Source organism: Pelmatolapia mariae, linkage group LG15 (assembly GCF_036321145.2).
Source record: "Pelmatolapia mariae isolate MD_Pm_ZW linkage group LG15, Pm_UMD_F_2, whole genome shotgun sequence".
NCBI classification, from domain to species: domain Eukaryota; kingdom Metazoa; phylum Chordata; class Actinopteri; order Cichliformes; family Cichlidae; genus Pelmatolapia; species Pelmatolapia mariae.
In genome coordinates, this window is record NC_086240.1 from 18,195,064 (window position 1) to 18,266,370 (window position 71,307).

Consider the following 71,307-nt stretch of genomic DNA (forward strand, 5'->3'; position numbering starts at 1 on the left):
TTGAGGAAATTGAACAGGTGGAGGAGGAAAGAAGTCCCAAGGCTCTTTCTTTTCAGATGAAATTTTAAATATGTTTTTATTCTTATGGCACTGTCATGTTTAACTTAAAAAAACTTCTTATTTTGGCACACAAGCCTTCATCAGGGAGTCAGTAGATCAATTCTGGGTCCCCGTGTATGAATTATTGTATATTTCTTTAACATTTTGTGCAAATGTTTTTGAAAAGAAAAGCCTTTGAGTTTTTCGATGTTTAGTGCCTCAAATAGCAGCTAAACAGTTGAAATTTAGCATTTCAGTTGATCAATCTACTGTTTGATAAGGTCTCGTCATAAATGGTCTCATTGGAAAGGCAGCTGTCAAGAAGCCATTCTTAAAAAAAAGAAATTGAGTAGAGGCTCAATATTTTAGCACTTTCACACGCCGAAGGAAATGCTGATCAGTGACCACAGACAGACAGCTAAAGGATAAAATAGTTTATTTTATAGTCTCATAGTAAAGGTAGGCCTCAACTTGCAAGACAATTGTTGGCAGTATGTACAACATACTTGTAATTTCCATGGAATGGAACTGGACAAAGACCTACTACACTAATAATATCCTTCTAAATAGAAATTAAATGGAAACAATATACATACACACACATTTCCTAGACACGAAAATGCTTCCTTTTTTTTTTTCCTTGGAGGGGGGGGATTCAGCAACATTGATTTTTACTGTGTAAAGCACAACACACCGACATGGACTTCTTTTGCTTCCCTGTACTGCAGGAGACGGGGGCTACTTTTTGAGATTCAAAACCTAGTTCATAACCTTGAAGAAAACTACATGTGACAAAATCAGCATCATCTCATGACTCGTGTGATCACTAAAAGAAATGCATAACATACTGTTTGAACTTGAAAACATCCAATTAATGCTTTTTTATAATATATAAAATGAGATGCCTAATGTATTCAGCCACCTAAAGTCATCCACTACTTCAAGCTAAAGGACAAAATACGATATAAGTTCAGGAATATTCTCCTTCAAAACATCAATTTCAACAGAACAGGTTTCTCTCTCTCTTTTCTTTTTTTAAATCATCTTGTGTTGACAAGCGTGTGCTGCAGGAAACGTCTGCAATCCAGTGGGGCTGAGGTGGGTTATCACTTTTAACATTTGCTCCGAGCATCTTCACATTCTTTACTGGAAAAAAAAGAAAGCTACAAATGTTTTATTCATTTTTAAAAAGGTAAATCTTTCCAGAATATTTTCTTTTTTATCTAGGTGTGTGTGTAAATTCTAAACAAGAAAAACAAAAACAAAAAAAATACATAACATAGCAGTGCTTGGAAGAGTACACCTGGCTCATCCTTCCTCCCAAAGGAAAAAAGATAACTTGGGGGAGGAGGAGGAGCTTTACTGAGGGTACACACACACACACACAAAAGCATTGAGTCCTTACGTAGCCAAGCTGCCTCTTTTTAGGATTTGGATTGATGTTGCTAAAGAAGGGGAGGATACCAATGATGGAGAACAAAAATCAACAGAGAAAGGGGTGGAGGAGGAGGGGAACCTGAAGCTCTCTAGGTGGATTGAAGCAGTTGTCTTTCACCCTGCTTACAACCTCTCTCCCGTGGGTGGAGACTGGCTGGAGAGAGACGATTGTGGCGGCTGTTGTGAGGAGATTTGATGGCGACGAGTCTCCAGTGCGAGCCCACCCAGAGACGGAGGAGAGAGGATGACGAGGGAGGCCGAGGTGGTCGTTGGCATGAAGGTAGGAGAGGTCGGTGAGCCTCGAGAGCTTTGAAGGCCGTCTCCCCTCTTGCCCTCCGCTGTGCTCCGCTGCCTCGACCGCACCTATTTTTTTTCCTTTTTTTATTTTTTCGTTTTAAGGCGCTCGGCTCTCTAGCTGGCCTCCACGCGCACCTTCTTCCTGGTGGGTGGCTCTTCTGCCTCCGACTCCGAGCTGGAGTCGGAGCCGCCGTCGAAAGCCGACACGGCGCTGCCTTTGGGGTTGGTGTACAGGCTGCTGTCAGACGAGGAATAGTTGGCCTGGAGCTGAGCTGAGCCCTTCACTTTCTCCAGAGCGCGGACTGCGTGGACACAAAGGAACAGAGAACTCAAATTTACAAAGAAACGATTGGTCTGAGGAAACACTGCTGGTCATAATTCTCTGCTTTTATAAGCTGGACAGAAACCTGATTAGGATGCATTCAAAGCACTAACAGATTACTTTCAGCGCGAGATCTTGAAGTAATTAAACAGATTTCAAACAAACTTAAGAGCGAATCTGAATCCTGGGGCCAGAATCGCCCCAGCAAAGATACCAATCTGGATGGCATTAGAAATTGTGACTTTTACCTGCATTTTCATGAGTTTAACAACTTTTCTTATTGGCAAATAGCTCTCCCGTGGCTATTCATACTACAGCAAAGTAACAAAGTAACAAACTATTAGATGACAAAAAAGTTGCAGCACAAAATTCTGTAGTTAAACTTCTTTAGACGGACAGAAAGGGCAGCTTCTTTGGGCCGGCCCACTAAACATTAAATTGGGTTGTTTGTGGCCCACAATGTCACATGAGCTCGATCAAACTGCTTTAAAGCCTGAAACTGGACTGTTTATTGAGCCTTCTAACAAACAAACAAAAAAAACCTTAATTTTACATATATTATCTTATTTCTATCAGTTTTGCTACAGCTGGCATTTTTGTGCAATCTAATGCTTAAAAGGGGGGAAGGGAAAAAATCACAGTGATGACGCAGAGGTCTCACAAAATTTTAACCTCCTGAGACCTTGCATCCTTATGTGGGAACACTGCACTCAGGATTTTCTGTATCTTACACTTAACTCTGCTCAATGTTGCGTATTATACTTTGTTAAAAGATGGTGACTTATTGTATTATAGTGTAAAAAAAAAAGCCAATGCAACCACACACAAAGACGCATTTTCGGCTCAGTTATCAGGAGGGTTTAAGACTTTAAGAAACAAACGTGATCCATATACATATGGACAACATCCTCATTTTGCACAAGAGTGTATTAATGCACCATGTCTAAGCTACACCTTTCATTGAGTTTTGGAGGATTTTAGGTACATCAGAGACCAGAACATGATGGTCCAAATTTGCTCAAGGTCTAAACAATGACAATATTTAGACCTTTGTCTCTCCAAAGTCTCTGAGAAAGCTTCCTGTGCTCAACAGTTAAAACCATTTTTGTCTCTTGGATTCTCCAGTAACGCTTGGTACGAAATGCACATTTGTAGGTGCTTTTGCTTTTTTTTAACCATCATCTTCGTTTACATGACTGTTAAGAATCAGCTTACTGGAGAAAGCCGATTGTAACCTGGTTACTGAGGAGCATGGAAATATTAGCCTTAGAGCAACCTCGGCCCTGGACGTAAAAATAGACAAGCACATCTCATACATAAACTTTAGAAACATGAGGGAGAGACATTAGAGGGGCCATTCTCTTTTAGGTGATTACATGGAGGTACAAGGAGGCATGTTATTAAATGCTCAAACATAATGATAAAATGTAGTTTTACCCCCATGTAGTTGCAGATGATCCTATAGTAAATTTAGAACAGAAAAGGGGGCAGACTTGTTCTTTTTCTAAAAAAAAATCTGTTTATGCGTAAAGAGCAGTGTGTTCTAAAACTATTCACACAGACTCCTTTATCGCCAAAACATTCAAACAAACATTTATTGTTCGGCCGTCCACGCTTGCACATATCAGGTGGAAAACCTCACAGCCGACCCAAACTAGCATTAATCAGCCCGCCTCTCCCCGATAAGAAGTGTTACCTTGTTGCTCAAGCAGTGCGTTCTGCCTCTTCAGGTCGTCGATGTCCTGCTGGTGTGTGTGGTTTTTCCGCCTCATGTACTGAATGTACTCTGTGGCTTTGTCTAGGATTTGAGCTCGAGACGCCTGTTTGGTAGACTGCTGTTAGTGACACATGCAAAAATTGAAGCAATGACGCAAGTATACAGAGTCTTTATCACATTTCTAACACAGTAACTCTAACTCCTGCCATGATGCTACACAGACTGGCCCCAGAGAGCAGCACACTGCAGACTCAAACCACTGCAGGAGACTACAGGGTATCTGAGACAGCAGTGCATTTCTCTACCTAGCTTGCCTTCTTTTAACCCCCTGAAATCTGCTGGCACTTCAGTCTGACATGCATAAGCTTTGTCATACCCCTGACAAGTTACGGTCAGAGGCCTCTCCTCGATTACAGCAGACAACAAACACTGCAGCAGCAACCAGCTCAGATTACAGCTTTGCCATCATGCCTGCCTGGTGTCTGTCAGCTACTAGACCTGTACGAATTATGGCTGGGTATCACTGATTTAAAAAAAAATCATTTAAAGGCTCCAACTTACCTTCTGTTTAAGAAAAACAAGTCTAATTTAAATTAAAGTGACAGAGACAGCGAGAGGTGTCCACCATAGAGAATGTGATACAATCCCCCGTTGCTAGGGAAAAGTGTCTATTTGCCAGATGTGTATGAGTGTCAAAGAAGGTGCCGAACCAAATTTGCCTGCAGGTTTTTCTTGTACAAACACTCGCTAACCAGTAGCTCAGGACAACTGGAGAAAGTGCAACACTCACTGGAAATGAGAACGCTTCCCTTAAAAGTAAAAGCTGTGCTGCAGAGCTGAAGCCAACATGTTTTTCATTGAATGCCAATGATCTGTTTCCTGCTTGTGTCACAACAGCTCGGAGAGTAGCTGGACCATATTTGTAGACAACTCCATCACTTCCATTCAAACAACCGCAGCAATATGCTAGCGATCAAAGCAATCACAAGGCCAAATGGTCAGGGAACAACCTAGCAACAGGTGAGTCACTGGCCGGTCTGTAGGCCTGCATGCCTGGGTCTTTAGCAATTATTTTCCTAGCAACTGCAATCAAACCTCCAGCAACCAGTTGGGGAATATGTATCCTTCACAACAGGCAGTTACCAGGTGGTCACTGACCACTCTAAGCCCAAGGCCTTATTCAGTTGATCTTTTATTTGCACACATCCAAAATTGGCAATAAGTTAATTTCACGTGGCTAGCAATGGCACGTTTACAAAACTTCAATTAAGGTCATGCGTTGCAAAGAACAGGCCACTGGAAATCAATTTAAGTATATTTGGGATTTAAGCTTTATTTAACCGTCTATGCTGAGGCCACTATGTAGTTTATTCAAGTTGGCGTATCTGCACTGCAATTTTGCCACTCAAATAGCACTTGTGAGTGGAACTTCTCTCTTCAAGTTGAGCTGCTCTCTTCCCGTCAGAAATGCACAGATGGAAACAGCACCAATCGCAGTCATTGCGCAATGCAATGAAATGCAGTTACCTTTGTAGGGCGATGCATGTCTGGTCATGAGGTTTCATAGGATTTTGCGGTTACAACGTACCCACAGCATAAATTTAATGCAAACATTTAAACTCTGCATTACTCTCATTGATAAAGGTAAGCCAAGTAGTATGGATAAATATATGTGGACGTTTCCCTCTGCCTCAGAAGGTTAACACTGCTAACTGGACCTTCACCCCATCCACAGATGTGTCGCTGTCTGCGGAGGCAAAAAATGTCCATCAGATCCTCCAGAAATATCCTACAGATGATATGGATGTCCCCAACTACTAATTTCATAACCGCTTTAACTCAGTGTTTCACCTGCAAAGGCATTAAAGGGGATACGAGTTGATTTCAGCTCCTTACCCTGCAACAAAACACATTTGGGCAGACACACAACCCAAATATCTCCAAGTCTGATGGCAGTAAAGCTGCTCTTGGTTAGCGCTTTAGCAGCTCTACTGCTGAATTACAGCTCACCCCAAGAAACTCAGAAGCACAAGCTTTAAACCTTACATCAACTCAAAGGAAGAAGCGGACTGACATTTAAGGAACAGACGTGTTTCTTCTTTCCCAAAAAGCAGTTAATCAATGGAAAATTAGAATTTAAACTGAGGATCAAGTCTAAAAGTCAGGAAACAAGAGTGTGGCACCACCAGCCTTCCTTCCTTGTAGATTATAGGCTCAACATGCTTGCACTGAATGCACTTTCCAACGCTCAACTATTTAACACGTCCACATACTCTAAAGCAGCCAACATACTAGTGTTCATTATCTTGATCAAAACACTGCTTGAAAGAATTTTCCAAGATGCAATCTATCACATTTTTTTACTCTGCTTGTTTACGACATACATTACGGCCATTAGTGCAGGGGAAGGGGAGCTGCTGGGTAAGAAAAAAAACAAACAATACTCAAGCCAAAATACCAACAAAAAACAGAAAAACGATCAGAATTACAGTCAAAACACTGCAATCTTCTGTTTAACACTAGAAGGCCAGAACCACTAGGAAGGTGAAAAAGATGCTTAATCATTAAAAGGGTTTGTTTATTTTATAATTCGTTCCATATTTAAAGAGTTAAGCCTTCTGGTTAATCTGCCTGTTTATGATCAGCACATTGGTGCAAGTGATATGCCATAAACAGCCTCATAACCATTTATGCTAGTGATCGAGCCACACTGATCTCAAAGAAGGTTCACAACTCCCAATCCGTAACTGAACAGGGGAAGTCCATATTCCTATTTTTTACATTAATCCAAGTTTAAGGTCTAAAAATTGGCAAAATGTTTATTATTGGGAACTGTGACCAAAGATTGTGAACCTGCCCAAACCACAACAGACTGTCACTTGGTAATCTTTGAAACACTGACTCAGAACCACAAAAGTACACTGATTTGATACCCAGCCATAACTTGTTTTGTTGTTTTAATCGATAGCTAAACAGCCGTATCCATGTGGTGATTCGGACTGAGATAAATATAGCCGAGCATCTTATTAGGCCATTTTGCACTGTGTGTTTCCTGAACTGAAATAAAACCCTTGTGCAGCCAGTTGCTGAACCCACTCTAAAAATTCTCAACGTCAATGATGTCAAAACAGGAAGAGAGCAACAAAATGTCCTCATAATAACTTCCCAATGCTGCTCCAAGTACTTAGACTGCATCACTGCCTTCCTGTTGCCAGTCTGCACCCTTCTACCATTTACCCTCCACTAATCAGCCTGCCCAATCAATGCCCTCCACATGAAGCAACAAGACATCTGCATCTCTGAACATCTACATGCTGTTTTCTAAACATCATAAACAGTAAAATTCACATTTTAGCATAGACATGACACAATAAAAATTCATTCAAATTCAAATATTTTTCATACATGAGTGTGTAGTTGGTATTTGTGTGGTAGGCAGACTTACAGGCTGAGTGTTACCAACCTTTTCTCCCTGCAGGGAGGGTACCGAGTCCCGGAGGCTGTGAAAGCTGTCTTTGATGTGGTCCCTACGCTTGCGCTCCAGCGCATTGTGGTGTGCCCGTTTGTCTGCCTGCAATGACAAGAGTCACAGGGCCTTGAGCCAGGCAGCAGAGCAGCGTGGGTAGAGGGACAGCGGGTGTCCAGCCATCCCAGTCAAACGTTCACAAGCCGCTCTGCTGCCAAGTCGCACTCTGCAGTAAAACACTGCTTTGTGCTTTTAATTCAGTGCAGCCATCATTATTATTAACCAACCATTACAGAGGAGGAGGACTCATTTAAGATGTAGTTAATATCCCCAGTAAGGCATCAAAATCCGTTTGTCTTCAATCTATAATAAAACACTGAGAATGCTAGTCACACATTTTTAAGGCCATCTTCAAACTGCTCAACAGCCTCAACCTCTAAAAATTCATTTTACTATTAAAGATGAAAATCTTCTCCTTTTCACTAACTTCAGAATTTGTGAAACATAACCCTCATTTCTTCTTTTTTTAATATCAACACACTTCTCTTGTCATTTTAAAGAAATTCATATTAAAAAAGGGACTCCAGTTCACTGAAACTCATGCAAATATTATCGCTCTGTAATCCACAAGATAATATGTAAGTTTTAACCTCACAGTCCTCAACGGATTTCAATATCAGCAGCCGATATGACAGATTCTACATAGAAGGCCAGATCTTAGTGTAGACCATCGTTACTCTGATATTTTAGCCAAATTTAAATATGACCAAAGGTGAGAATACTTTTTAACTAAACATAACAAAGATATAACATATTTTAAAAAACACAAAATGCTTAAATTTATTAGACCAATAGTCATAAAAACAATCAAACTAATATTTTACAAATAATCCAAAACTTGTTTAAATCTAAAAAATTATATTGGTATTTATTAGACAAACTGCATTTGTGTTTTTTAATACCTGCATTTATGCCGGCACACTGTACTCATCTGAGAAGTCCGAAATTACAAACATCAGTCAACCATAGAAATCTAAACAAATAACTTTAAATTTTGCAAATTAAAGAGCTTGTGCATATTGGTGGATTAACAATCACAGAAACGTGAAAAATTATTTTGGTAATCACCAATAGTGTTAATCTAGTGTGGCATAAACCTTACATTGGATAGTGGTCTAATAAATTTGCCAAGCACTGTAGATGAATTATTACATCTTAACATGCTAACAATGAAATGCAACTTCCAGCTCCCTCTTCATCCGCTGCGAAACTCTATTGTCTAAAATAGACCAAAATACGGAGAAATCTCTAAATTTGAACATGAAAACTAGTCACTGCAAACATGATGACAAATAATAGTGCCAGCTAACTCCCTGATGAGAAAGTAAACAGTTCAGCCGTCATGAACAGAAGTTGTTTTGCTCTCCAGCCGTTGGCTTGCTGAACCCTTTATGGGGTTCGGCTTTTCACCGTAAATTTGAGGTTAATTTTAGGCTGCTGTATGAACTAAAATACAACATTTTTCATGTCTTTTGTCAAATCAAATAACTAGCTTAACTATAACAACCCAACACTATTAACAAACACCAACTAAAAACAGGCACATAACTAGCTGTTAATTCAAAATCACACATCTGAACTCCAATTAAACTCAAGGCATAAGACAGCTGCCATTAGCACATGACCAGAGCACTGATCAGCATGTAGTTCGGCCTGTTTTTAGGCCAAACAATTACAGCCTCCAATCAAATCTGACTCCTGACTAATCCATGCTGTCACCAGGCTGAGCCCAACACCCAATAAGAGCCTCCAAAATCATCTGTTCATCCACCATCACACAGCTTCAGGAAAGCAAGAGATGTGACTAAAATATTAGCAATGAAAACAGAACAATATTTGTGGTCACGCCACAGTTTCAGGCAAGGAGAAGAGGAGACAGAAGTCAGGTGACCTTGTGTCATCTGACTCATTTTGTCCATGGATTACAACAAAAGCCAAAGTGGCCACGAGTGAGACGACGAGCAGGTTAAGACAAGCCTTTCGCTGTGATCTCGGTGGGTGTAAAGCGTGACTCAAGTAATACTTTAAGCAAGTAAACATCCTGCAGAAGGTCTTAGCAAGAAGATAAATGCTGCAGAGCATGAACACATCCTAGACACCCTGAGTGTCACTGAAACTGAAACTTTAATTAAAAAAAAAAACAAAAACCCACATATATACCCTTAAAGCTACCCACGATGCATATCATGTGACTCAGTGGCAGCTGCTCCTACAGTGTGTTGCATAAAAGAGAGACCAACCAGAAAGGAGAAAAAACCACCAGGACCATGTGCCTCATTGTGCCAAGCACTCCCTCCATTAATCCTGGCATGAACAAACACATGACTGCTATTGATGGCATGTGCAATTACCAGTCTGGTGGCTGTATCTATGGATGCTTCAGTGACGAGACAATAGATACAGAAAGTACACGTGGTTGACTTTCTCGTTCAACAGCAATGAGGGGAAGACTATTATGTTCAGTATATTAACAGGAGTAAAGCCCAGAGTGTGTTAGCATTCATTTCTTATAGAATTCCTGCTTGTAAAAGCAAGCGGTGACTTACAGACAAGCTATTTAAAACATTGGAACTGCTTTAAATACAGTTACCAATCAATGTTGGCCATTAGGTTTACTTTCCTTTTTGTAAATGTACAGTTTATTTGGCTAAACTCAGAGCTGGACAATAAAACGACAAAAGAAATGCCCATGAATCAAGTTTTGCCCAATATAAATACGAGATATGGTCAACATAAAGCTGCAGCAATACACATGAGTGTGACTGAGATAAAACAAAATAAAAAGTTTAACGAAGACTCACGGCACAAGACTCAAGCTACGAGGAGTTTGCTGGATGGAAGCATAATAACTTCATAATGCCAGTATGAAGACACGATGCCAGTAAGCACAGTCGATAATGCTGAATTAAAGGAACTGACCATTAACATTTCTCGTACTTTCAAAGCTGTACATGGACTGTAGAGCGACGGCTGAACAGCTGTGTCATTCTTCGCTACCACACTGGCTTTGTGGTCAAGTTGCACATCTGATCCATATGAGCGTCACTGCCCACTTTGTTGAGACGGCACTTTACTTCTTATTCCATACTTTATGTGTTGTAACCCGTTCCTCTGCTTCAGGGAACAGACGTTATAGACATAACTGCTTGCTTGTGCCTTGGAGCACAAGTAGCCCGAAACTATCTGAATGTTCTCCTTTGCCTGCATTTGAAAGGTTCTTGAATTTGTACAGACAGTCTGAATCTATAAAAAAATTAATAAATAATACACTTTGAGATTTTATATCGGATTAATATCTAGGTTACATTTATTTGGAACTGACCAAAGATTTCAGTTTTCCATTTTGTTTGTGTTCTTGGTTATATATCTTGGTATGAAAAAGAACCTCTAAGCTTGACCGAAATTGTGAGTCGAATTATAGCACGATTTATATTTCAGACTGATAAGAAAGAAATTATTGTTTTATGACTTTCTTTCCCATATCACCCAGCCCTAGTTAAACCTCACAATAAACTCCAATCCAATAATCCCATAAAGCTACTTTTGTTTCCTCATTTCTTTCCATTCGTTTAAAATTAGCAAAAATAAGCTTCACGGGTGGATTTTGACAGGCCTGTCACGCTTCTTCAAAGTCTTCGTTCACTATTTAAGATTTGAACAAAGTTCCACCACAGATATATATTTTGGTGCCTTTAAGTTACTCTTTGGCAATGTAAGTCGCACTCTCGGGAGGATGATGAATATTTACAAAAACCATCAGAATTTGAATTTATTATAAATGTTTTAAAAACATTTTTTAAGGGAAAAGTGGTTCTGTTTTAGACAGTAAATATCACATTAGTAAGGATAAGGTTAGTCATTTCATGAAAAATTTGTTCATTAATTTATTAATACCACCCACCTTATGACCTCAGAGGTAAATGATTTTTAGTGGTACACCAACTTCAGTCTGTTTAATTGAGGCAAGATTTTACCTTCAGCCTATGAATATTTTATATAATTTAATATTTTTTACAAGCCCCAAAGCAAAAAAACAAAACAACCGTATCTGAGAAGGTCTAGAGGAAACACAATTATTTAGATTTATATGAAATGACCCAGCTGTCTGCACTATACATGCTCTAACCTACATAATTATAATTTATATTGAACACTAATCTAAAGACGAGTAGCCGTTAATATGAAACTGCTTTTTTACATTACAATATTTTATTAATCTGAGTACCAGTGAGGGTACTTTCTACTACTGTTAAATATGTCTTTGGGAAAAGAAAAGAAAAAACCCATCTCAAATTCTGTTTGTTCTTGTTGTTTCTTTTGAAGGCAAAAAAGAGTGAAAATAAGCTGACAGAAAAGCTTGTTTTGGGAAAATTAAACAATATAATTGCCCCCAAATGTCAAGATGTGACCCCACAGTACCGATAGAAAAATAAGGAAGCATGCCTCTTTCTGAGAGCAGATTAAAGGACAGACACCACACCCTTTACATAAAATATCCACAAGATCTCCACGTATGTACTGTCACGTAACCTGACATACCTTTCAACAAGTCTGTTCCTTCAGAGAGCCAGGACTGCAGCAATGTTTCCTTCATTTCTGACTTGTGTAGGAAATTTTAATTCCAAGTGAATCCACTTTAAAGGTTACATCATGCACATAATTACATTTAACTAGGTCGCCAACACTAAACAGCTGCTATAAACACAGCAATATCTGCATGGTCAAGCCACCTTGTTGAGCACATCAGGCTCCACAAAAAGCAGGTGTCCTATTACCTGCTTGCAACCATTATCACTTTACTGTAAAGCTGATACGTTCTGCTGGCGGCCTACGCCAGCTGAGCTTCTCCTCCGTTCTATTCATACCTGATCATGAGACATTACATAACACCACCAGGTGCCTAGCTGCTGCTTCCTGGCCATTCCTTGGCCAACTCACCTTCCCCGCACGAAAGCCTACGCTGCTGTCAAAACTTTTTGCACTAGTAACCATGGAAACGCCACTAAAACAGATTCTCCAGCAGGTGAAGCAAAGTTGACAATTTAAAAAATGTCCTCATTAGGACATATTTAAGATGTTACAATGACTGGTTTCACTGTTCATTAGTTTATACATTTCTGTTCTTGGAGCTACAAAATAAATCACATTTTTCCCCTCGTACATTTTCTAACCATTACACACTGCATACCATACATACATTAAGTGCTTAGCAGCCTCTTCGCTCCATGACTAGACAGCGTTCAGTCTCTTATCTCACCTTCCAAGACATATCTACAGACAACAGGCCCACTTTCCACATCACTATTCAAGTTTTGAGAGCTATTCAACGTCTGCCACAACGAAACCATCATTAGATTTTATTCCTATCTCCGTTTGCACAGCTAAAGAGGTGAATTTAGTTTTTGGAAACAGAAATTGCAATCTGGGAAGTGCAATCCTGAGAAAATACGAGCCACAATCTAATTAAAAAATAAATAAATAAATAACAGAGCATCTGAACAAGCTGACAAAAGTATTCTTGGTGGTAAATTTACTTGCCTGTAGATAATTAAACCATGAAGAGAGACACCATTCTGTTCTATTACTGCTGTTTGGCAAAACAAGAAGAGGGAAACTTCTTTTTATTCTTCATAAAATAATGATATTTTTCCACACATCTGTGAGCACATCTGCCAATGTTGCAACATTTTTTATACACTTGAGACCACTTTTTTTTAAGCCATCTGACAAACATCCAAAATTATGACTAAGGTAACACTTCAACAATTGTGCAAAGCACTGGTGATTTTTTTCTAAAAGCAACTTGCCAGGTTTTGCTCTAAAGCTAGCTTTTCTCTAACTGTCTGAAGCAGTAAGTCGGGGTTTTCCTGCAAATAAAATTGACTGCGTTAAATATATTTACTCTTTTTCTTTTAATGGGATTTAATCTAGTTTAAATGCACCCCCCAGAAACAGAAAAATGCATAAACTTCTTGTAAGTAAGGCAACCATAAGCAGACCAATGGGACTTGCTTGCATAATCAACCCAGAAAGGCCCATTTTAAGCAAGAAGAAAAATACTCCTACTGTTCAGCAGAAAACGAAATATTTTCTGTATGCATGTATAAACTAGACAACACAAGCAGAACATTAAAGTCAGTATTGATCAAAAAATAAAAAGAGAACTGCCTCAGGTCTGTTGGGGGGAACCAGCAAAAAGGCTATTTTCTAATCTTTATATCACTTCATGTTAAAATGTTAACACTAATATTTCCTAAACAGCTCTTCTGCATTTTAATTCTGGTTATTTGACAGGCGGGGAAACATGGTGTTTTTGTGTGCACCAACCAAATCGTGCAGGGTGGTTTCCACCCCCCCTAGCTTGTATGCATGCAGCTATACGTCATTCATTTAGGCTGCCAGCCTTTTAGTTGCCTGTAGAGAGAAGATGGCTCTAATCACCGTCTGCAATACAGGAAAACATCCCGCTGCACCCTTTCCTGACACCAAGCCCTGTCCGAGGAGATGCGGCAGTCTCTCTACCCGTTACGCCCCCCTCTGCATCTGCATCATGGATGCAGAACAAAATGTAAACGCGCTCTCTCTTTACTAAGATGACCTACATGTGTGATATGCAAACCTGATTGTGAGCGGAATCCCCGCGGAGGGGAGCAAAAAAGCCTGGGGTGGAAGAGGGGGGGAGACGACTCAGGCCACTAACCTGCTGCTACGGAGAACAGAAGGCTTTGTGTTAACCGGAAAAAACAACAAACACGCGCACACACAAAAAAAGCCTCTGTAGGGATAAAGCTTTGGTCTAAATATAGATTTCGTGTTACAGTCTCCCTATGGTCGGGTATACACAGGATGGGGGATACCCTGCAATACACTGAAGCCGAGGATTATCGCTTCACTTGCAGAGATGCATGAACAGCTACACGCAAAGCAAAAAATACCGTCCACACACACATATATAAATAAATTTAAAACATACATGTGTTATCATTGAGATAACCGCACTATCACATTCTCTTTTATGACTAGCCCCCACCACCCAAATAGTGCAATCTGACTAATACACCATAATAAATAAATAAAAATTAAATAAGCAAAGTGGTGATGAATAAGTTAACTTAGCAATAATCAGAGACACATTTTTTGTGTCGACAGTGGACAAATCCAGCATTACGCACCACAGAGTGATATCTCGGTGATTCTTCCTGCAAAGAAACAGAACAAAAAGTACAATTGTAGCCACAATTCTTCGTAAAGCTCCACAATCTCACTGTTTTCGCTGAAGAAAAGTAAGATAATTAATCAGATCAACAATGAGCTGATGCAAGAAAGCCTACTGTTTCTTATCATTTAGCTGGAATCCCGATAAAATTACTCAGAAGATCAGAGCTAGCCAGCTTACTGCCAGCTAGCGCTTAGCCGACGAGCTAGTTGAGCTAAAAAAAAATTTCCAGCTGGCGGAATAACATCCTTAAAAAGCAAAAAGCAGCCATACTCACGTCACTATCGACTTCGATGTCATCGTTATCACTCATTCTTCGATTAAATAGGCTAGTTTAAAGGGACGGGTGGCTAAAAAAACAACATGAATCAGCTTAGCACCGAGCGGCGCTCCTATACACGGACAGCTAACAGCTCACGTTCTGTTTGGACGGAGCCGAGGTGGACTCTACGGGCTCCACGTGACTGCACTCCACACACGCAGCTGTCGCACCGCTGTACGCATGCGCAGAAGCAAGAGGGCTTTTGGGAAGTGTAGTCGATAGGATTGTTTTTCTTAATTTCTCAGATGCAAATTAATATTTGTGGAGCATTTTACTACAGGTAGTATTTATAAAATATATAATTTCCCCTGGATGAGTCAAGAAAGCATTATACAGAAAGTCTGAATACCGTTGCAAATGTAAGCAGTTATTATTTCTAAACTACAATATCCAGGAGGGATTTTGCTTGTATACTACGTCACAGCGTCTTTATTTTTGTGATTTGCATTCTGGGAATTGTGGTTGGAGTCGTATTTGTATGTCAGAAGAGCTAAACGGGCCATGGCTGAGACACGTGGATTTCAAGAACATACTGAAGAAACATAAACTCTCACATGCTCAGGCCCAGCTACAGCAGCCTACAAATATACACCAAACAGGCGATTCATTCCTAGTATGGCTCTCCTTCTTTTCTGTTTTTCTTTTTATTTCTTTTCATCTTGTTTGTGTTTTATGTGATTCGTTTTCTTTTTAGGGACCATGAGTCTGAAATAAAGATTGACTGAGTCCAGTCCAAAAACTATAACTTGTGTTGTTTTCTTAGTTTTTTTTAAATGATAAAAACAATAAAATATCCTTGGGTTATTACTTGGGATACGCAAAATAATGTTAATGATTCAATTGATAAACTAAAATTTAAGAAAAAAACAAACAGACCTTTCTGTAATGCTAGTGGAATAAATGCAAATAGGAGCTGGTCTCTGCACAAATAATAGCAAGAGTAAGAGCAATAATCTGCTCTGGTGCTTCCTTTTTTCAGTAAATTGTGCTGTAGATAAGGAGCTTACACTGTGGATTATTCTGCACTGCAACAGTGAATCAGTAATTTTTTTTTTTTTTTTTTTTTTATGGCTGGGAGAAGCCTCCTCCGTTCCCCCACCAGCAGGTCAAGAGACCACATCAGCTGCAGGCAACATCCTGTTTGCTTTCCCTGCTGCTTTACACCTGCACTGACCTTCATCCTTCTGTCAAGCCAGTCTGGATCATCTGCCTCTTCTATTTCTTGTATACTCCGCCAGTTTTGGGCCCCATCTACAATTTTCTTGAATCTTATTGTATGTCCTGCAGCAGGATGGCCCAACAGGGTCACCTAGAAATATGGTCAGTAACAGCATACCCTTTTTAATAGAAGACAACACAATAAGGCCAGGCTTTAATAATGCATCTGCTGCAGTGAAGCCTCTCCATCTTCATGCATGGCAGCAAGAAGCCATCAAGCTGTGTATGTGCACCAAAATTGAATTTAAATTACCTCGAGGGATGGGTTATGTTATAGAATAATAAGATGATGAAGTAGATATAGCAAAAGTCAAAATTTTCTGCTGTCTCGCCACACCCTTAATACTGTTTCTCACAGACCTGAGCTGAGTTATGAAGTGTGGAGCACCATTACAGCTCACAGTGTTCAGGCTGCAGGAAGGTAGAGACACTGATTAACTGTGATGGGGACTGAAGAAGCAAAAAATAGTAAAATCCAGGTATAAGGAAGACTTGGCTGTAATTATAGCTAGAAAAGCTGATCTGTCCAGACTGAGCCACCTTCCCCTCCCCCCGTGTCCTTACAAGATTGGCCTGCTAAACCATTAAAATGCCCTCCTTTTGTCCCCTTGCAGCGTACTGGCATACTGGAAGAGCCCCAGTATGCAGACACCATTAGAGATTTTTTTTGTCCTTCTTGCCATTGTTGTTGGTGCATCACTTATGAAAAGGAGGAAGGGGGGAGCACTGCAGTGCCAGATAAATGCTAGAAAAGTTTCACTACATCCTTAAACTGTCTTAGATGATATGATTGTAGATTATTGTTGTAAATTTTATTCAATAAATCAGTTAACTATACATTATCAGTGTTAATCTAAATGGATCAAATGAAATACAGTATACTAATGTAATATGAAACGTGACTGTACTTAAAAATAATCCAAACTCATTTCCTGAACCCCCCCCCCCCCCCCCCCCCAAAAAAAAGACAAAAGTAAATAAATAAGAATAAGTAATGTCATCCACAGAGAGATAAGCATGTTTATCTCAACTGTGCAGCACTAATTAGTATATCAAAGTGTGTGGGTTATCAATTTTTATGATAAATACAAATTGGAAGAGAGTGCTGTCAATTGCAATGCCCAGCACTGTTGGATGAGCACATGGAAGGAACAAGTAGGATTGTAATTAAATCATCAACAGCTGCAGCAATAAAGTGTGATACACATCAGTGAAATAATAATTATGATCCAATGATTCAATTACGAGCCCCTCAGTACTTCTCTGACCTGCTGCACCCATATACACAGTCTCACATGCTAGGGTCCTCAGCTATGGGGCTTCTTTCTGTCCCTCCAACCCTATTTTATTTATGTATTTTTGTTTATTTGAACTATTTTTCAATAGATATACAAATATAAGTTATTATTACAATAATATGATGTTAAGATTAAATATATTGTGTGCTATTGAAATACTTGAGATACTCAGGACTGCGCAAGAGCATTAATCTCATGTTCAGTGTTTTCTCCATCAGTTTTCTACCTAAATGTTATTTATGATTGCATATTCTGATTTTCTGTTTCCAATTCCAATTTCATAGGCACTAATGTACCCCCATACCATCAGAGATACGGGCTCTTGAACTGAGCACTGATAACAAATTAGATGGTCTTTCTTCTCTTTAGTTGAGAGGACATGGTGTCCACGTTTTTTTATTTGGTAAACATTTTTGCATCATATTCACATATTCATAGCTGTTAGTCTTGTTCTTTTTTGGGTAAACATTGGCAATGCTGTTTTTGGATTCTTGTAGTCCTGCCTCCCTCGTGTCATCTCGTCAACAGTCCATCATAATGTTCAGTCCGTGACAGCCCATTTTATTTATGTAGTCTTTGTCTCTTGTGTCTTGTATTTTGTTTTACTTCCCCTGCCTCATTAACCTTGATTAGTTTCAGATGTTTTCTGGTACCCAGATGTTTCCCCTTCCCTTGACTGCCTTCACGTAAACATAAGTTTCTTTTTTAACTTTGCTAGATTCTGTTTGCCTTGCTGGTTGGACCTACTGTATGCTAACACTCTGGCGTTTTCTTTACCTCTGGGCCTTGCACATTGTTTTCAGTCTGTATTTGAGTCCTCACTCATAACCTCGTGACATTGGGTTTTGTACTTAATACACACAGAGATTCCTCTGGAGTCTCTGAAACTTTTGATTCTTTACAGTTTTATGTGGAAGAACGTTATTATGACACAGTTTTATTTCTCTCTCCATCTCTCTAAGATGTCCTTTTTATACTCAGTTGTCTTATTGACTTGTTTTCCAGCTGTTTCTTTTTAGTCACACATACACATCCAAACTTTTTTGAGATGCTTTGCTGCCATCAAATTTAAAATGTGGTAATATTTTTCATGAAATAATAAAATGTCTCAGTTTAAACGTGATATATTTTCCATGTCGTGTTATGAATAAAATATGGGTTTATGGGTTTTTGCAGATTATTGCATTCTGGGTTTCTTTGCATTTTATACAGCATCCCAACTCTTTTTGGAATTCAGGCTATAGTATCACCAGTGTAAATTTAATAGGAACATTGTGTTCGCCATTTTCGAAAAAGGACAATTATTTCACATTATCACAGTTTTCCTCATTATGTAGAAAGCCTTTGATCAATAATTAGCCCTGCAATTATTTATAAGAATTTGCTGTTTTTGCGGTCCTCATTATTGGATAACAACATTCTTTGGAAATGTGGCAAATGATTAAAATTACATGATATTAAAAAAAGTTTGTACCATGTTAGGCTCTAATGCCACAATTTATTATATATTTTTATTTGGCTGGATGTCGACATACTTTTCAAATATTCTAATTACATTTAGATTTAATGCTGTGCATCGTGTTATAGTAGCGAGATAGGACTTGTGTGCTTCAGCTCATCTTTATTCTGTTTTTTGCAGCAGTAACCAAAACAGAGGCCGTTTCTTCAGTGATACTAATTAGCATTTTTATCTTTCAAGCGGGCACGTTATGACTCACTGTGCCTATCTCACAACAGAATGCAGTCTGTGCAGTATGTCAGCTGTAGATCCCTTCAAGTGATTTACAGTAAATGGTGTTGACTTTTTTGGAAATGCCAATCACTGCTCTTTCTGCGTCATACTGGGACATCTTGCCAGTTTGCTTCAATGGAGTATTACTGTTTTCCAGACGTTCTTTTTTATTTGCACGACATCCAGTACCTTGGATTACTGTGGCTAAAGAAGCACCTTTATCTACAGTATCTCACGGGGTCCACGTGTTTTACTTAAACACCATTATATATATGAAATTTGTTCTATATACATATTTGAAAAATTTAATTAGTGTCTTGACTCAGATTGAATGTATCTCTCTTCTATTTACATTTTAAAATGCTTTTGTTATGATTTTTCTGTTTTCTTCACAAACAACTGGTCATGCAGGGTTAAGGGAAGGACATGATTCTCACAGCGTAAAAGCTGACACAATTGACACAATAGGCCTGTAGGGTTTGGCCTGTTGATCTGTTGTAGTTGTTGCTGTTTAGCAGTTATTTTGACAATAAATGCAAATGCCATCCACCCATTCTCTTCCGCTTATCCGGTTCAAGGTCATGGGGAGTTGGAGTCTATTCTAGCTTCCATAAAGCAGGAGGCCGGATATACCCGAATGTATCCCGCCAGACACTATATGCTATATAAAAATAAACTAAATGAACTAAATGAGCTAAATGTTAATGTATTATACCAAAATCTCAGCCCACACCACTTTATAAGCTACCTTTGTGTTTATGTGTGCATTTTCTTCTTTTCAAACAAATAGAGCTACTCCACATGCTTCCCACAAGTCCATCAGCAACAGTGGAAACTCATCTTTATCATGACTATAACCGAAAAACATCTTAAAGCATAAAGCAGGACGTACTGTTGCCATCAGTTTTGGCATGGAATTATGAACTCTTGAAAGCCAAAGAGGAACTTGGCATCAGTATTCAGGTAACAATCTGTCAACTGTACATAACTTGTGATCATGTGTGGAGTTTGTACCTGGCAGATGCTAATCTGCTGGCAAGCCAGCAGGCACAAAGATATCATCGCAAGTATTTTTAGCAATAAAGCAAGACTGCAGACTCCTAATGACTGAATCATCTGTTTGCATTTTTAATGTTCTACTTTTGATAAATTCTGACATTTTAAGCATTAAAAGCCCATTTCGGGTGCATCATTCCTCATCTAAAAGCGGAGCCTCACGGAGACCTCTTCTTTCTGTATGTTTGTTCAGCCACTCGTCATCTGTTGAGGAGATTTGTTTTTAAATATGCAACCCCCTGGATATGTTAAGATCTTGTTTCTCTGATTACAGCTTTGTGTTCACACAAAGGGCTGCAAATACTTTTTTTTATTTATACTCTGTGACTCATTGTGGTCCATAACCAACGGGGCAAACAGAAAACATCTTTGGGAATCTTCCTCAGGGATTTCCACAATGTCGACTCTTTCACAGATGTTCATCTTCAAAGACACAATGCCTCTTGCTTTAAAGGGCTAAGCCAGCAAGGACACACAAAAAGAAAACAAAGACACTTTTTGACTTCATAAAGTTAGAGGAAGTTATTAGTTACCAGTTCATTCAGATTTATTTTTTATTTTTTACATTTTCATTGCAGAAGCTCCTGGATGAGCTTCACCTCTTGAGGTGCTGAAGTCAGTTGTGCACTAGATGGCACCTCTGATCAACCAGATGCCTCCAAAGCTCAGTCTGCATCGCTGACAATAAGTCTGACTTCTTCCCGGTGGGTGTTGGACTCCACCAGGGCTAGTCAAGTGGCTTCCACTTGGGTGGTCTCAGAATCTCATCTCTGCTTTTCACAGATGATGTGGTCTGTGATCTGTTGGCTTCATCAGGTGGTGGCTTCCAGCTTGCACTTGAGAGGTTCAAAGCGGTGGGAATGAGAGTCAGCACCTCCAAGTCTGAAGCCATGGTCCTCATCTGGAAAAGGGTGGAGTGCCCACTTCAGGTCAGGGATGAGTTACTGCTCCAAGTGGAGGAGTTTAAGTATCTCGGGGTCTTGCTCACGAGTGAGGTGAGAGGGGAGCGGGAGATCAACAGACGGATTGGTACTGTGACTGCAGTGATGTGGACACTATAGTCGTGTCCAAATTCATGGGCTGCATCCTCCTGAGGACCCGACCTTCGCGGTCTACGTGGGCCGGGTCCTCAGAAGGTCGGGTAGGCCGGAAGTAAACGGCTGTGAAATTGGACGGTCTAGCCTTCAGATTAGCGTCACCGCTGTCTCGGTGGAGTTTAATGAACTCAGCTGTCTGCTCCTTGCTATTTAAAATATAACAGGACACTGCCGTAAATTCTCGACCATCTCACACTTCTGTTTAATCAGTTTTCTGTTTGACGTTTATTCAGCTGTGTGAAAACCACCTGAGGGATTAATAAAGTTTTATTTTATCTCATCTAATCTAATAACTTTAATCTCAGCCAAACCGATTTACTCACGAACAAATAAAACACTGAAAAAAGCCAAACAATAACATTTTTAGGTTATCTAAGTGACTTATATATTACGTTTAACCTGAGTAGGGAAAGACCGCGGTGATCTGAAAATGATGTGCCGGGAGTTTGCCGTTCTCGGCGGCTCTAGTGACCCTCGAGCTCCCGGCTAGCTATCGAGCTGGTGGATAACAGACGTCTCCGAAAACGTCGGAGCACTTTTGCAAATATGCGATATCTTGATAAACCGAGCAGATATTTGAAGTTTGCACAGCTACATTCTCGCCTGAAAATATGTTAAAAGTTTATTTTGTGACCCAGAAAGAGTAATAAGAGTAATATTAAAAACTTAGTAGCTGCAGCCATTGTTGAAAACTGGAATTGGCTGGGCTGCGCTATGAATTCTGGGATATGCTGGGCCACGAAGGACACACCTGACCCATCCTTCAAATTCAGGTAAAAGGAGGACGCATTTGTCGGCTGCATTCGGAGGAGTCTACGAATTTGGACAGCCTTCGTCGCGTCACTGTGACGTAATCGGCCTACAAATGCGGCCTCCGGAGGATGCAGCCCATGAATTTGGACACGACCTATACCAGTCTGTCCTGGTGACGAGAGAGCTTAAAAGTAGCTGTTAGCTGACAGGGATGCCTACTGGGTGAGGCGTTCTGGCCATGTCCCCCCAGGTGGAGGTCCCGGAGCAGGCCCAAAACAGAGAAATTATATGTCTCGGCTCTCATCTGTGAATGCCTTGGTGTTGGGCTTTCCTTCAACTACAACAACTACAACAGATCAACAGGCCAAACCCTACAAACCACTGCCCCATCCCTTTCTGCCTCAAATATTTGTCAGTAATTCTGATATTTTAAGCACTAAATGACCATTTTTGGTGCATTATTTTTCATCTACAAGCAAAGCCTCACACAGGCATGTCTTTTTCTGGATATTTGTTCAAAATGCAGCCCCCTTGTTTCTTTAATTACAGCTAATCAACAGGATATGCAGAAAACATCTTTGGGGACTCTTCGAGGAATTCCACAGTGGTGACTCCTTCACAGATGTTCACTGTCAAACACACAATGCATTCTTATCTGATTCAATCTTATCAAAGAATCTTATCTTGCTGATCTGATTCATTCTTTGAATTAATCAGATCAGCAAGGACCCATGAAAAACAATACATGGACACCTTTTGATTTTCTAAAGTTAGAGAAAGTTATTCGTTAATAGTTCAGTCTTTTTTGTTTGTTTGTTTCCTATCATTTTTCATTACAGAAGCTCCCAGAGGAGATTGTCTTCTCTTAAAGTGCTGTAGTCAGCTGTGCACTAGATGGCACCTCTGCGCAAACAGAAGCCTCCATGTGTCATTTGTTACAGATAACAGGAGTGTCAACACAAAAGAGTTGATTTTATGACAAAGAGACGAGAGACGAGGAAAGGAAGAATCTGGCCCAGCAGGTAAAGCAAGCACTGAATACAGCGATATTTATATCTGTCAATTTAAAACTGCAGCTGTTCATTTCTTGGAAATCATCTTGAGAATTTTCCTCATTTCTTCTTTTTTCCTACTTTCTGCAGACTGACCTCTAGGTTTAGGTGTGCAATTCTCACCTTCAGCACAGTCAAAAAGTAATGCTTGACACCTTTATGGAGCTTTGCTGTGCTGTAGGGTTTTTTTTCTCATACATGTTCTTGTTTATATGAACAGAAAACAGACATGTGCAATCTTGTGAAAGCAATTTGTGTGCACACAGCATGTGAGCATGCCAGCAGGGAGGATGTGGTTGTCACATGGAGATGGAGGCATGCTGGAGTTTGAGGTTTGAAACAAGCAAATGCTGCATGTTGCTGCTCATTAATGCTCAGATTAACTAGATTTAAGTGACTTTCAGCGAGGCATATGCTTTGTTTAGTTAACTATGTCATGTTAAACACGTTTTATCCATGTGTTTTTGGTTAAATGTCAAGCACTGTACTTTTAAATCACTTTAAACTCCTTCACAAGGATATTAATATTTCTAGCTTAAATTAACTCAGCATTTTTAAAAAAAATTGCCTTCTTTTCTGGAATCTTCCTGTAAACACAAAAGAAGTCATTTTATATCACCGTGTATGCAGCACTATGTGTGCTATAAAAACAGCATGGTATAAAGTGTGTAGGCTGCAGCAGCATTACCTCAAACACAGTAAGGGAATTCGAAGGAGTTTCAAAGTCTGAACATCTACAGCACATGTAATGATTACATTAATTGGTCTCAGGCCCATATAATGTGTACTATGACCTGTACAACTACTATCTCGAAACAGGGATCTTATCGCAGGTCCGCACAACATCGAGCTTTCTGGGAAAGTAAACAAAGTAGAAACCGTTAAGAGCGATTCAGTGAGGAATGAGACCCCTTTATTTGACTCTCTGATCTAGTTTTATAAATTTTTTTCATATATTTTATTTAAGTGAACAAAACTAACTGATATTAAACACCTTTTGCAAGAGGAGCGCCCCATAAAGCAGCTTCAACCTATCGAGGATTTCTCTGCATTAACTAGCTCAATAAAACCTAAAATTATCCAGTTAGAGAACTTGGATTCCATCGTAATTATTAAGGTTTGTTTTTGCTTCAATCTCTGTGTGCGCTCAAATACAACAGAGTGTTTGATGGACAAATGATACTCCTTTAAAGATGGCAATGTTCATATTCAGGGTCTGAAAGTTTTGATGGTTTCCAAGAGGAGTAATGGAGGCTGTCTACATCCACTGTGACTGACCATTGCTGAACAGAGACATTGTCTTATGACAACAGCTATCAGCCATCTATGACACAATCTTGAGAACCTTTTCCACTCACACCTAGCCTCTAGTGATCTCAAGAAGTCACATGATAGGGTGGGGCAAAGTCTCATAGTGGTTTCACCCTTAACCCTCTAGCATGTTAATGAGCCATGCCTTGTTTCACACCTTGGCTCATGTGATGATCCACATGATCACTAGTAGGTCAACGACCACCTCTAAATAGGAAAACCTACATTAGGGGATTAATACCTGGGCCTCTCCTCCTTTGGGTTTTAGAACTGAAGAAGCCTCTTGGATGAGAGGTGAAACATCCTCACAAACTTAAAGAAGGCCAGTTACCGCTTATTTTAAGCTCTCAAGATTATAATGACCTGGATGACTGAGACCACACAGATGTGTTTAATGCTTCATTTCACTCTTCTGTCACTGAAAATGAACAGAATGAGTGCTAAACAGAACAAACCTTTCATGGAAAAACATTGAAAATAAAAATGCAGGTCCTGCAAATAAGGCAGTTGTTAATCTTGGTAATAAATATGCCAATATACATATCATTAGCAATCTGACACGTTCAACCTGTTAAACCTTAACCTCCATACATTTGGAGGTTAAAGTTGCTCATTGATTGACCTGACTTTGGGATCAATACCTCGGTACCTCGATAACCTCTTTATTTTGCTTCACAGTGCATCACTCTGACCTAATGAGCAGCAAACATAGTACCAACTGCAGAAAGCCAAAGTCAGCTGTCACGGACTGCATTGCACACAATACCATATTCACATAGAGCAAGACTCACGGTTAAAACAGCTACAATTCCAACCAAATGCACCATAAATATAAGAACAGTCACACTGACTGAAATTTAATGCACCTTTTCTGTCCTCAGGATACAACATTCTTTGAATGAGTCTGCAAAAGCCAGCCTGCCCTATCATTTGGTTTTCCACTCACATCTCTGATTTGAAGGCACCATGGACATCACAGTGGATATTATCTCCGATCCAGATCTGTGGCTCAACACAACAACCGCAAACAGCACCTCCAGTTACACGCCTACCATGTCACCAGTAATGGACAAAACCATCAACATAATTATGATAATTGTCTTATTCGTGACCATGGTTTCACTGGGATGCACCATGGAGGTGTCCAAGATCAAGGTGACTACAGCAAGTTCAGTTTCATATGTGAGCTAAATGTAAGGAGACAATCTTATGCTAATGTGAACCTTCCTTCTTCTGTTTCCAGCATCATATGAGGAAACCTAAGGGGGTGGCTATCGCAGTCGTGGCCCAGTATGGCATAATGCCTCTCACAGCTTTTTGCTTAGCTAAGGTTGGTACTGATGCGAAGTGAAATAAGATTATAAACACTACAGTAAGAAAGGCACATGCAGTATGCATAATATGTTTGTACTGGAAAATATTTGTGTTCCTGCTTTTTCTTTACTTAATTTTTAATTGTCATTTCTAATGTTAGTAGCGCTAAAACAGTTTAAAAAACCTCCAATTAGTATTTTCTGTTTTATATGATTCTGAATATATAAAATGGTTATTTAATCTGTTTACTGATTAAGAAATTATTCATGAACTATGACATTAACTGCAGAGGAATCATCAGTAATTAAAAAAAGTAATTAAAGAAAATGCTAAAGGTATTTTTAGTGCACATTTGTGTCATTATCAGATCTCGCTTTTGTTGCTTTTGCATATGAGGTTACTATGATTACTGCGTTACAGCTGTTTAAGTTGGCTGAAATAGCAGCTGTGGTGATTTTGATCTGTGGCTGCTGTCCCGGAGGAGCTCTCTCCAACATCCTGGCTCTGGCTCTGCAGGGCGACATGAACCTCAGGTATACAAACAGAAAATATTTAGCTACAAAACTGTTAATGCATTGGGTTTTTTCTTAAACGATCAAACGCACAAAGACATAAATCCTTAGAGATTATTGGTCTTTATTTTATTTGTAAAATTCAAAACCCCTTACTGCTGGAGGAAGTGCATTCCTAAATGGTTTGCTGTTAAAATCTCACATTTTTTAGGTATCTTCTTCTGACACATCTGAATCCAGATGGTTTAATTTTCTTTGAAACAACTTTAAATAACACACAAGTTAAAGACACAAATCTGAAACCGTGTGTGTTTATTTAAATTCAGTTCTGGGAAAAGATATGCAATAAACTGTGTTTTTTTTATGTTAAGCAACCTCATCCGTCTTGTTATCATACCGCTGATAATCATAATACACTGTGTGGTCTGAATAGCAGTGATACACATTATTAGAAATGAATGTCTTACAGATCATCATCATTGTGACACATTTTATCATAACAGAGCGATACCTAGGCGTTATACTTTTACTCGGCTAGCCTTTCACCTCGTCTCTTATCTTTCCCTTATGAAGCAACAGGTGGTTACTTTAGGCTTCGAGACAGTCCTCCTTTATCTGATATGTGAGGACCTCGTTTGGCCTGTTGCTCATATACATGACCAGTGAGGACAGACTGTGGGCAATGAGGGCAATGAATGCAGATTGTTTCAGTCACTCAAGCTTGTTATCCAACCAAGTGCCTGGAAGAACATCGTTATCTCACACAACCCCACTAATGTTTTATAAATTAGAATTTTTGTTTTGTTTCGTTTGGGAACAAGAAAATGACCACTGACAGAACAGGAACTCTGATCAACAAAGGAATGTTAACAAGAGTGTAATGGCATGTACTAGAGTTACATAACACAGTGTAGCAGCCAACCTTGTAACAATTTGTTGGCAAGCATGTCATGGGCTCCCATACCAGCAAAAATAACACAAGCGGAGGGGTCTGCAGGATATGAGGAATTTCCAGTTAGGCAGGGTTTTGGAAGTAATGCATGAGGCTCCCAAACGGTGAGCTGCTCACAAGAGGAAAAGTGAGAAAACTGGACTGTGTTTTTAATAATAATAATAATAATAATGCATTGGATTTATATAGCGCTTTTCAAGGCACCCAAAGCGCTTTACAATGACATTATTCATTCACACTCACATTCACACATTGATAACATGTAGAAATAAGAGGAACATCCACTTTGCGATCTTAACAATTAACAAGCTTAACAATCCTAAGGACTGCTCTTGGCTTCCAGAGGCCTCGCTGCTTAATTTAGACATGATATTCAATTCAATTCTGTTTTATTTATACAGTGCCAAATCACAACAACAGTCATGTCAAGGTGCTTTATATTGTAAGGTAGACTGTACAATAATACATACAGAGAAAAACCCAACAATCATTTGACCCCCTATGAGAAAGCACTTTGGTGACAGTGGGAAGGAAAAACTCCCTTTTAACAGGAAGAAACCTCCAGGAAAACCAGGCTCAGGGAGGGGGGGCATCTGCTGGGACCAATTGGGGTGAGAGAAAGAAGACAGGATAAGACATGCTCTGGAAGAGAGCCACAGATTAATAATAAGTATGATTCAGTGCAGAGAGGTATATTAACACATAGTGAGTGAGAAAGGTGACTGAAGAAGAAACACTCAGTATGATATGATATGAAATCTTTCCACTGGGCTCTTGCTTGCTATTTGTAAAAACTGCTTTTCTTCAGTCAAATTTTACTTCATCTAGATTACAATATTTTCAATTTTCAATTCACTTTCTGTAAAGGGGAATTAAAGTCCAGAGCATTCAATTTCTGGTAAAACGGGAATGTTTCGCAGTGGATTTTTTGCCCTTTTGCCTTGAAACCCTAAGTAATGTATACATGGCTGCACAAATATTCTTCTTCTACTATTTCTTGTTGTTGTTCAAATTAATTATTTTTTTCTTCTCATTGCTTGGCTTAACCTCAGAATACTGATACTGAATACACATTATTTATGTTGTATGTAAACACATCTGACACAGAAATATACTCTTTCTTCAGTTTAGAAAGAGACAGTATATTTCTTCCACATTGGTTTCTCTTCATTGGCTCCGTTAATTACAGAAATGGTAGTTTTTGCTTTCCACTGTTACCAAGCGCTTGCTCATAGGGGGTCATCTGATTGCAGGGTCTTTACCTTGCAAAATAAAGCACCTTGAGGTAACTGTTGTTGTGATTTGGCGCTATATAAATAGAATTGTATTGAACCTCTGGAACAGTCAGAATTTGTGCAACCTGTTCATGTTGTGTGTATGAAGTGTCTCACACTATGATAAATTTTGAATGCATTCTGTCAACATAATGCTGAGAAGGAAATTTTGAGCATTATGGTGCTACAAAAAGATAAAAGCTGTCACGGTCTCACGCTTATCTTTTTCTTTCAGCATCGTGATGACCTCTTGCTCGACGTTGCTGGCTCTCGGTATGATGCCTCTCCTGCTCTACCTCTACTGTCAGGGTTTCTCCGACCTGCAGAACGCTGTCCCTTATGTTGAAATTATCATATCACTGGTCATGATCCTTGTGCCGTGCGGCATCGGCATCATCATCAATACCTACAGGCCGCAGTACTCGAAGATCATCACAAAGGTCTGTGCATACTCACAAGAGTCTGAAGGTCGGACAGATCACTAGAACTGATAAACAGTGTTGATTAACTGGCACAGAGATAGCAAAGTTAAAGTCAGTTCAAAGCTGAGCCTTTAAAATGTAAGAATTTACTGATTCATTGCTCTTTGGATTGACAAACAGCTGGGTAAATCTCGGGCATTTACAGCTTTAGGACTTTATGAATTTATTGCTTCTCCGGGATCCCAGTTCCCAGTCACACATTGATATTTATTTCCAGTATTGGCTTTACCTGACATGAAGTCAGGATAATAAATGTCTGTAATCAATGCTTCACAAAGCATCAGTGAATCAGATGTTTATCAGTACATCACCAGTCAAAACTTTCTTACATCAATCAAGTATTTGATTTTGTGTGTCACATGTTTTAAATGAATCTTTCTCATTTTTCTCACATCACATGACTGCACAGTGAGTCCTAGAGAGTTCTTTGGACCAGGGTGGTATATAGGTAACCAGGTCAATGTGAACCAGTACATGTTTTAGAGAACTGTGTTCTGGTTTTTGGATGGTAAAGGATCTCTGTATCACTTCGAAATCAGAAATCAGGCTTCACTATTTGTTACTGGATCGACTTATTTTTGGTTTTGATCTTTTTATTGGATCTGTTGACAACAGAGTCAGATCCATAAGTTTTTCAACAGTCATTTTTTGTAGTTTTGCATCTGTACACAATCATGGTGGGTTTTAAATCAAGCAATCAAGATGTGACTCAAGTCAGACTTTCAGCTTTAATTAAAAAAAAAGTAATTACCTTAACTGTTTACTACTGTGGTCAAATACAAGTTCAGCTCACAATGTTTTATGTGCCACATTTGTTATGAAGTAAAAGGGAATACTCCTCATTTTGCCTTAAAATGCTTGTCAGTCAACTGTCAAATTGATATGGAGTTGATTTGTTTTGTGTCCTGCTGTTTGTAGGTAGGCCTAATTATAATGATGATTTTTATCGTGGTGATCGTCACCTTAACCAACATTGGAATCGGAAGAGTCATGCTGACTGTGCTGTCTCCTCCGCTCTTGGCCATCGCTGCTCTCATGCCTTTGATAGGCTACTCCTTTGGATATGTCCTCTCTGCGATCTTCAGACTCAGCCAGTCGTAGGTTCTTTGGCTTAATTCAGTCATCGAGTCAAGTCAAGGCAGTCACATCAAAGATGAAAGAATTATGAGCCTTTCTGTATATATTCATGACTCATGAACATGTGTGTCTGTCACCAGGGAGCGGAGGACCGTTTCTGTGGAAACAGGCTGTCAGAACATCCAGCTGTGCATCACCATATTGAAGATAGCTTTCCCCCAGGAAGTGGTAGGCCCTCTGTTTCTGTTCCCAATGATCTACGGGTCTTTTCAGGTGACGGAGGCGTTGGTGCTCGTCGTGCTGTTTAGGTGCTACCAAAGGTTCACGAAAAAGGAGAAAGGTAAGAGGGACATCAGTTTATCTAAGGCCTTTTATGACACAAGAAAAAACATGGGGAACAAACAGGGAGAGTAAACAAGAATAAGTTCAGCCTTGACCCTTTATAGTGCTGATGATTAATAACAGTTGTTAGTGGGCATTAATCTAAGCAAGGCAGATTTGATGTAACCTTTTATTCTGTAGGTTATAGAGACCAATCTTGAACCTCTAATGACATACCCTCATTTGTGTCCTCATTTAATGGTATCAAAATTGACCTTTTATAAAGGTACATAGAACATAGAGGGGTGTTTATATTCTATATAATTTCCTTGTTATTCATCTGAACTGAAGATATTAAATATAAAACAGACTGGAGTCTGAATTATAAGTATGAGATCTTAGAATAACTTTTGTTTGTTTTTAAAACAAAGACTGTTGTAAATGTTAGATAGTTAAAGGAAGGACCAGTTTATACTTTAGTCATGCTGAAACACTGAAACAAGACTTTTCACCTTAAAAAACCCCAATTTCACTAAAAATATAAGGTATGATGCACAAGGCTCTAATACAAACAGTAAAGCTTTGCATTTGTGTTTTTTAAAAATTGGAAGAATAGTGTTAAAATACTTTTTGATGTGTAGTGCAAGGGAAAGCAGGACTTTTTTCCACAACATACTTTTTGACTTCTCATTACAGAAAAGCACAATTATAATTTTTCTGTCCTATCAGCCAACATGAAGTAGCTCTCTTAAAGACTGTTGGTGCTTTTCCTGCTTCCATGTGTCAAAATGGGCTTATTTTTTTATGTAGATGAATAACCAGACCACAGAGTTTCATATTTAACCACAAGTTGATCAACTTTTATGCCAGATCTCGGTTTGTGTTTATAATGGATCTGCTTATCTGACTCACAGAGACTTACCAGCCTGCGGTCACTGAAGAGGAGCTGAAAGAGACGACTGAAGGGACTGTGTGACCTCAATCACCACCCATGTATTGTTCCATTAATGTGAACTTTTACACCACAGAGGCTCCAGACGAAGTAAACAAAACTCCTACAGCTGACTAAACAAACAGAAAAATGCGCAGCCGTATAGCTGGTCTTGGTTCTTATACTGTATTGTGATCTGAAACCTCTAAGTGCATTAGAAACTTCAGTTTTTTATTGGTTAAGTCTATTGTCTTTCTACACCATGCAAACATCATCATAGTTTTGACTGAAAATAAAATCCTCATGTACAAAAATGTATTTTTCCAAACTCATTTAAAAACTACATTTAAAAGTCTGCAATCTACACACAAATCCCAAATAAAAGCGCAGCCACGCAATGTAATGCAAGGAGGAACAGCATCTTTTAGTCAGTCGTAAATATGACCATAAAAAGCATGAACATATGTGATTGCAACATTATAATTGCAAACATGTGCTGCTACTAGTCCATTCAGAGCTTTTATTGTCACCAAGAGGGCCGTCTTCGTAAGCTGGAAAACAAAAAACAACTTGGACTTCTTACAGTGGAAGAATCTCTTTTTTTAGATCCTTGGAAAAAGCTCAACAAGTTCAACAAGAAATAATCAGTTATCATCAGTAAACTAACACGTTTTTCCATTGCACAATGTGATTGCAATTTGATGATTGATGATTTTGCAGAGTGGTTTGTGATGAATAATCTGCTGAATGTAAATAAGACCAGAGAGATTGTGATCAACTTCAGAAGGAAGAGGACAGCTACAGAGCCCATCACTGTCCTGGGACAGGACGATGCTGTGGTGTGACACAGGTATCATAGAGTACGTGTATACTAATGGGGTGAGCAAGGAAACTAATTTCTTAATTTAGAGGAGCTTATTGGGTAATAGTTGAGTAAAGGTCTCACTGATGTTAAACAAGAGAGACCTGAGAGCTGCACCATGAAGCAGGTTCAGGTTAAAATCCCCAGTTATCAGCTTGTTATTACTTGTTATCACTGGCTTCATGCTTCACATAAAACAGGGTGGCCTGTCGTTGGACTGTCATGTCTGCAACTTAAAAGAGACGTGACAGGTGATAGAAGAATATGAGAGACATCAAGACAGCAAAACTGAATGCAGGACTGCTTTTTCTGGGCTGCTGGTGGGGAGGTGATTCAAGGTGAAATCATTTTCTACATTGAATATTCACTATAATACCTCAAGTGTCTGAGTTTTATTAACTGTAATACCAGCAACGTACAAAATATTTGTCAGAAATCTTTGGCAAATTAAAAAAAAAAAATAATGTGGAGGACAAGAGAAAACTGCAGCGGGTGGTGAGGGCGGCAGAGTGGGCAACTGCCACTTCACTAACCCCCCCCCTCAGAGATGTTTATACTGGCAGACTTCAGCGGAAAGCCAGTATCATCATCTCACAGCAGACTGCAGTCTGAGGAGTATGTCAAGTGTAGATTCCTTTGAGTGATTTATAGTAAATAATGGTGACAAAAATTGGGTTTGAAGGCCTGATTTACTCCTTGAATCATACATTTAATTTATCACTATCTGTAGTCAAAAGATACAAAAAAAGCCTTCATGTAACAGATGGTTTTTTGAAAAAGACAAACTCAAAAAGAATAGACAAGAATGGGAGGTTTTGGCGTAAGCACGGACTCAAACACAATCACCGACAGACAAGCTGCTCTGGTCTTTCAGGAGCTTTCAATTCATCGTGATTTCCACTTATCGCTTCACCGTTGTCAGGTGTCCAGCTAAAAAACAAAAAAACAAAATACAGTCCAGTTATGTCTTTATTATCTTTGGCTAGATCACTCTGACTTGAAAATCTGTAACTTATCACTCCTTGTCAAAATATTCCCCTCTGAACTGCCCTGTGTTCTATCTGAGAGGATGTCGCTATTTTTCCACTGCATGAACTACATCTCCTTGGATGATGTCCACATATAATATCCAAGCACAGCATGCACACAAACCACTCCAGTTGTCCAGATACCAAACATAATATGAAGATTACTTGGGGTCAGAACACCCTACCCCGTCTTAATTCTATGGCTGTTAGTTTTTTAATTTTTACTGTTTTTTACTTGTATTGCTATGTATAGCTTTTATTTTATTTATCTCTTTAGTTTCAAATAGTTGTACAGCGCTTTGTTTGAAAGCGCTTTATAAATAAAGTTATTATTATTATTATTATTATTATTATTACATGCTGTGAGATGAATAAATTAATTTTGAATAGATGGGGCAGTATTTGAAAACTAAAATAAAGTGTCTTGTAGTGCTACTCTAGTTCATTTTTTTCTTTATGTGGAGGAGGATGGGCTCCTCTCTAGGTGCTGAAGTCAGCAGTGCACTAGATGGCATCACCAGAGGCCTGAAGAGATAAAAGGAGTGGCAACACAAAAGGAACTGATGTTTTGACAAAGAGACGAGAGCAGAGCAAAGGAAGAATCTGGCCTAAAAGGTAAAGCAAGCACTGAATACAGCTGTAAACATATCTGTCAACTGTTTTTTTCTTGAAAATGCAGAGCATTATGCTTTGTTTAGTTAAGCATTAGTTAAACGTGTTAAACAGTCAAATAAAAGTTCACTGTATTTACACTGCATGCATACGATTAGTTAGAAATAGTGAACAAAGTGTGCTTTTAAATGACTTTAATAAACCTCATGTTCTGTTTTTAGCCTAAATTAACTCCTAAAATTAATTTTACTAAAACATCACCTTGTTCCATCTTGACTTCTTTTCTTGAACATTTTCACATAGCCAAACTCACATAATCTATCATTACTCTTCTTCGCTTCTTGTATTTGAAATGACAGTAGAATAAGGTAGGAATGCTACAATAAGGGAGTAACAAGTCAGGCTTTTACAGGAAAAACAAATACTTATACTGTAAGTACTGCATAATTTCTTGTGTAAATACTCTTTTTTGAGATGTGGGCTGTATTATGAAGCAGATCAAACTTCCTTAACTTGCTGGTATTTTGCAGGAAAGGAGACCCTTGTTCTGAAGGTTATGTTTGAACAGTGATTGTAAAAAACATCGAATTAAATTAGACTTGGCTCCATCATTATAAGGTGATGTAACCCAGCAAATTTACATGGTATTTATTTTTTCTTAAAAGTTGGTAAGGGAAAGGAGTCCTTATCACATGCATATCAATGTGAATGAATATTAAATAAAGATGTAAAAAGGCAAAATTAATCCATTTTATAATATGGCCAATACCCAGGAAAATACAACATATGTTTAAAGTAAGATAGGAAAATATTGTTTGTTTTCGGCAAAATTACCATGAAATTAGAGAATACTTCAAATTACTTATGCACGACTTAAGTTTACTTACAGTATTATTATTTCATTGTTCCTGTAAAAACATAAACCCTTTATTCTAGTCTGCCTACGTTTAAGTATTAAAGTGCAATTACATTATAATTTTAAATGTAACACACTGGAATTCCAGTTACTTACAGGGGAATTTCACCCTTAGTTGTGAGCCGTATTATAAAGTGCTATCCATAAAACCCCTAATTATCAATCTTGTTTATTAACACGGGCTTTCTGCTTCAGTCGCTGTGCATGCTGACGTAAAACTGGGTGTTTGAGTAAGAAAAATGATCACGACAAAACACAACAGAGGTCCCGAGAAAAAGGCAGAAGACCAGTGCTTCAGAAACCAGTTAATCCTAGTATGAGATGTGTTTTAAGTAGTCCAGAGTGTACTGTTGCAGTTGTTGTTTCTTTCCCAAAGTGTCAGCTGTTAAACTTTAAACTCGATCAATTTGAGCACAAAGTTCTTAGAGGGCATTCAGGTGTGACACTCTTACAGAGAGCGCACAGAGATTTTAAAGTGGCTTTATTTCTTTTTTTATTCTTGGACAAATTAAAGTGAAATCATTCTCTGTATTGAAAATTCTTTACTACAGTGCTGTAACATATGACAGATTTGACAGAACATTAAACCAAGCACAACAAATAAAAGTACATATACATGAATTTTCTGCATTTATTTTAGCAATTTGTTGGCTTCTTTAGGTTCTATTACTTAAGTACAGCTCAAACTGCATCTGAAAATTATCTTACCACAGCTCAGAATCTATATCATAAGGATACCTCAATAAGACAGAGTGTGAACTTCCTGCTACAGAAGTTTTCTTCACTAAGTTTAAGGACGAAACTTAATCTGAACACAGAATGTAAACAAACAAAGATGCTGGTATTCTGCTTAACTCTTACTCTGCTCTCTGTCCTTCTTCATGCCCACTTGTGGTTTTTCACTCACAGCTCAGAACCTCGTGTTTCTTCTGATTTGAAGGCACCATGAACAACACAGCAAACCTGACCTCTCATCAAGATTTGTGGCGCAATGTGACGGCTGCAAACACCACCTGGGTTTACCGTCCTGCTGCAAACTCGGCTCTTAGCATTGCCATTTCAGTAGTGGTTATAATCGTAATCATCATCACCATGGTTTCACTTGGATGCACCATGGAGGTGTCTAAGATCAAGGTGACCAAGATCAGCAGTGAATGCGAATGTATATGTGGTTTGTGTATATGGAAAAAAGTATTGTGACAAAGCCTGAAAAAATTACACGTAAGCAGGATTTTCGAGGATGTCCTTATGCCTGACAACACATTCCAGTTCCTGCAAGTCATTGCTGGCCATGTTTAGATAAAAAGGATAAAATAAGTAAATATGGTTAATGTGAAATTCTCACCACATGTCGGCAGCAAACCATGCAATCCATTCATGAGAAATGACACAGGGATAAAAGTAGTAAACACATAAACATGAAGAAAAGGAGGTGTGAAAAGCTGTGGAAAGTCATGACGCCAGCTGAAATCAGTAAATAGAAAGCAATCCTGCCACTTAATGCAAATTAATTTCAGCAGTTTCAGTCCAAACTGAGTCTATAAAAAGGTGTCTCATTACCAAGGTGTCACACAAGAAACATCTGATGAAGGGTAAAACCAACAAGATTTCTCAAGACCTTCGCAGCCTTATTGTTGCAAAACATAGTGATGGCATTAGTTACAGATAAATGTCTAAACTAGTGAAGGTTCCAGTGTAGCACTGTTGGGGCCATAATCTGGAAGTGGAAAGAACATCATTTCAACGTAAACTGCACATGACCAGGTGCTAACAGACAGACGAGTGAAAAGAAACATCAGAAGAGTTCAAGTCCAAGAGTCAAGGACAGAAAGACCTGGAATCACCAGGTATGATTGTTTCAAAGAAAACAATAAGTAATGCATTCAACCGCCATAGTCTGTAAGCACACTCACGAAGCAAGACTGCATTGCTGAAGAGAAAGCATTTTGAAACATGTTCAAAGTTTACTGAACAAAATTTAGACACATCTGTGAAATACCGGGGGAATATAGTCTGGTCAGACCAAAACAGAACTCTTTGGATGCCGTAATGCACACCATGTTTGGAGGTCAAAAGGCACTGCACATTACCCCAAAATCACCATACCGACAGTGAAGTTTGAAGGTGGGAACATCATTGAGTGGGGGTATTTTTCAGCATATGACATTGGTATGCTTCATATAATTGAAGGAAGGATGAATGGAAAAATGTACCGGGACATTCTTGATGAAAATCTGCTGTCATCTACCAGGATGATGACGATAAAACAAGGGTGGACGTCCCAAACACAGATCCAAGGAAACTCTGTTAGTTATGGATATGCCTGGTTTAAATTTCTTTGCATGTGTGGATTGGATGGGTTGTTAGTGACATCTGCTTTTGAAATGATGTCAGTACCACCTTTAGAAATATATTCACTTAGCAAATTGGTAAAGTGTTCAATGCTTATTCAATATTGCCTTTGAAATGGCAAGGTGTCACCTGAATGAGCCGGAATAGGTGGCAAGAGTGAGGCAAGACTATGCTTCTCTGCTCCGACTGCTGCCCCACGACCTGAACCCTGATAAGCATCAGGAAATGGAAGGAAGGAAGGAAGGAAGGAAGGACAGATAATTTGATTATTTTTACTCAAACTGGAATAAAATCTTCAAATATTTACAGATACAGGATTTCTGAATAATACTTATTGCTATGAATACAGAATACTGAAAGATTACCTTTTTGAATTGAAATTAACTTGTTCATCGTAATCTAACTTTTTGAAGTGTGTTTATAAATCCAGGGATATTATTTCTGATCAGTTTTCTACCTTCTTCTGTTTCCAGTATCACCTCATGAAACCTAAGGGGCTGGCTATTGCAGTTGTGGCCCAGTATGTGATCATGCCTCTTACAGCCTTTTGCTTGGCTAAGGTTGGTATTATGTTAAATAAGATTAGAAATAATACTTCATATAAAGTTAGTTCCCCACAAAATTTTTGCAGGGATTCATAATAAAAATGTGAAAACTACACTAACTGACTTAACCAGAAAGAAAATTAATATTAAAACAAATTAATTTAAAAACAAAAAAAGCATTTTCTTTGACATGCTGTCAGCATACTTCACAAGAGCTCTCATTTTGGATAATAAGGATCTTTATGATTTAAAAGGGACCTGATTATTCATGATTTTTTTTATGTGAGGAAAATCATTTTAAATTCAACTCTGAATTTAACAGGGAACCAATGAAGAGAAGCTAGTATGAGGGAAATCTGATTTCTCTTTCCAGTGTCATTTAGTACTCTCGTTCTTCACCCTATAATACAAAGTGGCCCAATATAATTGAATTTGTGTTGCTGTACCAGTATATAACTGACACCAGATCAGCACTTGTATCACTGTTAGACCTTGTTACTGGCACCCTGTAAGAGGTTATTGTGATTTTGTGTTACAGGGGTTCCAGTTCAGTGATATAACAGCTGTGGTTGTTCTGGTTTGTGGCTGCTGTCCTGGAGGAGCTCTCTCCAACACATTGACTCTGGCACTAAAGGGGGACATGAACCTCAGGTACATATGGGAAGTTATATTCTTGTAATAAATTTATATTAAAAATGTAATTTGAGGTGATCATAACCCTTGTCTTTCCCTTCAGCATCGTGATGACTTCCTGCTCCACGTTGTTGGCTATGGGTATGATGCCTCTCCTGCTCTACATCTACTGCCAGGATTTCCCCAGCGTGCGGGACGCTATCCCTTATGTTCAAATCATCTTATCGTTGGTCTTGATTCTTGTGCCGTGTGGCATCGGCATCCTCATCAACACCTACAGGCCGCAGTATTCGAAGAGGATCACGAAGGTTTGTGAAGAGAATGAAGGTCAGACGGATCACTAAAACTGATTAACAGTGTTGATTAATCAGTTGGTACAGGGATGGCAAGTAAAGACTTTAATAACTGATATTTGTTATATTGTTTAACAAAAAACAAAAGAAAACAGAAAACCTGTGGATTCTATCATCTTAAATATTAGGATTTACTGATTTTTTTTTCACTTCACAGACAGAGAAACTGAATAACTCTAGACTCTAGACATCAATCTGTGAACTAATACAATTCCTGAGACTTAATAATTCGTAAGGCTTTGGACACTTTGGACACACATCAGATCTCCAAAGAAAAAAGCATCTATAATGATGTTAAATGGGTAATGTGTTAGGAATGAAAAAATTCCATCTGATGGAAACGAGAATCATTAACCTATAGAGAGGTGAATTCAAAGACACCTGAAAATCAAAGAAAAAAATATGTAAAAGGTTAGTGCATTTTGCTGAAATTTCATTGTAGCTCGTAGCTTGTCTAAGCATCTCATCGAGATACCTAATGGCAGTCAGAGTGCTGTTGCCTAGCCTGTAGAGGTCTCTGCGTTCCTTTGATAAGCCCCCGCAAACCTTCACTGACCCACCACCGAACTAAACGATATTACATGCAGCATAATGTTTGCCATGGCTTCTCCAGACCCTTTGACGTCTGTCACATGTGGTCAGGTTGAACCTGCACTGTTAAAGAAAAAATCCTAGAAAAACAGTAATATTCCGGCAGCTGGGGTGCCAAAATAATACCATCAAATAACAGAAAATAACTTTCTCATAAAAATACGGTTATTTTTATTATTAAGGCATATTTTTGCCTTTTTCAAGTGCTTTTAAACATTAAATTAGGAACATTTTAATGTGATTAAACAATGAAATTACCTATAAACAAGGTCAATGAATGTGGCAATATGAATAATAATACTTAAATGTACAGAAATATACAGTTAGTTTAAAAAATAATGGATTGCATGCCCTGGGACAGACTGACAGAGGTGAGGCTGCCATATCACACCATCGGCCCCTCTGGCCATCACCAGTAGGCGGTAGGTGAAGTGTCTTGACCAAGGACACATTGGCCGAGAGTGTCCGAGCCAGGGCTCGAACCGGCAACCTTCTGATTACAAGGCGAACTGCCAACTCTTGAGCCACGATCGCCCTAAATAGCAATAATAGTAATAATTACTTGATGTTAAAAAAGTTTATAAGAATCATTTCATATATTTTTCCATATGCAGTTATGCTGCAATAGGTCTAGGATGCTGGGGCTTCTGATGAAGTGTTTCTACTTTACTCACTATGTGTTTATACACCACTCAGCATTTAATCATTGGTTATTATTAATCGATGGCTTGTGACTTTGTCCTGTTTTCCTCCTCTCAATCTCAAATGGTCACAGCAGATGGCCACCCCTCAGTGAGCCTGGTTTTGCCGCAGGTTTCTTCCTGTTAAAAGGGAGTTTTTACTTTCCTCTGTGGCCAAAGCGATTGCTCATAGGGGTCATGTGATTATTGGGGTTTTCTTTGTTTTCACTGTATTATTGTAGGGTCTTTACCTTACAATATAAAGTGCCTTGAGTTGCCTCAATTCAACTTGAGTTGAGTTGAATTGACAACAGTCAGAAATGATGAGGTTGGAAAAATCCCAATGGCCTCCATTCCTGTTTTGAGTGTTGTCTTGTTGTTGATTTCATCAACATCTGAGCCACTAAAACTGATTAACAACCCCCTCTGCTACTTAACTGACCAGATCAATATCCCAGAAGTTTAATTTACTTGATGCTATACTCTGAAAAGTGTTCCTTTAATTTTTTGAGCAACATAGAACCAAAAGAGAAGTCTAACACTGATTTATTCCCTCTCTTGTTGCTTTTGTTAGGTAGGCATCATTATAATGCTGATTTTTACTGTGGTGACCTTGATCTTAGCTATTATTGAAAACGGACGCTACATCCTGACTGTGCTGTCTCCTTCACTCTTGGCCATCGCTGGTCTCATGCCTTTGATAGGCTACTGTTTCGGATTCCTCTTCTCTGCGATCTTCAGACTCAGCCACAGGTAGGTTATTTGCTTAATTCAGTCATTGATCGATATTATCGACATTGATGATCCTATGAGGTTTGGAAAAATATATAGATAGATATCACAGGCAGGAAGATAGATATGACTTGTAAATAATCCTTCTTTGCCTTCAGGGAGCGTAGGACCATTTCCATGGAAACAGGCTGTCAGAATGTCGTGCTGTGCTCCACCATATTGAAGTTAGCCTTCCCTGACGAAGTGGTGGGTCCTCTGTATCTATTCCCGACAGTCTACTTGGTGTTTCAGTTTTTCGAGGCGGTGGTAATCATCATACTGTTTTGGTGCTACCAAAGGTTCAAGAGAAAGGAGAAAGGTAAGAGTGACAGCAGGTTTCAGAGGTTACATTTTACCACAGGCCTTTTATTACACAAGATAAAAAAACAAGAATTTACAGATGTCTGGCTGATCGTTATTTCACAAAAATTCAACTGTGACTTGATCAAGTGTGGGTTAACTCACTGAACTACATCCAGGTTGCAGCATCTCAGATTGGAGGGTTTGCATTACTGAAGTTGCCATATTTCAAATATATTAGATTAAACATTTTTAAATTTTGTGTTTGAAGAAACAGTACTTTTAGCACTACACAAAGTATAGAGCAGAAAAACACAGATATATTCTTTATTGTACCTTTATGGGCTTGTAAATTGGGCGATACCTTCTAAGGTACTCTTGTTGTTCCCTTTCATGTTGTAGGTTATGGTGACCAGTCTTGAACCACTAATGGCAATATTATACTCATGTACTGGTACCCAAACTGACCTTTTAAAAAGGTGCCACGTTAGATACAGTGTAATTTATTCTATATATTTGCATTATTAATAATGTATTTGCTTTGATTGTTAGTCATTTAAGTGGTCTCATTGATCACCGAAAGCGTTATGCGCCTCACATCTGCCTCAACATGTGGCAACAGTACTAACCACTGCACCATTCTGACCTGAGATGAACACACAATAAATGTCAGATGGTATTAAATGCTCAAGTACGCTTGAGCCTCAGTTAACAGCACAGTTAAATGCAAATTTGCTACTTTTTAAAATGCATTCTGCATTTAATAATTAGTTAGTAATTATTATTAACATCTGGCACTCTCAAATAGTTTAATTGAGTTCAGTTCAATTTTATTTATATAGAGCTAAATCATAACAGTAGATTCCTCAAGGGACTTAGTATATTATATGTAATATACTAAGTGCTAAGTACTAATATCTTATATTAAGGTCTTACATTCTAAGTTTTTACAATAATACAGAGAAACCCCCAACAATCAAACCACCCTCCTATTAGGAAGCACTTGGCCACAGTGGGAAGGAAAAACCTTTGTTTAACAGGGAGAAACCTCCAGCCGGCTCAGGGAGTGGCAGCTATCTGCAGCGATTGGTTGGGTTGGAGTGGAGGAAGACCTAGTTTACCTAGTTATTCTAGACACAGGAACTTGAACACACAGTACATTACTAAACACACAGCCTGTGGTTGAAGCAGCAGAAAAAAAGCAGCAGAGAAAGTGAACAATTCCACCATCAGGTGTGGATTAGTGAAAACAATACACGAAATTATGACCTGAGTCGTAACAAACTACAAGCACCAATGAGCCCACAAAAAGGTTTCTGGCTAAGAGTCTCTGCTGCCTGTTCTTGTTTTCCATTCTACACACAAAAAATGGCAAAACGGCGCCAAAACACTCCATCGAAGAATAACTTTGTGATTGTGTTTTGTTTACCAAATCTTAGGATTTTACATCTAACAACAGGTTGAGCAACTTTTGTGTCAAATCTTAGTGTGTGTTAATGCATCTGCTTATCTGACCCACAGAGACTTACCAGCCTGCGGCCACTGGAGAGGATCTGAAAGAGTCTGATGTGTGATGTCAATTACCGCTGATATATTTCTCTATTAGCGTGCACTGTTACACCAAAGGGGCTCCAGACGAAGGAAACAAAATCCTACAGCTTACTGAACAAACAGAAAAATATGCATGATTATTATACCATATTGATATGAAACCTGTTAATGTTTCAGTAACTTCAGTTACAAAGCACCAGTGAAAACAAAATCCAGTTTTAAATAAATTTTTGAAAAATTAGAGAAGTCTCTTTTTCCTATGTCATACAAACACAACATTTTCGCTTAAAATAAATTCATTATGTACATAAATGTACTTTTTCCAAGATCTTGTCCACCAAGTACCAACATTGTCACTGAGAGAGAAGCTATGGAAGCATCTGAAAGAAGCATCAAAAGTTTCCTATTATAAGAATAGCAAACATATCATATATCATATATCATCTACATTCTGCAGAGTGCTTACAGCTGCACGTGACGATCATCAATGATTTCTGATTTGGTGATGTGCACTACATGAGCCCCAGTCTGCTGTCTCTATTGCTATTCACCCTGTACACCTCAGACTTTTCAGTACAACTCCAGATCACGCCACCAAGACATACACTGACGATTCTGCATTGGTTGGATTTATGTGGGATTGGCTGTAGGAGGAGTACGGAGCACTGTTGGATAAATATGTGGAGTGGTCTGTGAGGAATCATCTGTTTCTAAATGTAAAAAAAGATCAGACAGACGGTGATCAACTTCAGATGGGAGAGCATGATGATGTGGTGGAGTACAGGTATCTGAGTGTCCACAGAGTGGGTGTACACAAACAGGGGGTGAGCAAGGAAACAAATTTATTAATTTAGAGGAGCTTATTGAGTAATAGTTAATATTTTTCCTTTTATTTACTCATTTATTTTCATGAAAGTATTTCCAAGAGGAGGAGCTTCTTTAGCACTTCTCAAGATGCTTAACTCACCTGTGCATTAGATGGCACCTCTGCACAAACAGAAGCTTCCATGTGTCATTTGAAACAGACAAAAGGAGTAAGGAGTGACAACATGAAAGGAATTGATTTTATGACACAGAGAAAAGAGAAGACTAAAGGAAGAACGTGGCCCAATAGGTAAACATAGCATTATATACACCTGTAAACATATTTCTCATGTTTAAACTGCAGCTGTTCATTTCTTGAAAATCATCTGGAGGATTTTGGTCATTTCTACTTTCTGCAGACTGATTTCTAGGTTTAGGCGTGCAGTTCTCACCTTCAGCACACTCCAGAAGTCAGTCTTAACACTTTAATGAAGCTTTGCTGTGCTGTTTGTATTGTGTTTGTGTTTTTGTTTACTTCAACAGAAACAGACATGTGCAATTTGTGTGCACACAGCATGTGAGCAACATTTAAAAACCCCTTGAAGATCTCCAGACATCCTGCTCTTAGGGAGGTGACGGGTGGTCGTAACTTTTCTTACAGTGGGAGAGGGGCAAGGATGAGCTCAACTGAAGGTATAGAGATATATGATGTTCTGTAGAATGTTCTTTGTGTAAGAGTGTCTGTGATAGGGTATATAAGATGTAAGGGTGGTGGCCACAATTCAGAGATGATCCTAGTGTTTTGGCTGGGATGTTTCTCTCCATATTGCAATATATTATTAAACCATTTCGAAATGCTCACTTGTCACAGTCTGGCGAGGGCAGACTGTAGGAATTTGACGTGGAGGACCCAAAATGCAGACACAGAGAACGTGGAAGAAAACTTGAATATTAACAAAAAGCGAGCTGTTTAATAAGGCTGGTAAAAAAGGTACAAAGAAAGGGCAAGGCAAACTGAAGTAAATAAACATCAACCTAAACTGGGAGAACTAAATAAACAACAAGAAAAACCTGGACATGAAACCTGAAAACATGGCATGGAAAAAGTGACGTGAACAACAGACGACCTGACAAAGAATGAACAGAAACACACAGACAAAATACACACAAGGGTGATTAGGGGAAGTGGAAACACATGGATAAACAGCTGACACTAATCTGACATAACGAGACAAAGGAAGCAAAGTTGACTATGCTGACATAGGACACAGACCTTCAAAATAAAACAGGAAATATGTGAAGCAGACATGACAATACAAACTTGATAACATAAGACACGCAGTCAAAACAGCCTCACAGACAAAGGGTGAGAGAAACTTAAATACAGGGGAAGAGAATACAAGAGGAATCAAAATAGACAAATGAGCTTAGGTAATCTAATGAACTTAAAAATAAACCATAAACATCAAACAATCTAAAACTTAAAACGCTGTGTCAAAAGACCCAGGATCGTGACACTCACTGGGTTTGTTGCAGGTTATTGTTAAAATTTCCATAACAATTTGGCGTTGTCGAGCAGGGTTCCTCGTGTTACAGGTATAACCCTTTAATGAAGCCTGATGGGAAATGTATTGCGGGCTGTGGAAAGATGTGTGGGACTGCTCCTGGAGGTGTGTGTCTGAGTGAGGGAGAGAGGAAAACAAGGGGATCATGAGTAGCTACGGAAGAAACAGAAAATAAAGGCATTAAAAAGGGAATATAACAACTCCCACAGCAGCCCGAGGTCTGTGCGATACTTGTTCTGAGTAAACTGTTGGAGCCCACCGTACATGGTGTTTACACCTTGGAAGAAAATAAAGTTCCGGTGAAGCAGTTTTCCTATGCCTCCTTCTGTCTCTCCTTCAACTCCGGCCAAAGTTGACCTGTGCAGTAACCTTGTTACCGGCTACGAGCCAGTCACGGAATCCGAAGTAACAGCCAGAGGTCTTCTTACTACGGTTTGGGGCCACGGACCTGGCGAGGCAACACTAGGGGCTCTTTTCCGGGATTAAACTCTGCAAAGTGCCAAGAGAGAGGGAGAGCAAACTTTTTTTTCTCAGACAGCAGAGAGAATGGGGGCGCTGGGAGATGCTGAAGGGGACGACAAGGTAATGCACTTCAATAACATTAGCAACCCATTTTTGTCGGAATGCCCAGAAAGTGGCAAAGTTAATATGGACCGTGCTACTGACATAAAAAATAAGATCTATAGTGGCAACCCCTTCATCACAGGCATGGAACTAACGTCAGCGGTAAGCGTAGCAGCAGCCAATATGACAGGATTTGAAGCTGCATGGCATCTCACCCCGCCACCTTCAACTCACACCAGCCCTTTCTTAACATCAATAGCAAAGCAGAATGCAGTGTGTAGCGAGTTTAAGCAGTTTCAGTACTCAGACTGTGAAGGCCCTGGAAATATTACATCTACACCACTTACAGTGGGACAGCATGGCACACATGATCACCTTTCTTGGATTATTACATCCCCCTCATGCAGCCAGCCATTCACCGCCATGAACTATACCTGCAATGTCCCTATAAAACCACAGTTTACTGAGCCAGCTAAGCTACATATTATGCCAGGTACACCCCAACCTGCCCAATTCAGCTATGAAATGCCAGCTCAGGGCTACTTTTCCCCGACACCTCGCATGGTAACACCACCACCAGAAGGGGGTGTGGGCTTTGTAAGCATGGCCATGGCCACAGTTCAAAACAAGCCATGCCAGGGCCACCAGCACTTGGAGAAGCACCAAGTGCTGGTGGCGCACACAGTTGTGCAGCCTCGCAAACCCTCTAGCATCCCGATCAGAGTCTTTAACCCTAGGGCTACAGCTGTTACTTTAAAGACACTGGTGCGACCAAATTGGTCGCACCAGTGTCGTCCAGCATGACATCTTGACCACGCCAGGGCCACCAGTTAAGCACTCGCCATACAGGATGGCAGGAGACAAACAAATAGTGGCTGACCAGCAAGTACAGCAGAGCCTGGAGGCTGGGTCAGCTCAGCCTAGCAATAGCAGCTGGGCTGTTCCAATTGTGATGGTGAAAAAGAAAGATCAGAGTCCCCGACTGTGTGTGGACTATAGACCACTAAATGAGCGAACTCTTAATGACGCTTAACCCCTGCCACGCATCCAGGATACCCTTGACACGCTTTCTACTGCCAAGTACTTAAGTACACTAGACCTGACATCAGGATACTGGCAGGTAGAGATGGCCTCCAGAGCCCGAAAAGCAGCTGCATTTTGTACACGTAAGGGATTGTTCTAGTGGAATGTGATGCCTTTTAGGCTATGGGTGGCTGGGCTGCAGTGGGAGACGTGTTTAGTGTACCTTGATGACATCATTGTCCTGGGTCAGGTTAGCACCCAGATGCTGGAGCGGCTCGAGTAAGCGTTCATCAGATTGCGTTGAGCCAACCTAAAACTGAAGCCATCTAAATGCTGCCTGTTCCGGGAGCAGGTTGCCTATCTGGGCCAAATCATCTCTGCTGGAGGTATTTCCACAGATTCCCAGAAAGTTCAACAAGTGACGGAATGGCCTGCACTGCGGACCGTCACAGCGGCGTTACAGCAGCCCCTGTCCTGGGTTACCCTCTGGACCAGGGTTCCTCGACACTGATGCCAGCGATTGTGGGATCGGAGCAATCCTTTCCCAAGTGCAAGGGGGCGAAGAGCAGATCCTGGCTTATTGGAGCAGGTGGCTGTCAGCTGCCGAACAAAACTACTGCACGACCAGGCGAGAGGTTCTAGCAATTGTGGCATTCACTTCCCACTTCAGACAGTATCTGCTGGGTAGGCCATTCACTGTCCGGACTGACCATAGCAGCCTCTGCTGGCTGACCAGGCTAAGGGAGCCTGAGGGCCAGCTGGCCCACTGGTTGGAGAAGCTGGCAGAGTATAACTTCCAGGTGCTGCACCTACCTGGGAAAAACCACCAGAATGCTGATACACTTTCCAGGAGACCCTGGCGTACTTCATGCCTGTGCACAGTTCCAGAGCCCACCATCAACTCCGGCCAGCTTGAGCATAAAGGTGTGCAGTGTAACTTAGAGGACTGTTGTACCAGCATAAGGCATGGAGCTCCACAGTATCTGCATAGTGACCAGGACACCAACTTTGAGTCAGCTGTGTTCCAGGGGATGTGCGAATTGTTGGGAATCGAAAAGACACACACCACGCCATTTGGCCCACAGTCCGATGGCCAGGTGATACTTTTGAATGCTACCCTTCAGAAGGCCTTAGCCACCACTGCAGAGCGCTGCCACTGGGACTGGGATAATGATAATGATCCCATATCTTGTCATGGCTTATCGTGCAACTAAACAAAGCTCCACAGGACTGACTCCAATCAGGATGCTTCTGGGGTGAGAGATAACCGAGCCTATTGACTTGGTCGCGGGTTTGCCAGCCGACGATACCCCCAGCAGGCACTGCACAACAATATGTGGTGCAACTCAGGGAAAGGCTGGAGCTTTCCCACCAACTGGCACGGGAGGCTCTTGAGAAATCTGTCGAGCCTGTAAGAGACAGTACGATAAGAACATCTGCCAAGTTCAGTATCAAGTGGCATCTGATCAAAGGGACCAAGAGAGTGCAGCGCAAGGTTCACAAGTTCTTGTCTTCCTATGAGGGTCCCTACTTCGTAGTAGGCTTGCTGGGTGATTTGGTGTACTCAATTAAAAAGGGGCCCTGAGCAACGGCTAAAGTGTTTCATCATGACAGACTCAAGCCTTATCACTCAAGGATGCCACTGGACAACAGCTGGGTCTTCCAAGACTCCAACCGGGCAGTACCTATCGAGGTGCCTCCTCCAGTGCTCGACAAAAGGGATTCTGACATTGACTTCGGTCCCCTCGACCTGTGGGACGCCCCCTCCGGAGAAGATCACCCAGATTACGGCGCTTCCCTGAGAACTGGCTCTCTTCCACCTGCTCCTGGAGATGGTGGCGGGTCGCCAGCCAGCCCTGTTCAGCCTTACGTGGACGAGGCTGAAGGACCAGGCCATCACTGGGTCAGTCATTAGGGCTAGTATGCCCAAACTGAGTCTGGGTGTGTGCAGATCATTGCCCTGCTCAGTCATTCAAAAAAAAAAAAAAAAAAAAAACGAAAAAAACAAACAAACAAACCGTTGTCCATGTTAGTGATGTTAAGTGATGTAAGGTTGTTGTAGATTGAGTTGTTACAGAGGGGCTATTTGTATGTGTACTGCTGGACCCGGCATGACTGTTTTTGTGCATAGAATGCCGTATGTTTTCCTTATTAATGTGGTTCATGTGCTGGAATGATGTTAAGGGTTTAATCATCATCCAGAGTGGGGGTAGTGTTACAGGCATAGCCCTTTAAGTGTGAAGCCCTTACGGAACCCGAAGTAACAGCCAGAGGTGTCCTTACTATGGTTCGGGGCCGTGGACCTGGCGAGGTAACGCTCGGGTGAGTTCATAACATCTTGAACTTAAAATCGATGTGAGAGGTGATGGAGAAGAATATGAAAGACATTAATTTGAAAAATGACTGAAGCAAAAGTCAACACAAAACTGCTTTTTTGGGAGGTGGGGAGGTGATTCCAGGTGTAGTTATGATATTATATTAATATTGACTATTATATATTCACTGTAATAGCTCAAGTGTCTGAGTTTTATTATCTGTAATAAGAGCAACACAAGCTGTGGGTAGTGACTAAAAGAACGCGGATACAAGCGGCAGAAATGAACTCCCTCCAAAGGCTGGCTGGCCTCTCCCTTAGAGATAGGGCGAGAAGTTCAGCCATCAGGGAGGGGCTCCGAGTAGAGCAGCTGCTCTTCCACATCGAAAGGAACCAGTTGAGGTGGTTTGGGCATCTGACAAGGATGCCTCCTGGGTGCGGTATTCCAGGCATGTCCCACCGGGAGGAGGCCCCCGGGGCAGGCCCAGGACACGCTGGAGAGATTATATCTCTCAGCTGGCCTGAGAACGCCTTGGTGTTCCGCCAGACAAGCTGGGAGGTGGCTGGGGAGAGGGAGGTCTGGGCTTTCCTGCGGCTGCTGCCCCCGCAACCCGGTCCCGGATAAGTGGAAGAAGATGAATGGATGGATGGGATGGACCAGCAACATACAAGATATTTGTCACAATTTTTTTTTATAAATAAAAAAGAAAAAAGCTGATATATATGTATATATAACATTTTGCAGAGGATGTCACAATTTATTAATAAAAACACAGTAAATAGTGGTGACAAAATTGGGCTTGAAGGCCTTGAAGGCCTGATTTACTCCTTGAATCATACATTTAATTTATCTCTGAGACAAATTTTAAAAAAAAAAGAATAGACAAAAATGAGAGGTTTGGGGGTAAGTACATGGACTCGAACACAACCAACAACAGGCAAGCCGCTCTGGTCTTTTGGGAGCTTTCAATTGATCGTGATTTCCACTCATGACTTCACATATAATATCCAAGCACAGCACACCCACAAACCACTCCAGCTGTACAGATACCAAACACAATATGTAGATTACTTGTGGTCGGAACAACATATATGTTCTGAGATGAAAATATTACTTCTAAATAGATGAGACATTATTTAAAAACTAAAATAAAGTGTCTTGTAGTGCTATAGTATTATAACATTATAACATATTTTAGTTATATTTGGAGGAGGATGGTCTCCTCTGTAGGTGCTGAAGTCAGCTGTGCACTAGATGGCACCTCTGGACAACCAGAGGCCTCCATGTGTCATTTGAATCATATAAAAGGAGTGGCAACACAAAAGGAGTTTATTTTATGACAAAGAGACGAGAGCAGAGCAAAGGAAGAATCTGACCTAAAAGGTAAACCAAGCATTGAATACACCTGTAAACATATCTGTCAACTGTTTATTTCTTCAAAATCATCTTGAGGATTTTCCTCATTTTTTCTGCTTTCTGCAGAATGACTATTAGGTTTAGGTGTGCAATTCTCACCTGCAGCAAACTCCAGAAGTCAGTCTTGACTCTTTTATGAAGCATTGGTGGGCTGTAGTTTTTTTTTCATACAGCACAAAATGAGTAGAAAACAGACATGTGCAATCTTGTGAAAGCAATTTGTGTGCACACAGCATGTGGACAAAGGAGTGCGAAGTTTGAAACAATTAAATGCTGCGTATTTTTTCTCAGTAATGCACAGATTAACCAGATTTAAGTAGCTTCCAGTGAGGAATATGCATTGTTTAGTTAAGCGTTAGTTAAACATGTTGTACCCAAGTGTTAAAAGTCAAGAAAAGATTCACTGTATTTGCACCGTATGTATGTTAGAAATGGTGAAGAAAGTGAACTTTTAAATCACTTGAATTAAATTCCTGCAGGACATGTTCTGTTTCTAGCTTAAATTAACTCTGCACCATTCCTAAAATTACTTTTACTGAAACATCAGCTTGTTCCGCATGATCATCTTGACTTCTTTTCTTGAACATTTTCACACAGCCAACCTTACATAATCTATCATGTAGTCGTCTTCTAACATATGGGACTAACAAAGGTTATCTTATCTGGTTATCTTATCTTTACATTGGGAAGCAAAATCTGAGTTTACAGCACCATATATGTGTTGAAAGACGTTCCAAAAGAACTTGGAGGCGTTTCAAATTTTGACAATTTGCAGCACATGTAACTGTGATTTTCAAAGCTGGCAAGGTTCTTGTAGTGCAATTAATGGTGTCTAAATTCTGGATAGTCTCAAGGATAGGAGACAAACTATACTGTAAGTAATTTTAAGTATTGCATAATGTCTTGTTAATTTTGTGGAAAATCCCCCCATCTTACAGTTGTTGTTTCAACTTGTAAATGCGTTATAATTTCCGAGATGTGGGCTGTATAATGGAGCAGAGAAACATTGCTGGTTTCTTACAGGAAAAGAGACCCTCCTTTTTGAACAGTGATTGTAAAAAACAAACAAACAAATTAAATTAGACTTGGCTCCATCATGTCATATAAGCGTGCAAATTTTGATGGTATTAGGTTTTTCTTAAATGTTGGTAAGGGAAAGCAGTCCTCAATCTCATGCACATCACTGTAGTGAGTATTAAGTACAGATGTTAAAAAAAAAGTTATGTAAAAGGTCAAATTAATGCATTTCATAATATGACCAACATCCTGGAAAATACAACATATGTTTAGAGTAAGATAGGGAAATTTTGTTTGTTTTTCTGCAAGATTACCATGAAATTAGAGAATACTTCAAGTTACCTATGCACGACTTAAGTTTACTTACAGTATTATTATTTCCTTGTTCCTGTAAAAACATAACCCTTTATTCTGGTCTGCCTACATTTAAGTATTTAAGTGCAATTACATTATAATTTTAAATGTAACACTTTGAAATTCCATTTGATTACAGGAATTTCCCCCTTAGTTGCGAGCCGTATTATAAAGTGCTGTTTGTAAAACCTCCAGTTATCAACCTTGTTTAATAACACGGGCTTCCTGCTTCAGTCGCTGTGCATGCTGATGTAAAACAGGGTGTTTGAGTAAGAAAAATGATCATGGCAGTACACAACACAGGTCCCAAGAGAAAGGCAGAAGACCAATGCTTCAGAAACCAGTTAATCCTAGTATGAGATGTGTTTTAAGTAGTCCAGAGTGTACTGTTGCAGTTGTTGTTTCATTCCCAAAGTGTCAGCTATTAAACTTTAAACTCGATCAGTTTGAATACAAAGTTCTTAGAGGGCATTCAGGTGTGACACTCCTGCACACAGAGATTTTAAAACACATTTTTTCTTTTATTTTTTGGACAAATGAAAGTAAAATCATTCTCTCTATTGAATATTCTTTACTACAATGTTGTAATCTCCAAAAGTTGATTCTGTTCATCTGGACATAGCGTTTTGAGTGGGAGAAACAATGTTGTACCATATGACAGATTTGACAGCAAACAAAAGTACATATATATATATATATACATTTTCTGCATTTATTTCAGCAATTTGTTGGCTTCTTTAGGTTCTATTACTTAAATACAGGTCAACAAACTGCATCTGAAAATTATCTTACCGCAACTCAGAATCTATATCATAAGGATACCTCAATAAGACAGCTACAGCGGTTTTCTTCACTAAATTTAAGAATGAAACTGAAAATCTGAACACAGAATGTAAACAAACAAAGATGCTGGTATTCTGCTTAACTCTTACTCTGCTCTCTGTCCTTCTTCGTGTCCACTTGTGGTTTTTCACTCACAGCTCAGAACCTCGTGTTTCTTCTGATTTGAAGGCACCATGAACAACACAGCAAACCTGACCTCTCATCAAGATTTGTGGCGCAATGTGACGGCTGCAAACACCACCTGGGTTTACCGTCCTGCTGTGAACTCGGCTATTAGCAATGCCACTTCAGTAGTGGTTATAATCATAGTCTTCATCACCATGATTTCACTTGGATGCACCACGGAGGTGTCTAAGATCAAGGTGACCAAGATCAGCAGTGAATTTAAATGTATATGTGGTTTGTGTATATGCAAAAAAGTATTGTGACAAAGCTTGAAAAAATTACATGTAAGTAGGATTTTCCAGGATGTCCTTATGCCTGACAACCAGAGATGGGCAGTAACGCGTTACTTGTAACGCGTTACTGCCCATGACAATGACGTAAGCAAGTGCGACGTTCGTGGAAACAGCTGTGTGCAGATCAAAAATGGATAATATAACGAGTGCCTGAGAGAGTATGACCGTGCAGCGTTTAAAGCGTGGAAGTACTGACCTTACTTTGAGTTTGATTCTGTAAAAAGTGACAAAAACATTAGCGTCCACTGCTCACTGCGTGGGAAGAAAACTTATTTTTACAGCGAAAAAGCCCCTAAACGTCCAAGCAAGCACCAAATACGCTGCCACTGGAATGTGAAATTCACAGAGAAACTGCTGTATCCTTCCACTGACCGCTGCGGCACATCTGCACCAGGGCAAACCTCCGTATGGGCAGAAATCTGTGCCATCAGAAACTGAATTTGAATAAGTTAAATTTGAATTTGAATTGCTCAGATTGAATCTGAATTGTAACTTGAATAAATGCTTTTGAAAACTGAATTTGAATTAGTCTAATTTGAAATTGAATTTATGGTTTGAAAATTATCATCACTAAATTGAAATTGAATTTTATATTTTGAAAATGAATTCATTTGCTTTGAAACTGCATTTTATCCTTTAAAAATTCAACTCTCGAATAATTTCAGTTTCACTCTCACCATTCAGTTTCAGTTCTACAATTCAATTTCAGTTCCAAAATTTAGTTTTTTGGAACTTACATCCGGTTCCGGGTCAAGCGCAGATTAATAGAACTACGTTTTACTAGCGGACCGAAAGTGTTACTGACGGGATTCTACAGCATCTTGAGCTGAATTAAGACTTCAGAAGTCATTCGTCATGTCGAATGACCAGCGGATAAACTCTCAGGTTGGTAATAAATGTATTACATGTATAAGAACAAGCGTCATGTTAACAAATGATAGCCGTACGGTAACTTTTATGCTTATTGTAGCTGTTAGCTAAAAAAGCTAATTTAGCCTAGTTTGCCCTGAATTCAGCTTTGACAAACAAATATGATCGACTGTTTCTAGTAGAATTCCAAAGTTGTCATCTTGTACCCTCTCAGAGCCCTGTATGCTTGCAGAGACCCCTACAGTAGGGAAACAGGCAAAACGGTGTCCAAACCTTTGTATTTGAGCTTTATTTATGTCTTACACAGCATCCCAACTCTTTAGCTAACCTAATAACTTTAGCTAAAGTGAATAGTTAGTCTAATTTATTAGTGCAGCATTACTGGATCACCTGTTTAAAGTGATATAATATGATATACAACTATCACTGAAACAGCAAACTTTGTAAATAAACAAACAACACTTCTCATTCTCTAAACGTTTGGCCACAGCTGTAGATTACACTATCAGTGCTTGTTCACTCTTGACAATAATTACATTTCCAAATTCTCTTTGTGCATTTACAGGTAAACAATATCTAATATTTTATCTAAATGACTGCTTTGTCTTTGAAAAGGTGAAGAGCCTGAGGCCAGTGACAGTTCAGTTCTACTCTAAGTACATCCTTACGGTGGCTCACAGGACAAGGCCACATTCCTGTCCTGCCAGAAGAGAAGAGAAACTTCAGAGTCTTCATGCAGTTCAACCACACCTGTCATATTCCATATGACAGGGGTCTCAAACTCCAGTCCTCAAGGGCCGGTGTCATGCAACTTTTCCATGCCCTCGAGGACTGGAGTTTGAGACCCCTGCCGTATGGTGTTCATGCTGTTTTCTACCCCACAGTTACAGCATGTCTGACTGCCTGTTCAGCATATGCAAAAATATATGATGAGTTTAACCATGTGATGACTAAGGCCTTCCATTATGGTGTTTGTCATCACGTCACAGACATCTGGATGATCATTTGGAATAAACAAAAAACTAAAAACTTGTTACTTCATCTTTTATCTTTATTATTTTTATTGTTCTTATTTTACATTTTTCATTGTTAGGCATTAGGTTTATTTGTAGTAGTCCTTTCCAACTTCTTTCCCTCTTCCATGTTACTGTGTCAGCTTGTCAGCATCTATTTGGGTTTGGAAGTGGAACAGAAAGTAAGGAAATCTAAAGTGCCATTAAAACCAGGAGAGGTTCTTATATTTCAGAAGAAGGGATTAATTCAAAAGAAATGACCTCAATGCCATATTTTATTTAGGAACCCTAGAGAGCACTTTGCAAAATAACACATTCTTATAATTTCACCCTCAGATGAGCCAAGCAACGACTGTCAGGGAAGGTGATGTAGGTACAGAGCATGTGAGAGTGGTTAAGTTAATGTCTCTTGTCTAGATGAAGGCACAAGAGGGATCAATGGCAAGGCGTAGAGATTCAGTATCTTCAGTCTTCAGTGGACACTCCATTTCTGGCACAAAACACCTGTAAAAGATGGTCGATTTAGGAGGTGACCCGACAACTTCAGCCTGTCAAACATAGCAATGGAGCAGTATGTTTTAAAAAAAAAATCTAATTAAGCATGCACTCAGTACCCTAAGAATTATTATGGTAGTTAAACACAGTGATAGTTGTATATCATATTATATCACTTTAAACAGGTGATCCAGTAATGCTGCACTAATAAAGACTAACTATTCACTTTAGCTAAAGTTATTAGGTTAGCTAAAGAGTTGGGATGCTGTGTAAGACATAAATAAAGCTCAAATACAAAGGTTTGGACACTGTTTTGCATGTTTCCCTACTGTAGGGGTCTCTGCAAGCATACAGGGCTCTGAGAGGGTACAAGATGACAACTTTGGAATTCTACTAGAAACAGTCGATCATATTTGTTTGTCAAAGCTGAATTCAGGGCAAACTAGGCTAAATTAGCGTTTTTAGCTAACAGCTACAATAAGCATAAAAGTTACCGTACGGCTATCATTTGTTAACATGACGCTTGTTCTTATACATGTAATACATTTATTACCAACCTGAGAGTTTATCCGCTGGTCATTCGACATGATGAATGACTTCTGAAGTCTTAATTCAGCTCAAGATGCCGTAGAATCCCGTCAGTAACACTTTCGGTCCGCTAGTAAAACGTAGTTCTAGTGATGCGCGAATCATGAACGAATCGTTCAATACTCGAGAATCACTTTACTGACTCATGAATCATGATTCACAAGCCCAACTGACTCACTGACTCATCCCTGTTGCTGTTAGCAGCAATATATCTAGCTTATAATTAAAATTGTGGAGAAAAACACAACATCCAGTATCTTAACAAAAACATTTCTGCTCTGAACTGGAAGAAAAAACCCTGAGTAGAAGCTCACATCAAGACAATAGCTCCTCGGTTCACAGTAGCATCGCTCTGCTAACATGCTAACAGCACATTTGAGCTACTCACCCCCTCCTTTCCTGTGCTGAATGGTAGAGCCAGCGAGTCACTCAGGACTCGCTAACCCCCTCCCTCCTGTGCTGAATCGTAGAGCCAGCGAGTCACTCAGGACTCGCTAACCCCCTCCCTCCTGTGCTGAATCGTAGAGCCAGCGAGTCACTCAGGACTCGCTAACCCCCTCCCTCCTGTGCTGAATCATAGAGCCAGCGAGTCACTCAGGACTCGCTAACCCCCTCCCTCCTGTGCTGAATCATAGAGCCAGCGAGTCACTCAGGACTCGCTCACCCCCTCCCTCCTGTGCTGAATCGTAGAGCCAGCGAGTCACTCAGGACTCGCTAACCCCCTCCCTCCTGTGCTGAATCGTAGAGCGAACGAATCACTCACTCACTCACCCCCTCCCTCCGGGCTCACAGCTTCTTCTTCTTGGTTGGCAACCAATGTTAAGGCGCATTACCGCCCCCTGGCTCACGGCTCAGTGGACATTTAGATGAGAAAATATATACTTGACACATTTAAGGAAAATACTAATAAAATAAAAATAAACAAGATAAATGTTCCCTTTAGAAATTTTTTTGCTTTATAAAATTGTTGTTTTCTTTTAGAATCACTCATCTTAGCAGTAGGATTTACATGAAAAGAGAAAAGAAATTAAGTTTGAGTGAAAATGTACATTTTTTGCACTCTCTGGTCAACTGACTCAGTGAATCAAATGACTCAAAAAACCCGATTCACTTTGGTGAGTGACTCATTAAAACTCGATTCAGTAAAAAGAATCAAATTTACCATCACTACGTAGTTCTATTAATCTGCGCTTGACCCGGAACCGGATGTAAGTTCCAAAAAACTAAATTTTGGAACTGAAATTGAATTGTAGAACTGAAACTGAATGGTGAGAGTGAAACTGAAATTATTCGAGAGTTGAATTTTTAAAGGATAAAATGCAGTTTCAAAGCAAATGAATTCATTTTCAAAATATAAAATTCAATTTCAATTTAGTGATGATCATTTTCAAACCATAAATTCAATTTCAAATTAGACTAATTCAAATTCAGTTTTCAAAAGCATTTATTCAAGTTACAATTCAGATTCAATCTGAGCAATTCAAATTCAAATTTAACTTATTCAAATTCAGTTTCTGATGGCACAGATTTCTGCCCATACCTCCGCCTGCCCCACTCCTGCTATACAGGTGAAAATAGAGCAACAGGACCGCTGAGTCTTTGATTTTATTTATTTTCTGCTGTGTTTTACGTGCATCTATTTGAAAGAGTGAGTGTAAACACAAAAAACTATTTTATTTTATATGCTGGAATGTGCAGAAAATAGGTTTAAATGTTGAACAAATTTCTTCCAGTCAGAGAATGTTGCATATAATTTAATATTTGCTTGATGCATAAAGTTAAAAGATTAAAACTAATAAAACAAGTTTTTAAAAGAGACGTTTTCATTTGATTACATTTTATATGATGGATTATGCAGAAAAAGTAGAATTGGGCTGAAAGATCTATTGCTTTATTACCTATTTAGGGGATAAATCATGTTTTAAAAAGTAACTAAGTAACTAATTACTTTTGAAAATAAGTAATCAGTAAAGTAACGGGATTACTTTTTTCTGCAAGTAATCAGTAATTAGTTACTGATTACTTTTGTCAAGTAACTTGACAAACACTGCTGACAACACATTCCAGTTCCTGCAAGTCATTGCTGGCCATGTTTAGATAAAAAGGATAAAATAAGTAAATATGATTAATGTGAAATTCTCACCACATGTCGGCAGCAAACCATGCAATCCATTCATGAGAAATGACACTGGGATAAAAGTAGTAAACACATAAACATGAAGAAAAGGAGGTGTGAAAAGCTGTGGAAAGTCATGACGCCAGCTGAAATCAGTAAATAGAAAGCAATCCTGCCGCTTAATGCAAATTAATTTCAGCTGGTTCAGTCCAAACTGAGCCTATAAAAAGGTGTCTCACTACCAAGGTGTTACACAAGAAACATCTGATGAAGGGTAAAACCAACAAGATTTCTCAAGACCTTTGCAAGCTTATTGTTGCAAAACATAGTGATGGCATTAGTTACAGATAAATGTCTAAACTAGTGAAGGTTCCAGTGTAGCACTGTTGGGGCCATAATCTGGAAGTGGAAAGAACATCATTTCACCGTAAACTGCACATGACCAGGTGCTACCAGACAGACGAGTGAAAAGAAATATCAGAAGAGTTCAAGTCCAAGAGTCAAGGACAGAAAGACCTGGAAAGCATGTTGAAGCATGTTTAAAGTTTGCTGAACAACATTTAGATATGCATGTGAAATTCTGGAAGAATATAGTTTGGTCTGGTGACCAAAACAGAACTCTTTGGATGCCGTAATGCACACCATATTTGGAGGTGAAAAGGCACTGCACATGACCCCAAAATCACCATACCGACAGTGAAGTTTGAATTTGGGAACATCATTGAGTGGGGGTATTTTTCAGCATATGATATTGGTATGCTTCATATATTTGAAGGGAGGATGATTGGAAAAATGTACTGGAACATTCTTGATGAAAATCTGCTGTCATCTACCAGGATGATGACGATAAAACAAGGGTGGACGTCCCAAACACAGATCCAAGGAAACTGTTAGTTATAGACATCCCTGGTTTTAATTTCTTTGCATGTGTGGATTGGATGGGTTGTTAGTGACATCTGATGAGAAATCATGTCAGTACCACCTTTAGAAATATATTCACTTAGCAAATTAGTAGTGCTCAATTCTTATTCAATACCCCCTTTGAAATGGCAAGGTGCCACCGGAATGAGCTGGAATAGGTGGCAAGAGTGAGGCAAGACTATGCTTCTCTGCTCCGACTGCTGCCCCACGACCTGAACCCGGATAAGCATTAGGAAATGGAAGGAAGGAAGGACTGATAATTTGATTAATTTTACTCAAACTGGAATAAAATCTTCATGTCATGGTCCGCGACTTGGCGTCTGAGGAGCGTTTGGGATGCCCAGGTGGCCACACCTTCGGGTGGGGCTGTCATCTCCGCACCTGCATCCCATTCCAGACGATCATCAGGAGGACGATTTGTCTGTGCCTTCATCTGCCTGTCCTCCTGCCCGCCTGGATTTCAGAGAAACCACCTATCATCCTCTCCGTCTCCCTGGAATCCTCTCCCACGGACACTCACCCCTCCCTCCGGTTTCCACGGTCCGGCCCCGATCGTAAGATAAATTGCTGTACCCCTGTTGTATGCCGTTATCTCCCTGCTCTCCAGTAACTCTCTCCCCTTTCTGTTGCAGCCTTCCACGGTCCCGATCACGGTGTCCCCGTGTCGTTTATTTCCCGGTCTCTTCTGTTCAGGGCTAAAGCAGCGTGTTCCCTTTTGTTATTCCGGGTCACCTTTAGTTCAAATATAAAGTTTGTTTTGTGTGCATTTCTGCGTATTGTGTTTGTTTTTGGGTCCAGCTTGCGTGTTAGAACTGAGGTTCATGACACTTCAAATATTTACAGATACAGGATTTCTGAATAATATCTATTACAATGAATACAGAATACTGAAAGATTACCTTGTTGAATTGAAATGAACTTGTTCATCGTAATCTAACTTTTTGAACTGTGTTATAGGTCCAGAGATATTATTTATGATCAGTTTTCTACCTTCTTCTGTTTCCAGTATCACCTCATGAAACCTAAGGGGCTGGCTATTGCAGTTGTGGCCCAGTATGTGATCATGCCTCTTACAGCCTTTTGCTTGGCTAAGGTTGGTATTATGTTAAATAAGATTAGAAATAATACACATTTATTCATCTTCATATAAAGTTACAAATACAGACAGTAGGTTATGATTTGTGTCCCACAAAGTTTTTTGACAAGGATTCATAATAAAAATGTGAAAATTACATTAACTGACTTAACTAGAAAGAAGATTAATATTAAAACAATTTTTTTTTAAAAAGGCCTATAAATTATTCCATACAGTATATTCAATGTAATTTATCTTCTGTTTAGCTGTTTACTTTTCTTTGACATGCTTTCGGCATACTTCACAAGAGCTGTCACTTCAGATAATAAGAATCTTTATGATATAAAGGGACCTGATTATTCAAGATTTTCTATGTGAGGAAATAATTTTAATTCAACTCTCAATTTAACAGGGAACCAATGGAGAGAAGCTAATATGAGAGAAATATGATTTCTCATTCTAGTCTCATTTAGTACTCTTGTTCTTCACCCTATAATATAAAGTGGCACAGTACAATTGAATTTGTGTTGCTGTACCAGTATATAACTGACACCAGATCAGCACTTGTATCTGTATTGGTATTTGCAGCACCCTGTAAAGGTGGTTATTGTGATTTTGTGTTACAGGGGTTCCAGTTCAGTGATATAACAGCTGTGGTTGTTCTGGTCTGTGGCTGCTGTCCTGGAGGAACTCTCTCCAACACAATGACTCTGGCTCTAAAGGGGGACATGAACCTCAGGTACACATGAGAAGTTATATTCTTGTAATACATTTATATTAAAAAATGTAATTTGAGGTGATCATAACAGTCTCACCCTTGTCTTTTCCTTCAGCATCGTGATGACTTCCTGCTCCACATTGTTGACTATGGGTATGATGCCTCTCCTGCTCTACCTCTACTGCCAGGGTTTCCCCAGCGTGCGGAACGCTGTCCCGTATGTTCAAATCATCTTATCGTTGGTCTTGATCCTTGTGCCGTGTGGCATCGGCATCCTCATCAACACCTACAGGCCGCAGTATTCGAAGAGGATCACAAAGGTTTGTGAAGAGAATGAAGGTCAGACAGATCACTAGAACTGATTAACAGTGTTGATTAGTCAGTTGTACAGGGATGGCAAGTAAAGACTTTAATAACTGATATTTTTAATATTTGTTTAACAAAACAAAACAAAACAAAACAGAAAACCTGAAGATTCCATCATCTTAAATACTAGGACTTACTGAGTTTTCTTCACTTGACATACGGAGAGACTGAATAACTGTGGACGCCAAGCGTCTGTATCATGGTCCTGGGTCGGTAATCCAGTGTTTTCTGTTTTATATTATTAATCTTTGATTTCTTGATGTCTTTGTTAGTTCTTAGTTTTGGTTCTGTGTTCCCACTGTTCTGTGTCAGTATCGGGTCTGAGTTCTTTCAGTGTATGTTTCCTGTTTTACTTTGAATGTCTTGTCTTATGTTAGTGTGTTCTGTTTTACTTCCTTGTCTTATCTTGCCCAATTACTGTCAGTCAGTATTTGCTGTCACGTCGTTAACGTCGGTTCACCCTAATGCTGTGTGTTTCCCTCTGAGCCTTAGTTTACTCCACTTTAGTTTTATTCTGTTTTGTATCACTTCACTGCAATAAAGCAATGTTTTTGAGTTCACGTTTTGCCTCTGAGTCCTGCGTTTGGGTCCTCTTCTCCTGCCTGCACACAGTGATCCGTGACAGAACGACGTGACCACAGCATGAACCCAGCGGACTCAGGTTTCGCCTCGGAGGGGGAGTGTCTCACGCTGCTGTTGGATACTGCTGGCGCATAATCCACGCTGCGGATCACTACAAGAGGCTTCAAGACGTAGTGTTTTTTTATCACTTCCTGTCATCCACTACCTTTACTGTCAGTTTTTTGGACATTAAAAGGTTAACTCAAATAATAATGCATCTGAGAGCAAGCTCCTGCTTTGAGCTATTTTGCTTGAGAAGTTCGGCCAAGGAGGATTCGGCCGCCCTCCTGGGAACCCTTGCTGCTTGGTTTTTCCTGCATCAGCAGATGGTTTCCCCATCTCCATCATCCCCAGCTCACTCATTCGACCCTCCATTGCGGGGAAGACAGCTCCCTTGCCATCATCATATTACACTTGAACTATCTCCAGCAGCTTCAGCTGAGGAACCAGTTATTGGACCAGCAGCACAGAGCGCCACAGTGAGTAAAATAGACTCTGCCATCAGTATGAATTCACTCACTATGATTAGGGAAGTTGAGAGGAGTTCTTCTATGCCGACTGGCAATGTTGAGACTGTTTTTGCTGCCAAGCCACCTCTCTTTGAGAAGAAAGCTGGTGATCCTTCTTTCCTTGACTTTAAAACTGTGAAGACTGAGATCTATTCAGCTATATTCAAGACTGTTAGCTCTTCCACAGTTAGCTTTGAACCTGTGAGCTTAGAAACTGTTAAACCTGTGTCAATTAATGTAACAGCTCTGATTTCTGAGCCTGTGGACTTTGAAGATGCTGACCCAGAGTCAATGGACTCAGAAGTATTCAACCCTGAATCAGGGAGCTCAGAGTCAGGGAGTTTGGAGTTAGTCCACGCAGACTTAGTGGACCTTTCGGCCCAGTCAGGCTACATGGAGACGGAGATTCTCCCCAGTTTGTGTCTGTTGCCACCGCTGGACCCCTGGAGAAGGTAGAGCCTGCTGGGTTTCTGCCGTCAGTCCAGCCTGTAGCTCAGTCATTTACTTAACCACGTGCTCCACTTCCACCTCAACCCTCACTACAGTCAGCCGCTCAGGCTCCTACGCAATCACTCACTGAGCCTTCAGCTCAGTCAGCTGCCCAGCCCTCAGCTCAGTCAGCTGCCCAGCCTCCAGCCCAGTCTTCTACTCCATCACCTGCTTTACAACCATCACTACTGCCTTCAGCTCAGGTTGCACCCAAGTTATTAGCTCAGTCATTATCTCAGTTAGCTGTTCAGTCTCCTGTTCAGTCTCCTGTTCAGTCGCCCTCTGTTCAGTCTCCTGTTCAGTCACCCTCAGTTCAGTCCCCTGCTCAGCAGCCATCAGCTCATTCCCCTGCTCAGTAGCCATTAGCTCAGTCCCCTGCTCAGCAGCCATTAGCGCAGCTTGCAGATCAGCCGTTGGTGCAGCCTGCAGTTCAGTTATTGGCTCAGGTTGCAGCTCAACAGTCACTTCAGCCACCATCTCCACCCACTCATTCTAAGGACGGAGATAGCCCTACTAAGACTTTTGTTGTCTCAGGCAAGAGCTGCATGATTTAGAGACTGTTACTCTCTCCAGGGCCTCCCCAGAGGCTAAGTTTCAGCTCTCAGCTGACTTTGGACCCCTGGAGATGAAGTAGCCAGCGCAACCTGTTTTTCCTGGAAGCTCAACTGGACTGTCTTAGCAATTTGTCTCTGCTGTCAGCTCGGGCAAGTTAACCCTGCCACCTCCATCCTCTGCTAGAAGCTCTAGTGAGCTAATTCGGCCAGCTGAGGACTGCATCCTGCTGTTACTGCCCGAGTAGAGCCAGTGCCCTGTGCAGCTCCAACCAGCTTCGTCTCTACCAGAGGACTTCGTACCTGCTTGTCCTTTTTCTGCCTCTGCTGGAAGGTCCGAGGGCCCCCTTCAGCTATCTGCCTCCGCTGGAGGTTCCAAGAGGCCCGTCCAGCTGTCTTCTATTTCCGCTGGAGGGTCCGAGGGGCCCGTCCAGCCGTCTTCTGTTCCCGCTGGGGGTTCTGAAGAACCGCGCTAGCATCACGCCAAGTCAGATGGGGGTTCTGGTGAGCCCGGCCAGCATCTCCTCGTGTCTGCTGACGGCTCAGGTGAGTCTGTTCAGCCACCGTCAGTGGCTTCCACTCCATCACCTGCGGCCGCTGTCTGGTCTTGCCTCGTCTGGTCCTGCCTCGTCTGGTCCTGCCTCGTCTGGTCCTGACGTTGCTACACCACAATCTGGTCCTATGTCATTTGGTCCTGCGGTTGCTACGCTGCCATCTGATCCACGTCCAACACCTCAACATCGCCGGTCACTTTCCAGGCTGCTGGCTGGACGTCATCGCCATCATAGGCAGCCTCCTGAATGATGTTGCTGCCACTGCCATCCGCGCGGCCGGCCTTCAAAACTGCTCCGTCGCCGCTGCTGGTTCAGCGGCTGGCCTTCTGAAATGTTCTGCCATGGACTTTTGTGCCGTCAACCTCCGGGTCGGCCTCCTGAAATTTTGTGCAATGGACTTTTATGCCGTTGTCCCCCAGTCCGGCTCCTGAACTGTGTTTTGGACGGTTACCTGCGCTCCTGTGCCTTTGGACATTTTCTTTTGGACGATGGCAAATACCAAATCAGGCTCCACAGTGTCAGGGAATGAGCAGAGGGCCCACTAGAGGATGTCTGGCCCTCAGGCCACCCTTATGAAAGAGACATTCACACAATTTTATAGGGCTCTGACAGTGCTCATCCTGTTCCTCCTTGCACAAAGGAACAGTCCTGCTGGCATCTGCCATGTGCCAACATAGAGCAGGGGAAGCTACCTGAATGGTACTCCCACAGAGGTCATTATATTTTTAATAATTTTACATCTTCACTCCAGCAGCAGCCATCTCACGGATCTTCTCCTCCGCTACCTGCTGTTTCAAGGGGGGCAGTCATTTGGGGTGCAGACGGATGGGTCGAGCAGCGCGGGTGTTGATAGTGTGTTGAACCACGCCCGTCTGCCTGCAGTCTTTGTCACTAGCGGCAAAGATGTCCACGTTGACATCCAGGAGGCACCTCAACCGGTGGCGCTGGTCGGTGAGACCTGCACTCTGCTGCCACAGGTGATGAACAGCTTGGGTTGTCACAGTCGAGAGAGATTTGCCAGATTTAGAAGTTGGGGTTGAGGTGAGCAGCGATAGTCCAGAGCCACTGGTGGTAATCAAGGTGGCACTAGTGTCCGAAGTCTGTTGGGCGGCAGCTGCCTGAAGCTTGCCCGTCTCTGGCCCCCTCCTTTCCCCATCTTTGATTGCACTGGAGGGCCAGAGTCTCTGTACCAAGGGTGATGGCCGGCTTCACAGTGTCAACGCAGGCCCCCCAGCAGATCAGTAGATCAAGGCCGATGATGCACTGGTCCTGGACGTCTGCAAGCCAGAAATCATGCACCAGCTCCAGGTCCTTCACCCGGATCCGCAGGGGTTTCTTCCCTCGTATGGCAGTCCTCTGCCCGGTCAGCTCAGTGTCGGTGCAGGGCTCTAGACTAACTTTTTGTCACTGTTCCACTGGTACACCTAACTTTTTTTCTTAGGTGCACCAGCACAAAAGTTAGGTGCACCCAAATTTTTCAACTGCATTGCTTAACATCACAGCTTTACATGTTCACTTTTTTAAAAAAATTGCTATCCATACAGACAATATTGATTTGTAAATGATTAACTAACAATCTTGTCAACACAAAGTTCTTTATGTAGAGTACATTTCTACGAGAAAGATAAGTTACTGTATTTTTTGGACCATAAGGCGCACCGTATTATACGGCGCATTAAGCAAAACCAAACAGTGAGATAAGTCAAACTTTACTCAACTCATTCTTCTTCCTTCCTCCACTTCCGTTTCTGTACCATTTATTCATTAATGTTGAATTCTCTTGCAGCTGCTCTATTCCCATGTTCTACTGCGTGACTGAAAGAGTTTGAAATCCGCTTCGTAAACATGTCTCTTAACAGGTGCCATTTTGGGGTCCTTATACACACACAATATGGGAATATTATGTTGAAGCACGGTATTTATTACTCCGCGAGGCTCCTGACTATGGTAGTGTGGTGGCGCGAATGAGGAATAACCGGGGACGGTAACTAAGATGTTGACAACGCCACCTGGGGGAGGGAGTTACACCCCAGGAAAGATTTCTCTAGCCAAAGTAAGTATTACACTGGCTACCAAAGCCCACAGACTCGTTATTAACGGCAGAGGTGAGACAGATGAATTTTACAAATCAAAGTTTATTAAGAACTACTACTAAAAACATAAAATTATAAAATCAAAAAGGCACCTAAGGTAGCAGGGTTGAGACGGCAAAATAGATAATTAAAACACTTTATTAACAAAACGACCAGACTCCCTACCACGATGCTACCCTAAAAACAATCACAACATGTTAAAAGAATAACTAAACAAAATGGTGGAGACCGGCCACTTGAGGAGGCAACCTACAGGGAGGAGTGCCCAAGGGTGCCACCAATTACTCACCCGTGCGATTTCACTGCAGACCTCACTCACACTAAACTCTAAATGGTGCAATCTACCTATGCCCGGTGTGTACACTCGCATGCATCGGGGAGGGGATTCCACCTCACGTGCCCAGCCCCTCAACAAGCGGCCGCACCTCCAATAAAGCAATAAAAGAAAGCATAAAACGTTAAACAAATTAGTAAAAGATCTACAAAATACACCCCAAATTACTGTTCGTTATAAAAGCATTGCATAAGAAACAAAACAGCATATGACAAGACAGCAGCAGTATAGTGCAAACCACTCTCTAAAGGGCAATACTAAACTGAGTAGCTTTCCTTGAGAGATCTGCAGCACTTAACTGCCTAATGCGCGCAGCCACCTTGGATGGACAAGACTGCCAAATGACTCCTTCTGGTAGTGAAGCGCAGCTGTTTCTTATAAGCCTGCTAATTGTCAACTGGGAAGGTGTGGATGTTAGTGGTGCGTTTGTGGACATCATGTAAAATCCTACCCCAGAATCTACTTCACTACAGTAGCAATAATGCTCCAACAATCTATCAAGCAGTGTGGCTTACCAAAGTCGTACTAAAATATTTTGACAGATTTCTGAGCGCTGTTTACCACATAAAATCAGTTCGCGGTCAGTAAGCACAATCAGAATTCATACATAAGGCACACTTTTGAGGAAATGAAAGGATTTTAAGTGCAACTTGTAGTCCGAAAAAGCTCTTGTGCTTAAAGTGCTTCACTGAGCTGAAATTTATACTTAAAATATCTCAAGATATATAAAATAAAAAGAAAGTCAAAATTAAAAATGCCTCCAAGGCTTCGAACTGAACATCTCAATATCTGAACATCTTACCTTGGGCATGGGCATCTGAGAGGTTCCACCCTTGACTATCTCTGATTGGTTTAGACCACAATATGGGCGTAATGTGTGACTGTTGCTGACCACACGGAGACTTTCAGAGTTGCTGACACTTTTTTTTTCTTTTTACTGAAATGGCTGGTCGCACCTGTGCAATCTACCATTTTTTTTGGTGGACATTAACACATTGGCGGACATTAACACATTGGCGGAATGTGCAGGTGTCAAATTATGGGAATTCCCTATGTAATTTCCCCTGTGCAGAGACACGCGCGTGACACACAAATCAATCAAACAGCAGCACCACGGAGTTGGTGCTGTGGCGCTTTAGAGGCACGTTCAGCTACTCCAAGCAGCACCTTCATGATTGGTTTAGGCCATGATAATGTTGTCTGCTGTTGGCCACACAGAGTTGCGGAGACTTTTTCTTTTTACTTGAACGGCTGGTTGCACCGGTGTGACCTAGGATTTTTTTAGTTGCACCATTGAGAAATTAGGTCACATTTGCGACCAAATTGGTTGCAATCTAGAACCCTGCGGTGGGTGACCAGCCTACCACAAGTGGCCCAGACGTCCCCGGGAGCACACCAGGTCGTATTAGGGAAATGTTAGACCCCGTATCTACCATGGCCCGGCAGGGCCGGTCCTCAACGCAGCAGTGCAGATAGAACCCTTTGACCTGCCCAATTCGGCCTACCACAGTGCATCATCCTTGGAGAGGGGCAGGCAGCTAGAGCAGAGATCCCCTCACTAGACTGTGGCTGCATAGCTCTGCCCTTCAGGGTTGGTGCCGGGCAGTCACGCGCCATGTGGCAAGCTCATCACACTGGTAGCAGTGGTCCGTCAGTCCACAAGGACGTCTTCAGAGTACTGAGGGTTGCAGCTGGCAGACCTCAGCTGCCTCCTCCTTCTCGTCGCAGTCTGTGGCCCTAGTGCATGGGTAGTGTGGAAGAGTTCCTTGTTGGTTAGGTCGTGAGGCGAGCACCAATTCAGCGCATTCAGCCTCCAGGAGTGCCTCACAGAAGGGACCGAGGCATGGCAAGGTTACATGTTGACGCAGCCACTATGGAGAAAGTGCTTGCAGAAGGGCATACAGACTGAGCTTCTCCCAGGCAGCTGGTGGAAACTCCGGGTAGCCACGACGAGCATGCAAGTGCACATCCGCTGCGAAGGTGCCCAGGCTCTCCCCCTCCTGACGATTCCAGTTGGCCAGCTGCTCCCTGCTCTGGTCAGTGGAGCGCCGCTGCCCAAGAAGTGCTTGCAGTGCATCTCCCTCTAATGCTAGCGACAGGTGCGTGGTGGCCTCCTCGTCACTCCAACCACTGTGCCTTGCCGCTAGCTGGACTTGTGTGAGGTAGGGCTCTAGTGAGGTCACTCCGTTGTACTTTGGTATCTTAGCTGGCGTTTTTGGGCATAGCTGCATGCTGCTGGGAGCTCGGCATGGTGGTCAACGGAGACAGCACATCGATCGGAGACACCGCACCATGAAGCGCCGTCTCAGCTTGCTCTAGTCTCTGAATCTCTCTCTCCATCCTGGCAGGGGTGAGCTATCCCACTTCTCACACCAATGCGGTGTATCAGATATGATATAATATGATTATTTGGGTTTTCTTTATTTTCGCTGGATTATTGTAGGGTCTTTACCTTACAATATAAAGTGTCTTGAGTTGCCTCAATTCAACTTGAGTTAAGTTGAATTGAATAGACAACAGTCAGAAATGATGAGGATGGAAAAATCCCAATGGCTTCCACCTGAGAAACCATTCCTGTTTTGAGTGTTGTCTAGCACACCTGTTATTGATTTGATCAACATCCAAGCCACTGAAACTGATTAACAACCCCCTCTGCTACTTAACTGACCAGCTCAATATCCCAGAAGTCTAAGTTACTTGATGCTATACTCTGAAAAGTGTTCCTTTAATTTTTTAAGCAACATAGAACCAGAAGAGTCAAGTCAAACACTGATTTATTCCCTCTCTTGTTGCTTTTGTTAGGTAGGCATCATTATAATGCTGATTTTTACTGTGGAGACCTTGATCTTAACCGCTATTGGAATCGGACGCTACGTCCTGACTGTGCTGTCTCCTTCACTCTTGGCCATCGCTGGTCTCATGCCTTTGATAGGCTACTGCTTTGGATATATCTTTTCTGCAATCTTCAGACTCAGCCACAGGTAGGTTATTTGTTTAATTCAGTCATGGAGCGATATTAACGCTATCAATGATGAGCTTTTGAACATGTATATATATATCTTATAAATAATCCTTCCATGCCTTCAGGGAGGGAAGGACCGTTTCCATGGAAACAGGTTGTCAGAATGCCCCGCTGTGCACCACCATATTGAAGGTAGCCTTCCCTGACGAAGTGGTGGGTCCTCTGTATCTATTCCCGACAGTCTACTTGGTGTTTCAGTTGTTGGAGGCAGCGATGATCATCATGCTGTTTTGGTGCTACCAAAGGTTCAGGAGAAAAGAGAAAGGTAAGAGTGACAGCAGGTTTCAGAGGTTACATTTACCACAGGCCTTTTATGACACCAAAAAAACCCCAAGAGTTTACAGATGTCTGGCTGGTCATTATTTCACAAAAATTCAACTGTGACTTGATCTAGTGTGGGTTTGGATATTGTGGACATCTGAAGTGGGCAATGCTAGAACAAAGTTTGAGAGCCACTGGGTAAACTGGGTTAACTCACTGAAGTACATCCAGGTTGCAGCATCTCAGATTGGGGGGTTTGCATTACTGCAGTTGCTATATTTCAGATATTTTAGATTAAACATTTTTAAATTTTGCGTTTGAAGAAACAGTACTTTTTGAACTACACAAAGTATAGAGCAGAAAAACACAGATATATTCTCCCCGAAGTACTTTATTGTACCTTTATGGGCTTGTAAATTGGGCGATACCTTCTAAGGTACTTCTGTTGTACTCTTTCATGTTGTAGGTTATGGAGACCAGTCTTGAACCACTAATGACAATTTTATAGTCTGATGTACTGGTACCCAAACTGACCTTTTAAAAAGGTGCCACGTTAGATACAGTGTAATTTGTGCAATACATTTCATTATTAATAATGTATTTGCTTTGATTGTTAGTCATTTAAGTGGTCTCATTGGTCACCAAAAGCATTATGTGCCTCATATCTGCCTCTACAAGAACAAAAGCCCTACTATGTGGCAACAATGCTAACCACTGCACCACTCTGACCTGAGACAAACGCATAATCAAGCCTGTCAAACGGTATTAAATACTCAAGCACACTTGAGCCTCAATTGCAGGTATGAGACAGTTAAATGCAAATTTATGGCACTCTACATTTAATCATTAGTTATTAATTATTATTTAAATCTGGCTCTCTTAAATAGTAGTATTCAGTTCAATTCAACTTTATTTTATTTATATAGAGCCAAATCACACTAGTAGTTACCTCTAGTGACTTAATATATTATATATAATATATAATATAATGATATTATATTATATTAAGGTATTATATTGTAAGATCTTACAATAATACAGAGAAAACCCTACGCGCAAGCAAGCAAACCTCCAGCAGGCTCAGGGAGTGGCAGCTATCTGTCGCAATTGGTTGGGGTAGGCGGGAAGAAGACCTAGTTTACCTAGTTCTTCTAGACACAGGAACTTGAACACACACAGTACATTACTAAACACACAGCCTGATTGGAAGCAGGAAGTAGGTGGAGCCACGCCTGTCTTGACTGGTCCCAGTTTATAGCCAGCTCCATTCAGTCTTCAACCAATAGTCAGCCTCCACCTGGAACTTACATAAGCAAAAAAAGCAGCAGAGAAAATGAACAATTCCACCATCAGGTGTTGAGGAGTGAAAACAATACACAAAATTATGACCTGAGTCGTAACAAACTACAAGCACCAATGAGGAACAGAAGCAACAAAAAGGTTTCTGGCTAAGAGTCTCTGCTGCCTGTTCTTGTGTTTGATTCTACACAAAAACGGCAAAACTGTGCCAAAACATTCCGTCAAAGAATAACTGTGTGGTTGTGTTTTGTTTTAGGCAGATGAATAACCAGATCTTAGGATTTCACATTTAACAACAGGTTGAGCAACGTTTGTGCCATATCTTGGTTTGTGTTAATGCATCTGTTTATCTGACCCACAGAAACTCACCAGACTGGGGGCACTGAAGAGGATCCGAGAGTGTCTGATGTGTGATGTCAATTACCGCTGATATATTTCTCTATTAGCGTGAACTGTTTCACCAAAGGGGCTCCAAACGAAGTAAACAAAAATCCTACAGCTTACTAAACAAACAGAAAAAATGTGCATGATTATTATACCATATTGTTATCTGAAACCTGTAAATGTATTAGTAACTTCAGTTATAAAGCACTAATGAAGACA

At 40.6% G+C, this 71,307-nt stretch overlaps 4 protein-coding genes across 10 annotated transcripts; 3 read left to right on the top strand and 1 right to left on the bottom strand.

The window, feature by feature from the left end:
* Positions 1–458: 458 nt before the first annotated feature.
* Positions 459–15,012, bottom strand: max (myc associated factor X). Of its 7 annotated transcripts, none has more exons than XM_063494756.1 (5): positions 14,832–15,012; positions 14,511–14,537; positions 7,258–7,383; positions 3,792–3,915; positions 459–2,075 (listed from the first exon to the last, which is right to left on the bottom strand). In XM_063494756.1, the coding sequence occupies exons 1-5, from the start codon at positions 14,865–14,867 to the stop codon at positions 1,888–1,890; spliced, it is 501 nt and encodes a 166-aa protein (XP_063350826.1). In that variant the 5' UTR covers positions 14,868–15,012; the 3' UTR covers positions 459–1,887. The 7 variants fall into 7 exon arrangements, with proteins under 7 accessions (XP_063350826.1, XP_063350829.1, XP_063350825.1 ...); XM_063494759.1 differs by having other exon boundaries at positions 7,276–7,383; positions 14,832–15,011; XM_063494755.1 differs by having other exon boundaries at positions 3,792–3,930; positions 14,832–15,011.
* Positions 15,013–22,974: 7,962 nt separating this feature from the next.
* On the top strand, positions 22,975–32,705 carry LOC134642858 (hepatic sodium/bile acid cotransporter-like). The gene is made up of 8 exons (XM_063494881.1): positions 22,975–23,052; positions 25,275–25,548; positions 25,637–25,723; positions 26,128–26,240; positions 28,681–28,885; positions 29,846–30,024; positions 30,145–30,344; positions 31,240–32,705. Exons 2-8 carry the CDS (start codon positions 25,360–25,362, stop codon positions 31,299–31,301), a joined length of 1,035 nt encoding a protein of 344 aa, XP_063350951.1. The 5' UTR covers positions 22,975–23,052; positions 25,275–25,359; the 3' UTR covers positions 31,302–32,705.
* An 852-nt stretch (positions 32,706–33,557) lies between these two features.
* Positions 33,558–42,645, top strand: LOC134643354 (hepatic sodium/bile acid cotransporter-like). Its single transcript, XM_063495674.1, has 8 exons — positions 33,558–33,761; positions 35,584–35,808; positions 37,500–37,586; positions 38,110–38,222; positions 38,308–38,512; positions 40,403–40,581; positions 40,719–40,918; positions 42,421–42,645. Exons 2-8 carry the CDS (start codon positions 35,620–35,622, stop codon positions 42,471–42,473), a joined length of 1,026 nt encoding a protein of 341 aa, XP_063351744.1. The 5' UTR covers positions 33,558–33,761; positions 35,584–35,619; the 3' UTR covers positions 42,474–42,645.
* A 9,856-nt stretch (positions 42,646–52,501) lies between these two features.
* Positions 52,502–69,891, top strand: LOC134642703 (hepatic sodium/bile acid cotransporter-like). Its single transcript, XM_063494655.1, has 7 exons — positions 52,502–52,713; positions 59,819–59,905; positions 60,514–60,626; positions 60,721–60,925; positions 68,925–69,103; positions 69,210–69,409; positions 69,872–69,891. Exons 1-7 carry the CDS (start codon positions 52,525–52,527, stop codon positions 69,889–69,891), a joined length of 993 nt encoding a protein of 330 aa, XP_063350725.1. The 5' UTR covers positions 52,502–52,524.
* Positions 69,892–71,307: the final 1,416 nt, after the last annotated feature.

What these genes read in the sequence shown, in the direction of transcription:
- max (XM_063494755.1), bottom strand. Translation starts at nt 14,867, where the DNA reads ATGAGTGATAACGATGACATCGAAGTCGATAGTGAC. An exon ending in CACCGAGATATCACTCTGTG is followed by an intron (nt 7,384 to 14,510) that starts GTGCGTAATGCT and finishes TTGTCATTGCAG; the next exon opens with GCAGACAAACGGGCACACCA. An exon ending in AGGTTGGTAACACTCAGCCT is followed by an intron (nt 3,931 to 7,257) that starts GTAAGTCTGCCT and finishes TGTCACTAACAG; the next exon opens with CAGTCTACCAAACAGGCGTC.
- LOC134642858 (XM_063494881.1), top strand. Translation starts at nt 25,360, where the DNA reads ATGGACATCACAGTGGATATTATCTCCGATCCAGATCTGTGGCTCAAC. An exon ending in TGGAGGTGTCCAAGATCAAG is followed by an intron (nt 25,549 to 25,636) that starts GTGACTACAGCA and finishes TTCTGTTTCCAG; the next exon opens with CATCATATGAGGAAACCTAA. An exon ending in CAGCTTTTTGCTTAGCTAAG is followed by an intron (nt 25,724 to 26,127) that starts GTTGGTACTGAT and finishes ACTGCGTTACAG; the next exon opens with CTGTTTAAGTTGGCTGAAAT.
- LOC134643354 (XM_063495674.1), top strand. Translation starts at nt 35,620, where the DNA reads ATGAACAACACAGCAAACCTGACCTCTCATCAAGATTTGTGGCGCAAT. An exon ending in AAGGGGGACATGAACCTCAG is followed by an intron (nt 38,223 to 38,307) that starts GTACATATGGGA and finishes CTTTCCCTTCAG; the next exon opens with CATCGTGATGACTTCCTGCT. An exon ending in ATCTTCAGACTCAGCCACAG is followed by an intron (nt 40,582 to 40,718) that starts GTAGGTTATTTG and finishes CTTTGCCTTCAG; the next exon opens with GGAGCGTAGGACCATTTCCA.
- LOC134642703 (XM_063494655.1), top strand. Translation starts at nt 52,525, where the DNA reads ATGAACAACACAGCAAACCTGACCTCTCATCAAGATTTGTGGCGCAAT. An exon ending in CGGAGGTGTCTAAGATCAAG is followed by an intron (nt 52,714 to 59,818) that starts GTGACCAAGATC and finishes TTCTGTTTCCAG; the next exon opens with TATCACCTCATGAAACCTAA. An exon ending in CAGCCTTTTGCTTGGCTAAG is followed by an intron (nt 59,906 to 60,513) that starts GTTGGTATTATG and finishes TTTGTGTTACAG; the next exon opens with GGGTTCCAGTTCAGTGATAT.